The 72,089-nt window shown below is 42.7% G+C and overlaps 1 protein-coding gene across 1 annotated transcript; it reads left to right on the plus strand.

Moving 5' to 3' along the window:
- Positions 1 to 8,174: 8,174 nt before the first annotated feature.
- On the plus strand, positions 8,175 to 59,041 carry LOC126267683 (facilitated trehalose transporter Tret1-like). The gene is made up of 4 exons (XM_049972985.1): positions 8,175 to 8,387; positions 39,812 to 40,220; positions 44,418 to 44,860; positions 58,736 to 59,041. Exons 1-4 carry the CDS (start codon positions 8,175 to 8,177, stop codon positions 59,039 to 59,041), a joined length of 1,371 nt encoding a protein of 456 aa, XP_049828942.1.
- Positions 59,042 to 72,089: the final 13,048 nt, after the last annotated feature.

Below are 72,089 nucleotides of genomic sequence, written 5' to 3' on the forward strand. Positions count from 1 at the left end.
AACACAGTGTACGACAGTCTCTATGCTTGTCGGCGCACAGCGATGACATCTGTTCGTAGGGAGGAGTAATATGACAGACACAATGTCTTGCAGACAAACATTCAACGCTTGTTCCAGCCGGCGTTAGTTCTCATAGGAAAGTCCTAGAAGGATACGACGATATACTTTTTTATATATATTTCGGTACTGTATGACGTGATTCTGACACTTTAGAGAGTGTAGCTGTGTATTCAGTCCAGACTAAGTGATGGCCTAGAAGTATGCTGACGTTCTTTCACAAGGGAATAAAGTTATCTGTGTAACGTTCGGGACTAAGGGTGGAAGAGGCTCTATGAACTGAGGGATAACAAGTCTTGTGAACAACTAAGATGTTGAACGGCCACTATGGCAAGACAAGTAAATCTACGTTTACGTGGTGGATGGATGTACACAATTTTGTTGAGATTGCACTAAGGCTTAACTGAAGGTCGTCAGAGTGTATGTGATTTTGTAATAGGAGAGAACAGTCGACTCATCATTAAAATATAACGAGAAAAATTATAGAATCAACAACCCTTATTAGAACTGTGATATTACATTCGTCCCTTGTGAGCTTTCTGTTCTGATAATTACATGCTGTTGACAGTACGTAAGGCATGAGCGGAACCATCGTACGGCACTTTAATTAAGATTTTTGCTTGTGAGTTTATCAAGAAGAATCTCAAAGTCGACGACTTGGAATGTTGAGGTCCAAAAACAACATAATAGTGGCTTCTTGGTTGTCTATAGTTGTAGGCAGTAGGTACATGTGATAAAGTGGGTACTGTGTTAGATGATTAATGAACAGTTTTACAATAATTTTCAATTATATTCTTTAGGAAATTGTGGCTCCTTTCTTCTATTCAACCTCCTACCAAGAAATTAAAATCATATATACAACATCCCTAATGAGCCACATTTAGTGAACTATCTCAAATACGTTTATGTTTTACAGATTAAGATGCGGATTCCGTTCGTCACCACGAACCTGCAGTACCTCGCTGCCTTTTGGGGTGAGTTTGCCACTTTGCACTTTCTTTCTTTTAAATGGCTTTTCTGAACAGCGTGTGTGTAAATACGAGTAAAAGATATAACAAAATAAGTTCAGTGTAAAAAAGAAAAACAGTCGCGTTCATCCTAACAGCCGGATATGCCTCCTGACTCGTCTATAAGAGACAATTCGCTACAGTTGATGTACGAAGTGTAGGAAACAATGTCCAGCCACTTCTAGACAACATAATACACAGCACTGAAGAAGCGTGTCATACGCAACTCAAAACCACAATAGCACAACAACCATCAGACGAAACACGTACGCTTTTATCACGGTGTGTTCAGTATGATCTTTCAGAGTGCAGTACAGTACGCAACAAATGCAGAACTACATAATGATGGAGACTGAAGTACAAAGGGCGTTCAAAAAGTTTTGCACAGTCGTCTGTAATTTTTTTTATTTTTTGCAAGAGGAGAATGAAATTTTTTTTGAACATACTTGGAACATTTAGCTATAAGTTGGTATATAAAAGTATTTTAGTTTATTTACAGGTGAGCTATGATGGGCCGTGAAGTAGATGGCAGGTTGCAACAAAGGTCGGTGATGGAGTTCCTCTTCAAGACCGGTGATGACTGTGCCACGACGATTCACTGGAAGTTGCTCCCTATTTATGGGGAGGACACAGTGGATCGTAGCAGTATCCAGAAGTGGTTGCAGGGGTTTAAAGAAGGTTATTTCTCTCTACTGAGCAATCCACGACGTGGTAGACCATCGACGGCAGTGAGTGAGGTGAATAAGGAGACCATTGATCAAATCATCCAAAATGACAGATGTGTGACGACACGACAGCTTTCTGAAATGACTCGTTTGTCGTTGGGTAGTGTGGTATCACCGGTACAGTCACTAGAGTACAGAAAAATCTGTGCACGTTGGGTGCCTGGATTATTGATCAGAGAAATGAAAACGACGAGGATGAATGTGTGCGAGGGTCTCATGAATACTTTTCTGAAGAGTGGAAACAGTGTTTTGAAGGCGTCATTACCCAGGATGAAACATGGTTGTTTTGTCCGAACCTGAGAGCAAAACCCAATCCATGGAGTGGCGTCATCCGGGTTCCCCTCGGAGAAGAAACTAAGACTTTCACGAACAGCAGGCCGAAAGGTGATGGATTCCTCCTTCTGGAATCAGTGTGGTGTTATTTTCATTGAATTTTTGGAACCTGGCTCCACAATTAACCGGGATCGTTACTGTTTGTCATTGGACAAGCTGCGACGTGCCATAAAGACCCACAGACCACAGCTTTAGGGTCAGCTCATCAGACTACACCATGACAATGCCCTTATGCCGCAAGAGAAAATCAGGAAAATGGGTTGGAAAATTGTTCCTCACTCTCCCTACAGTGCGGACTTGGCTCCGTCTGATTTTTACCTCTTTGGTCGTCTGAAGGCCCAACTGAGGGACTGATAGTGAGAAAGACCTATTTTCCTGTGTTAAGCGATGGTGTAAAAGTTAGTCCCCAGAATTTTACCAAAGTGCATTTACATCATGGAAAGAACGTTGGGCCAGATGCGGCACAGCTGATGGATGCTTCATTGAGTAGGCTCAGTGTATAGCTAAATGTTCCAAGTATGTTCACAAAAAATTGCACTCTCCTCCTGCAAAAAATAAAAAAAAGAGACGAGTGTGCAAAACTTTCTGAACACCCTTTGTAATAAATAAAATTTATACCATTTTTATATTTTTACATACTGTTTCAGCCTACGTCATTATTTTGGGTAATTGGGAAACTCAGTATGTTTCAGGAACATCAACTGTATATGATTAAATGCAGAATTGTTCTCTCACTGGGGTTGTTCAAACTGGCGACCACCATGATAACAAAAGGGTGTGTCTGCGATCGACTGTCTTGCACGCTCAAGAATCCTACGAGTTTTGCGTATTACTATCGTGGCGGCGACAATGCTAAGTAACCAAGCCCATGTGACTATCGACTGAATTATCATAATCTAAGCTCATTCACGAGTCTCAGAAGAAGAATATTCCATTGGTGTCATTTCTGGCCATCGAATAGTCCACGGAAAGAACCAGTTCAAACGACCATTGTTGTCCAAACGAAATGAGCAACTGGAGACGATGCGTCTCTTGTACCAAAGTACTCGGAAAATATCAAGGTGTAATCTCCGAAGTTTTGTCAGTGGACCTCTGTTTCGCTCTGTATACGCAAGGTGACCCTTCTAAGACTCGTCAGGCGCATTTTCTCTGATCTTTCGGCGACTATTTGCAATTTCGTCATTTGGAATAAGTATCTGGAGTCAGCCCAAACGAACACTGCCCATCGCGTCTTCCATGCGGTACCCAGTGTCGACGGAAAGCGTCGGTTTACTTCCCATTAGAAAGAAAATGATATTTAAAGCGTAAATTTATGTGACTGTTCGATAGCGCTGTCCCTAACTAGCGTAGTGGGGTATTTGTTTTATCGGTATGCATTAAGAGGACAGTAACAGAGAATGAATAACCAGTACTCCACCAGCGACCGAGCTGCGCTGCTGCATGGCATAAGCAATCTGAACAGGCCAGACCAATGTTGTCACTGCTGGAGTACTGGCTATTCTTTGTGCTCTAGTGTCCGTGAACAAACACCGATAAAACGAATATCGCACTAAGCTAATTAAGGGGCACTCTGTAGAATGGCCATATAAATTCCGCTTCGAAATCGTTTTGTTGCCGTCGACACTGGACGTTGCATAAAAGACGTGATGAGTACTTTTTTTGTTTTGCCTGACTAGCCACGCTTTGAAAAAACGAAATTGCAAATATCCGCCGAAACATCAGAGAAAGCGCCTGACGTTTCTGAGAACGGACGCCCGGTATTATTTTACAGGAAATGATAGTATGCCGAACTTGTAGATGCTGTACTCCAAAACGAGTCCGCACTTACGCCAGCCAACTGCCGCAAGAAGTTTTAACCAAAATCCAAAACAAATCCCTCGAACATAAACCTTGTCCAGTAATCGGAAGAAAAATAGGTCACACTAGTCTACAAAAAGGGTAGCAGAAGTAATGTACAGAACTACCGTTAAGTATCACTGCATACACTATGTGTTGTAGCATCTTACAACATAACCTAAGCCCAAACGTAATGAGGTATCTCAAACAGAATGACCTCTTTGCTACACAGCATGAATTCTGAAAACATCGATTACACGAAGCCCGACTGACATTTTCCTTACGTGACGTTCTCAAATCCATGAAATGTTTGGTAGATGCAGTATTTCATGATTTAAGAAAATCGTTTTTCTCAATACCACAATTCGCTTATTATCGGAAATATGTTCGTACAGGATATCAAGCGGACTTTGTGACTGGACTGAGAATTTCTTAGTAGGGAGAAAGTAGAATATTACTTTGGATGGAGAGTGCTCCCCGGTAGTGTGTTTGCATCCTTGCTGTTCATGTTATGTGATGCATAACAATAATATTAATAGTAACGTAAGATTTTTCGCATATGATAGTCTGAAAAACGTTGCATCTTCGTAAAAATTTAAAGTGGTGCAAAAATCGTCAACTAGCTTTAAATGTTCAGAGATGCAAAATTTTGCAGTTCAAAAAACGCAAAACGTAGTATCTTACGAACACAATAGTCAACGAGTCAGAGCTGGAACTGGTCAGCTCATATGAATAACTGAGTTTAATATTTTGTAGCGATATGAAATCGAACAGTCGTAAGTAAAGCAGGCGATAGTTTTGGTAGAATGCTAGACAAATGCAGTCAATCTATGTCGGATATTGCTTACAAAAGATTCGTGCAATAGCCGACTGCCGTGACCGAGCGGTTCTGGGTGCTTCAGTACAGAACCGCGCGACTGCTATGGTCGCAGGTTCGAATCCTGCCTCTGGCATGGATGTGTGTGATGTCCTTGGGTTAGTTAGGTTTAAGTAGTTCTAAGTTCTAGGGGACTGATGACCTCAGCTGTTAAGTCCCATAGTGCGGAAACCTTACAGTACAGTGGTACGCCGACGATATCTAGGCCCCGTTTGTTGCCCTTCTACATCCATACTCCGCAAGCCACATGACGGTGTGTGGCGGAAGGTACTTTGAGTACCTCCATCGGTTCTCCCATCTATTCCAGTCTCGTATTGTTCGTGAAAAGAAAGATTGTCGGTATGCCTCTTGTGGGCTCCAATCTCTCTGATTTATCCTCATGGTCTGTTCGCGAGATATACGTAGGAGGGAGGATATACTCCTTGACTCCTCGGTGAAGGTATGTTCTCGAAACTTCAACAAAAGCCCGTACCGAGCTACTGAGCGTCTCTCCTGCAGAGTCTTCCACTGGAGTGTATCTATCATCTCCGTGACGCTTTTGCAATTCCTAAATGAAACTGTACCGAAGCGCGCTGCTCTCCGTTGGATCATCTCTATCTCTTCTATCAACCCTATCTGGTACGGATCCCACACTGCTGAGCAATATTCAAGCAGTGGGCGAACAAGTGTACTGTAACCTACTTCCTTTGTTTTCGGACTGCATTTCCTTAGGATTCTTACAATGAATCTCAGTCTGGCATCTGCTTTACCGACGATCAACTTTATTTGATCATTACATTTTAAATCACTCCTAATGCGTACTGCCGTATAATTTATGGAATTAACTGGTTCCAGTTGCTGACCTGCTATATTGTAGATAAATGATAAGGGATCTTTTTTTTCTGCGTATTCGCAGCACATTACACTTGTCTACATTGAGATTCAATTGCCATTCCTTGCATTTCAGTACAATTTTCCATTGTTACAACCTCTCGATACACTACAGTATCATCCAGAAAAAGCCTCAGTGAACTTCCGATGTTATCCAAAAGGTCATTTTATGTATATTGTGAATAGCAATGGTCCTACGAGACTCCCCTGCGGCACATCTGAAATCACTCTTACTCCGCAAGACTTCTCTACATTGAGCATGATATGGTGCGTTCTGTTATCTGGGAACTCTTCAATCCAATCACACAATATTGGTCTGATAGTCCACATGCTCTTACTTCATGGCAAACCACCCTGGCCTTACATTTCAGCGAAATAACGCCCACCAGTACACGACCACAGTTTCCACTACTTATCTTCGTGCTTCCCAAACCCTAACTTGGCCAGCAGTGTCACCGGATTTCTCTCCAGTTGAGAACGTATGGGGCATTATGGAGAGGGCTCTCCAGCCAGCTCTAGATTTGGACGATATAACGCGCCACTGGAGCGAATTTGACACGACATCTCTCAGGAGAACACCCAATAACTCTATCGATCAGTGCCAATCTGAATAACTGTTTACAAACGGACCAGGAGGAGGACCCATGTGTAATTAGGCTGCTCGATTTGCGAAGTTCCTTTTCTTGAATAGATCACCCAGTATTTCTGAAAGTATAATCGTAGTCTGTACATCAGATGTAACGATTCCCGTCCCATTCGGATGATTCCTTCGTGTTGCGTCTTTTTGTCTCAGGGCGTGTTAGCTTTTTCAGGTTTTACTTGTTAATCAGTACTGTTTATTCACATTGTCCCTACTCACATTCAATAATTTTAATTCTTTTAATTCTATTTCATTATTATTTGTCATATTAAAATTCATTTTTACGTAACTGCCATGTAAAACATTAAGTACTCGTGAGACTCTAACCTGATGGAAGAGAAGGTGTTAACACCCTAAACAGGTGAGGTTAAAGAGACAAATACACTACTGGCCATTAAAATTGCTACACCATGGAGATAACGTGCTACAGATGCAAAATTTAACCGACAGGAAGAAGATGCTGTGATATGCAAATGATTAGCTTTTCAGAGCATTCACACAAGGTTGGCGACACCTACAACTTGCTGACACGAGGAACGTTTCCAACAGATTTCTCGTACACAAACAGCAGTTAACCGGCGTTGCCTGGTGAAACATTGTTGTGATGCCTCGTGCAAGGAGGAGAAATGTGTCCCATCACGTTTTCGACTTTGATAAAGGTCGGATTGTAGCCTATCGCGATTGCGGTTTATCGTGTCGCGACATTGCTGCTAGCGTTGGTCGAGATCCAATTACTGTTGGCAGAATATGGAATCGGTGGGTTCAGGAGGGTATTACGGAACGGCCTCGTATCACTAGCAGTCGAGATGACAGATATCCTATCCGCATGGCTGTAACGGATCGTGCAGCCACGTCTCGATCCCTGAGTCAACAGATGGGGACGTCTGAAAGACAACAAGCATCTGCACCAACAGTTCGACGACGTTTGCAGCAGCTCGGAGACCATGGCTGCGGTTACCCTTGACGCTGCATCACAGACAGAACTGCCTGCGATGGTGTACTCGACTACGAACCTGGGTGCACAAAAGGCAAAACGTCATTTTTTCGGATGAATCCAGGTTCTGGTTACAGCATCGCGGTAGTCGCACCCGTGTTTGGCACATTGGAAGCGTGTATTCTTCATCGCCGTACTGGCGTATCAACCGGCGTGATGGTATGGGGTGCCATTGGTTACACGTCTCGGTCACCTCTTTTTCGCATTGACGGCACTTTAAACAGTGGACGTTACATTTCAGGTGTGTCACGACCCGTGGTTCTACCCTTCATTCGATCCCTGCGTAAGCCTACATTTCAGCAGGATAATGCACGACCGCATGTTGCAGGTCCTGTACGGGCCTTTCTGGATACAGAAAGTGTTCGACTGCTGCCTGACCAGTACATTCTCCAGATCTCTCACCAACTGAGAACGTCTGGTCAATGGTGGCCGAGCAACTGGCTCGTCACAATACGCCAGTCACTACTCTTGATGATCTGTGGTATAGTGTTGAAGCTGCATCGGCAGCTGCACCTGTACACGCCATCCAGGCTCTGTTGGACTCAATGCGCATGCGTATCAAGGCCGTCACTACGGCCAGAGTTGGTTGTTCTGGGTACTGGTTTCTCATGATCTATACATCCAAATTGCGTGAAAATGTAATCACATGTCGGTTCTAGTATAATATATTTGTCCAATGAATACATGTTTGTCATCTGCATTTCTTCTTGGCGTAGCAACTTTAATGGCCAGTAGTGTGAATGCAATAAATAAATGACACTAGTGTGTACGAGTGAGCGCGGGTGAGTGATTGCAGCGTGTTCCCACAGCGACTCTGACGTACCTCATGAGCGGCATGGTCTCCGGCTGGGCGTCGCCCATTCTGCCGCGCCTGCAGGAGCCGGGCTCGTGGCTGCCGCTCACTGCGGACGAGGCTTCCTGGATCATCTCCTGCCTCACCATATCGACCGTGCCTTCCAAAATAGGGGTGCCCTTCATCGTCGACGTCGTCGGCCGCAAGTGGCTGCTCATCGCATCCGGGCTGCCGGTGTTTGTCAGCTGGATCATGGTCTGTACTGAATTCAATCCCTCTTTTCACTTTGGGGACTAAGGCAAGACTGCCACTATTAACAACGGTATTCCTTGGGGAACTTAATTTCACATAAAATTGTAGATAGAATTGCTGTGAAAATGTGAAGAAACCAAGGAAAAATTGGGAAAGGGAATTAATATTAAGAGGAGGTCTATGCGTGAAGCGTTCAGTGAATTCGAAAGTAAAATTCTATGTATCGAATTGACACAAAATCCTAGGAAGTTCTGGTTCTGGCCTTACGATAAATCAGTAAGTGGATCGAAACAACATATCTAGACATCCTGGGATGATAATCGCATCGAAACAAAGGATGACACTCGTAAAGCTGAAATACAAAACACTATTTTTCCAAAGCTGTTTCACACAGGAAGACCGCACTGCAGCTCCTTCGCTAAATCCTCGTACGAAAGAAAAAAATGGCTGACATCGAAATAAGTGTCCAAGGAATAGAAAAGCAACTGGAATCGCTCAACAGAGGAAAGTCCACTGGACCTGACGGGATACCAATTCGATTTTACACAGAGTACGCGAAAGAACTTGCCCTCCTAACAGCCGTGTACCGCAAGTCTCTAGAGGAACGGAGGGTTCCAAATGATTGGAAAAGAGCACAGGTACTCCCAGTTTTCAAGAAGGGTCGTTGAACATATGCGCAAAACTATAGGCCTATATCTCTGACATCGATCTGCTGTACAATTTTAAAACATTTTTGCTCGCGTATCCTGTCATTTCTGGCAACCCAGAATTTACTCTGTAGGAATCAACATGGATTCCGGAAACAGCGATCGTGTGAGACCCAACTTGCTTTATTTGTTTATGAGACCCAGAAAATATTAGATACAGGCTCCCAGGTAGGTGCCATTTTCCTTTATTCCGGAAGGCGTTCGATACAGTTCCGCACTGTCGCCTGATAAAGTAAGAGCCTACGGAATATCAGACCAGCTGTGTGGCTGGACTGAAGAGTTTTAGCAAACAGCATGTTGTTCTGAATGGAGAGACGTCTACAGAAGATATCTCAGTTGTTGACAATAAATGTCAGCAGTGATGGTTACATCTCGCAAAAGTAATTCTTAGTACCTGACACTGTCGCTGTTCCACCAGATACATAACATTATCTTTTGTGGTTGCACGCACGTCTTTGTATGGGGAGCTGCTGCTTTGTTTGGGCTCAGCAATTCCTTGCTTTCTCTTATTTTAGCATAAAGACAACATTTCTCGTCACCAATAACGATACAGGATAGGAGTGGTCGATGATTTTCATGAGCCAGTTGATGACGAGCTAGCAGAGATCTTCTAATCTTTGCGATTTTGTCTTAGAGTGTGCGGTACCCATACAACTGATTTTGGAATCCTCCCTGTTGCATGAAAATGTAGCAGCATGGTGCAATGATCATAGCTCATCATATTTGCCAGTTCTCGAGTTTACTGGCGTAGATCATTGTGGATTAATGTGTTTAAGCGACCTTGATCAAACGCCGATGATCTTCCTGAATGTGCAGAGTCACATATGTTAAAATCATCCTCCTTAAAACGAGAAAGCCATTTTCTTGCCGTGCTCTGGCTAATGGCATTATCCCCGTACACGGTGCAAATGTTTCTGGTTGCCGCCGCTCTTGTCATCCGTCTGCTGAACAAAAACAGAAAAATATGTCGGAAATGTTCCTATTTACTCAATTGGCCTCCATTTTCTAGCATCCACGGTGTTTCTCAAAGAAAATGAGTCCTATTTACGGGACAGTACAGCTTGCCATGCAGCTTGACAAGCAAGACAACAACTTGCCATGTAGGTGATAGAACATTTCGATCATATAATCCAGATATTCAGAAAGTTTGTAAAAAAAATGCCTAATAAGAATTTTTTTAAATTCTCAGTTTCATGTTTTATTGTAGAGTAGAGCTTGTTGAATACCTTCCCAAGCTAGTTGTAGAACCATGCCACAACCTAGACAAGGAGATAGATCCTAGATGAAAACTATTTTTGTGTCTTTTATTGTGGCTGTCTAAACCAAAATTCGGCCGAAACTAATTTTTGTTGTAGACAATGACAGCATTAAGGAACGACTGAACTGTATCAATTACAAGTGGGTTAAAAGGATTTCTGCAATGTGTACAGTTATGTATTTTACACAGTATTCCTATGCTCGCTTCTGCTGAATAAACACATTATTTGCTCTAGATCCACTCCACGGAATACCATTCCATAGGACAACTGCGCTTCTAAAGGTATAACACGCGGAATTGAGCTTCGTATGTTGACTGCGTTTTAACTTGGTATCCAGCAGGAAAAAAGGGTTCAAATGACTCTAAGCACTATGGGAATATTTGAGGTCATCAGTCCCCTAAACGTAGAACTACTTAAACCTAACTAACCTAAGGACATCACACACATCCATGCCCGAGGCAGGATTCGAACCTGCGACCATAGCAGCAGCGCCGTTCCACACTGAAGGGCCTAGAACCACTCGGCCACAGCGGCCGGCCAGTATCCAGCCGGACACCAAGTTATTTTTTACAATGTGTTTCATTGGCGTATGGTACTAACAGGTCACTACTGATGTTTTGGAACTGCATGAGTCTTTGCGAGAATAAAGCACGAGCTACTTTTATGCGTCTCCAGCGAAATCTCAGCTGTGTCTGTTGAGGCTGAATCAATCTACAAGTGTTAACCACTGAAAATGCCTCATCAAAGCGACTTTAGTTCCAGGACAAAATCTGCAAATACTATTTCAAAAGCTGAAGGCATTACAACCCTGTCCTGAACAAATTATTACGGTGTTACACAAATGCACATTCTGGAGACAGTGCCTACAATGAAAATTACACTGAGGTGACAAAAGTCATGAGATACCTCTTAATGTTGTGTCGGACCTGCTGTTTCCCGTAGTTGTGAAGGCTGTCGGCCACTGCACTGTCCGTGGTGAAAGGCATGTCTGAAATTTAATATACTCGGCAGCATCTCGACGTGGCATGGACTCCACAAGCCGTTGGAAATCCCCTGCAGAAATACTGAGCAATGTTGCATCTACAGAATGCAGCCTCTACAGCCGTCTGTAATTGCGAAAGTGTTGCCTATGCAGGATTTTCTGCACGAGCTGCCCTCTCGATTACATCACATAAATGTTAGACGGGATTCAAGTGGGCGATTTGGGTGTCCAAACCATTCGTTCTAACTGTCCAGAATGTTCTTCAAACCAATAGCGAACAATTGTGGCACAGCTACGTAGCGCGTTGTCATCCAGCAAAATTCCCTCACAAATGACTGAAAATGGTTTGCAAGTAGGCGAATATAGCCATTTTCAGCCACAATCGGATCAGTTGGACGGGGGATCCAATCCGTTCCACGTATACACAGCCCACACCATTATGGAATAACCACCAGCTTGCACAGTGCCTTGTTGACAACTTGGGTCCATGGCTTCCTGGGGTTACCAACTAAATAAATGTCGTGTAGCTAGGGCCTTCCTTCAGGTAGATCATTCACCGGGTACAGGTCTTTCGAGTTGACGCCACTGCGGTGACCTGCTACAGATTTCAATGCTGAGCCATCAACAAGTGTCAGCGTGCGAACCATTCAACGAAACATCATCGATATGGGCTTTCGGAGCCGAAGGCCCACTCGTGTACCCTTGATCACTGCACGACACAAAGCTTTGCGTCTCGCCTGGGCCGTTAACGCCGACATTTTACTGTTGATGACTGGAAACATGTTGCCTGGTCGGACAAGTCTCTTTTCAAATTGTATCGAGCGGATGGACGTGTACAGATATGGAGATAACCTCATGAATCCATGTACCCCGCATGTCAGCAGGCAACTGTTTAAACTGGTGAAGGCTATGTAATGGTGTGGGGAGTGTGCAGTTGGAGTGATGTGGGACCGTTGACGCGTCTAGATACGACTCTGACAGGTGAAATGCACGTAAGCATCATGTCTGATCACCTGCGTCCATTGACGTCCATTGTGCATTCCGACGGACTTGGGCAATTCCAGCAGGACAATGCGGCACCCTACACGTCCAGAATTGCTACAGAGTTGTTCTAGGAACACTCTTCTGAGTTTAAACACTTCCGCTGGCCACAACACTCCTCAGACATGAACATTATTGAGCATATCTCGGATGCCTTGCATCGTACTGATCTCTACCCTGTCGTACGCATACGGATTTATGGACAGCGGTGCAGGCTTCATGGTGTCAGTTCTCTCCAACACTACTTCAGACATTAGTCGAGTCCATGCCATGTCGTGTTGCGAAACTTCCACGTGTTTGCGGGGACCCTACACGATAATAGAGAGGTGTACCAGTGTCTTTGGCTCTTCAGTGTAGTTTCGAACGAGTTTTCGCCATTCTGTTCCCTGTTTTTTGTTTGGGAGGAAGTCTCGTCTGATCCGTTTCTCGCTTCTTTCCGTTGTCGATGCGAGGTGGTTCGGGGTTTCTACGGTGAAGATCATGCGTCAGATTTTTTTAGTTAATTGCCGTGACATCTATGACTACGTAAAGATGATTTCAGATGTTCGTTCTAAATATTCGCACAGGTTGTTCTGCAATCTCATTGAGTTCAGACCTTGGAGTGGTGTCCTACCTTGAAGTACACCGCAGGTTCATAGTTTCTTTCACTTTTTTATGGAATGGAACTTGCAGGAATAGCACTTCTGGAACAAAGGATTTAGAGAAGAGGTGCTTAGCCACAGCGCGATGGACTATTTCCAGAATGAATTTTCACTCTGCAGAGGAGCGATGCGCTGATATTGTAAGCTTTCTATAAAAATGTATCTGTAAATGAAAATCCTGAATATCCTTTTTCAAAAACTAACTCCTAGTGTAACGTTTGCTTTAGATACCGTATTCAGCTGCTAAACATTACTGACTGTTGGTTGGCTCTGTGTTGCGCATATGTGAACAGAATCTTGAAACAGAAACATAAACTCACTGAAGTACTGAATTTGAAACAATGAAAACAAACCTAAACCAAAGTAACAAATTTCGTACTCAGTGAAAAGCGTTTAACTGAAACTCAGTGGTGAAGTACATAATGAAAGCTGCTTGACATGAAGTGCAATTTCTGACTTGAAATGTCCACAAAAATAAAATACTGCTCCAGGCTGAACAAAAATAACTGACTGACATTACGTAAACCATTCATTGCAAATTAATCGCCGGCCGTAGTAGTCGAGCAGTTCTAGGCGCTACAGTCTAGACCCACGCGACAGTTACAGTCGCAGGTTCGAGTCCTGTCTCGGGCATGGATGTGTGTGATGTCCTTAGGTTATTTAGGTTTAAGTTGTTCTACGTTCTAGGGGACTAATGACCTCAGAAGTGGCCGGCCGCGGTGGTCTCGCGGTTAAGGCGCTCAGTCCGGAACCGCGCGACTGCTACGGTAGCAGCTTCGAATCCTGCCTCGGGCATGGATGTGTGTGATGTCCTTAGGTTAGTTAGGTTTAAGTAGCCCTAAGTTCCAGGGGTAGCCGGCACGGTAGCTCAGCGAGTTCGGTCAGAGGGTTTAGCTACCCTCTGCAATAAAAAAAAAAACTGAGTGAACGGTTCAACGAACAACCTGAACGGATGTCATGAGGCGTCCGCCCCGATCATATACAACGAACAAAATGAGATAAAAAGAAAAATAGGGGTAGCGTCTTTGATTCATAATCAAAACGTCTTCGGTCCCGGGTTCGATCTCCGCCACTGCCTAAATTTTAGTAAGTAATCAGCATTGGCGGCCGAAGACTTCCGGCATAAGAATCAGCCTCATTCTGCCAACGGCCTTGTCAAAGAGGGCGGAGGAGCGGATAGAGGTTCAGGGCACTCTCTTGTCCTAGGGGTGGGAAATTGCCCCTAAAGGCGGAAGAACCAGCAATGGTCAACGAAATCAGGATGTAGAAGGCAATGGAAACCACTGCATTAAAGACACGTAACGTGTATCCACAGGACATGTGGCCTGTAGTTGAAGAAGTGTCACGATGATCTCTCCATTGGCAAAAGATTCCGGAATAGTCCCCCATTCGGATCTCCGGGAGGGGACTGCCAAGGGGGAGGTTACCATTAGAAAAAGATTGAATAATCAACGAAAGGATAATGTTCTACCAGTCGGGGCGTGGAATGTCAGAAGCTTGAACGTGGTAGGGAAACTAGAAAATCTGAAAAGGGGAATGCAAAGGCTCAATCTAGATATAGTAGGGGTCAGTAAAGTGAAGTGGAAGGAAGACAAGGATTTCTGGTCAGATGAGTATCGGGTAATATCAACAGCAGCAGAAAATGGTATAACAGGTGTAGGATTCGTTATGAATAGGAAGGTAGGACAGAGGGTGTGTTACTGTGAACAGTTCAGTGACCGGCTTGTTCTAATCAGAATCGACAGCAGACCAACACCGACAACGATAGTTCAGGTATACATGCCGACGTCGCAAGCTGAAGATGAACAGATAGAGAAAGTGTATGAGGATATTGAAAGGGTAATGCAGTATGTAAAGGGGGACGAAAATCTAATAGTAATGGGCGACTGGAATGCAGTTGTAGGGGAAGGAGTGGAAGAAAACGTTACAGGAGAATATGGGCTTGGGACAAGGAATGAAAGAGGAGAAAGACTAATTGAGTTCTGTAACAAGTTTCAGCTAGTAATAGCGAATACCCTGTTCAAGAATCACAAGAGAAGGAGGTATACTTGGAACAGGCCGGGAGATACGGGAAGATTTCAATTAGATTACATCATGGTCAGACAGAGATTCCGAAATCAGATACTGGATTGTAAGGCGTACCCAGGAGCAGATATAGACTCAGATCACAATACAGTAGTGATGAAGAGTAGGCTGAAGTTCAAGACATTAGTCAGGAAGAATCAATACTCTAAGAAGTGGGATACGGAAGTTCTAAGGACTGACGAGATACGTTTGAAGTTCTCTAGCGCTATAGATACAGCAATAAGGAATATCGCAGTAGACAATACAGTTGAAGAGGAATGGACGTCTCTAAAAAGGGCCATCACAGAAGTTGGGAAGGAAAACATAGGCACAAGGAAGGTAGCTGCGAAGAAACCATGGGTAACAGAAGAAATTCTTCAGTTGATTGATGAAAGGAGAAAGTACAAACATGTTCCGGGAAAATCAGGAATACAGAAATACAAGTCGCTGAGGAATGAAATAAATATGAAGTGCAGGGAAGCTAAGACGAAATGGCTGCAGGAAAAATGTGAAGACATCGAAAAAGATATGATTGTCGGAAGGGCAGACTCAGCATACAGAAAAGTCAAAACAACCTTTGGTGACATTAAAAGCAACGGTGGTAACATTAAGAATGCAACGGGAATTCCACTGTTAAATGCAGAAGAGAGAGCAGATAGGTGGAAAGAATACATTGAAAGCCTCTATAAGGGTGAAGATTTGTCTGATGTGATAGAAGAAGAAACAGGAGTCGATTTAGAAAAGACAGGGGATCCAGTATTAGAATCGGAATTTAAAAGAGCTTTGGAGGACTTACGGTCAAATAAGGCAGAATGGATAGATAACATTCCATCAGAATTTCTAAAATCATTAGGGGAAGTGGCAACAAAACGACTATTCACGTTGGTGTGTAGAATATATGAGTCTGGCGACATACCATCTGACTTTCGGTAAAGCATCATCCACACAATCCCGAAGACGGCAAGAGCTGACAAGTGCGAGAATTATCGCACAATCAGCTTAACAGCTCATGCATCGAAGCTGCTTACAAGAATAATATACAGAAGAATGGAAAAGAAAATTGAGAATGAGCTAGGTGACGATCAGTTTGGCTTTAGGAAAAGCAAAGCAACGAGAGGGCAATTCTGACGTTACGGCTAATAATGGAAGCAAGGCTAAAGAAAAGTCAAGACACGTTCATAGGATTTGTCGACCTGGAAAAAGCGTTCGACAATATAAAATGGTGCAACCTGTCCGAGATTCTGAAAAAATTAGGGGTAAGCTATAGGGAGAGACGGGTCATATACAATATGTACAACAACCAAGAGGGAATAATAAGAGTGGACGATCAAGAACGAAGTGCTCGTATTAAGAAGGGAGTAAGACAGGGCTTTGCCTTTCGCCCCTACTCTTCAATCTGTACATCGAGGAAGCAATGATGGAAATAAAAGAAAGGTTCAGGAGTGGAATTAAAATACAAGGTGAAAGGATATCAATGAAACGATTCGCTGATGACATTGCTATCCTGAGTGAAAGTGAAGAAGAATTAAAGGATCTGCTGAACGGAATGAACAGTCTAATGAGTACACAGTATGGTTTGATAGTAAATCGGAGAAAGACTAAGGTAATGAGAAGTAGTAGAAATGAGAACAGCGAGAAACTTAACATCTGGATTGATGGTCACGAAGTCAATGAAGTTAAGGAATTCTGCTACCTAGGCAGTAAAATAACCAATGTCGGATGGAGCAAGGAGGACATCAAAAGCAGACTCGCTATGGCAAAAAAGGCATTTCTGGCCAAGAGAAGTCTACTAATATCAAATACCGGTCTTAATTTGAGGAAGAAATTTCTGAGGATGTACGTCTGGAGTACAGCATTGTGTGGTAGTGAAATATGGACTGTGGGAAAACCGGAACAGAAGAGAATCGAAGCATTTGAGATGTGGTGCTATAGACAAATGTTGAAAATTAGGTGGACTGATAAGGTAAGGAATGAGGAGGTTCTACGCAGAATCGGAGAGGAAAGGAATATGTGGAAAACACTGATAAGGAGAAGGGACAGGATGATAGGACATCTGCTAAGACATGAGGGAATGACTTCCATGGTACTAGAGGGAGCTGTAGAGGGCAAAAACTGTAGAGGAAGACAGAGATGGGAATACGTCAAGCAAATAATTGACGACGTGGGTTGCAAGTGCTACTCTGAGTTGAAGAGGTTAGCACAGGAAAGGAATCCGAGGTGGGCCGCTTCAAACCAGTCAGTAGACTGATGACAAAAAAAAGTGGGACTGATGACCACAGATGTTAAGTCCCATAGTGCTCAGAGCCATTTGAACCATTTTTGAACCTCAGAAGTTAAGTCCCATAGTTCTCAGAGCCATTTGAACCAAATCAATCTGCTTGCTTAGCACAACACCTGAATTCTGATAAGAACTCTTTCCTGATAAGAATGCAAAGTGAGTTCCGCCCTGAAATAAAAGTAACTTGTCTCACACTTAGCAGGTTGTTTTGTGTCTGGTGTACTGACGTTCTCGAAAGTAAATAGAAATCAACAGACACAGCAGCTAAAGAAAAAACTACTCACTACAGAATTTGTTTTCTTGCAGGTCAGTAACAATCTGTGGCTTCGTGTGGCGTAAGGTGCATTGCACACATGACAAAGCATTCAAAACTTTACTACGAATGACGAAGGAGAATTTTACGTAAAAGAAAGTCGTTCTCGAAAAATTAAAGTCTGAACGTAAGAAGACCCTAATAGTCAACGAAATTCTCTCAATAAAAAAAAATTATGGACTCTCCCAACAACTGTGTTATTTGTAACATCATCAAAAGAAATATATCAAATTAACCCTAATCATGAATGTCACCAGTTTTGTAAGGGAGAAAGATTTCTTCAATGAATACCTCTGCAAACAAGCATTTCATTCATGTGCATGCATTGGTTACATTGAAAAATTCCTCCCAGCGTAGCGTGCGCTGGTGTGAAACTTCCTGGCAGGTTAAAACTGTACGTCTGACCAGTACTCGCACCTGGGACCTTTGCCTTTCGCAGACAGTGATCTACCATTTGAGCTGTCGTCTAAACTGCTGTACGATCTCCCACCTTGTAAATTCCATTCCAGATGGTACAGCACTCCATATCCACCACACAGTTTTAATCTGCCGGATTTTTTCATTTCAATGTTTACATTGTTACAGAATGAAAATTCATTCTGGATACAATCCCCCAGGTTGTGGCTAAGCCATTTCACCGCAATATCCTTTCATGGCTATAGGAAAAAACGTTTCTGAAAAAGAGCAATTTGTTAACATCTCTCTATACACAAACTGAAGTCGTTTGGATGTGCAGGGTAATCTCAGGAACTGGTGTAGAGATTTTGATCCGGTTTTCTCTAATGAATCCACTGATTCACGAAATATTTCGTACAAATTGTCAGATTACGATAAATCAAGTTGAATGAGCTCTTCTATGCCACATTAACAAAATTCATGGTAGGTCCAAGCCCAAGGTTGTGACATTATTCGGCAAGTTATTCACATTTAATAAACAATTTTTAAAAAACAACTAAAATAATAAAACACAATGAAATAATCTTTTATAAATCAGTAGTTCTTACAACACTGTGTGAGCTGCTTGATTTCAGTGAAGTACCATGTCTTATCCAACTTAAAAACGATAACTTGACTTTTATTATACGTCCTCTCAAGTCATTCAACGTGCCCTGGCTCTGAAGTATTTCGGAAAACACCCCGCTCAACAATCCTCGAGTCAAGGGTTATAATAAAAGAGATATAACAGAATGTGAAATTCGTAGTGCATTGACATGAAGTTCAAAACGAACAGTCAAACGCAACAGATTCTCAGTCTGGGCCAACTGATCAGTGGATAGTTTAGAAATATCCTGGAGTGCGTACTCGGATTCGGTAAGTTAGCAAACAAGTCAGGGACTAACCTCTTCAGAATTTGAACATTTCTGCTCCTCATAGCCTGATGCAACCAACTCGCAAGGGATGACCTTTCCCATACTGCTCGTTTCCCGATCTAAACCCAATGTGCTTGAGCTAAGTTGTAACTCATTCAGCTGACCGAGCAATTGATTAACCACATCTTCTTGTTCCCTGCTAAACTGAAGGTACTTTAAATCGGCGAGACGTTTGTCCTAATGAAATAGTTGAGCCTGAACTCTAGATATCTGTTTACTTCGCCGATGGTGTAAGCGGAAACACGAAGAGGACTGCCCAACGGTGCACGTAGCCTTGCTGCCAGTTCCCCAACGTTGCCCTCAGTCAGCCGTTGCTGTAACGTGAGCTCATACTGTAGCTGCTCCTGCTTTAAATAGGTCACGCCAAGGCATTCTGTGCTCCATACTCCTGTGGTGTTTCCCTGTAACAAACCCGGTAAAATTTAGAAACGAGAAAATAATGGTTAAGGCAATTCAGATATGAAGCAATCAATGATGTCGACAAAGCAAGACGACGCCTCGTCGCATTAGCCGGTAAGAAATAACCATGCTCTGCGTAATCAGTTTAGTTCCAGCAAGCGGATTAACAGAAATTCGTGGAAGGCCTAGGTCCCAGGTTATGACGTCATTCCTTATTTGCCAAGTGATCCGCATTAACCAATTTTTTTAAAAACAACAACAGTATTACAACGCAATAAAATATTTTTTTTTAATGAGCCGTTCTTAGAACAATGAGTGGAATGCCTTGGATTCAAGAGAGTACCACAGCTTAACCAATTTAACAACGACAAGTACAAATTTAGTAACTGGTAAAATGTTTAAACAAATTTAAATTTCCAAGTTAACAGAATTGTTTAAATTACAAATTAAAATTGAAGACAGTCCTTTGAGATAGCAGACAAATTTAAGCGATACAAGAACCACCTAATGAACTGACTGACTGGGGAAAGCTTGCTACAGAAAGGGCACGGCACCAAAAGATATCCAAGGCAAAAGACAAAAATACGCGAGCTCGGAAAGATTTAGGCCCACGCGAACCAGAGAACAAACAATTCAATTCAAACAGCAGTCACATTGCCACAGGGCTGCTTCACACAGGGGAACGACAGCGGCCTGTCCCAAATGCAGTCCAGTAACATCGTGCGACCGTTGCACTCACCCTTGTCAGCCTGGGCCAATTGCACACATAGATTGCAAAAACAGCAGCTGACCCTTCAGGCAGCAGCAGGGCGCTCGTAAAATAAGAGTCACAACATAAGAAAATGTCTAGAAACACCAACAAGTCAAATATCACGATAACACACATGAAACAAGAAGTTACCTGAACAAGCAATCAGAATAATGTACAACAACAACTGGCGAACAGCGATTAACAGATTAAACTAAGAATTTCTAGAATAGTATAATTTAAAGACTGACGAGAGGCAAGAATAAGTATATTAACCTAAACAAGCTACAAACATCGTTTCAGAAGATTTTAAATAACAATTTTCAACTTCCTTCCAGGTTGCAATCCGGTTCTGTTAATAACGTCAGATACTAGTACAAAACGCCCCGCAGACCCAATGAGGCTCAAGGAATCAGGCAGGAAATCTCTCTTTACAACACTCGTTGTTGTTGTTGTTGTTGTTGTTGTGGTCTTCAGTCTTGAGACTGGTTTGATGCAGCTCTCCATGCTACTCTATAATGTGCAAGCTTCCTCATCTCCCAGTACCTACTGCAACCTACATCCTTCTGAATATGTTGGTCTCCCTCTATGATTTTTACCCTCCACGTTGCCCTCCAATACTAAATTGGTGATCCCTTGATGCCTCAGAATATGTCCTACCAACCGAACTTCTTCTAGTCAAGTTGAGCCCCAAATTTCTCTTCTCCCCAATTCTATTCAATACCTCCTCATTAGTTATGTGACCTACCCATCTAATATTCAGCATTCTTCTGTAGCACCACATTTCGAAAGCTTCTATTCTCTTCTTGTCTAAACCATTTATCGTCCACGTTTCACTTCCATACATGGCTACACTCCATACAAATACGACTTCCTGCCACTTAAATCTATACTCGATGTACACAAATTTCTCTTCTTCAGAAACGCTTTCCTTGCCATTGACAGTCTACATTTTATATCCTCTCTACTTCGACCATCACCACATATTTTGCTCCCTAAATAGCAAAACTCCTTTACTTCTTTAAGCGTGTCATTTCCTAATCTAAGTCCCTCAGCATCACCCGATTTAATTCGACTACATTCCATTATCCTCGTTTTGCTTTTGTTGATATTCTTCTTATGTCCTCCTTTCAAGACACTGTCCATTCCGTTCAGCTGCTCTTCCAGGTCCTTTGCTGTCTGACAGAATTACAATGTCATCGGCAAACCTCAAAGCTTTTATTTCTTCTCCATGGATTTTAATTTCTACTCCGAAATATTCTTTTGTTTCCTTTACAGCTTGATAAATATACGGATTGGATAACATCGGGGAGAGGCTACAACCCTGTCTCACTCTCTTCCCAACCACTGCTTCCCTTTAATGCCCCTCGACTCTTAAAACTGCCATCTGGTTTCTGTACAAATTGTAAATGGCCTTACACTTCCTGTGTTTCACCCCTGCCACCTTCAGAATTTGAAAGAGAGTATTCAAGTCAACATTGTCAAAAGCTTTCTATAAGTCTACAAATGCTAGAAACGGAGGTTTGCTTTTCCTTAATCTATTTTCTAAGATAAGACGAAGGGTCAGAATTGCCTCAGGTGTTCCAAATTTCTATGGAATCCAAACTGATCTTCCCCGAGGTCGACTTCTATCAGTTTTTCCATTCGTCTGTAAAGAATTCGTGTTAGTGTTTTGCAGCCATGGCTTATTAAACTGATAGTTCGGTAATTTTCACATCTGTCAACACCTGCTTTCTTTGGGATTGGAATTATTATATTTTTCTTGATGTCTGAGGGTATTTCGCCTGTCTCGTACATCCTGCTCACCAGATGGTAGAGTTTTGTTAGGCCTGGCTCTCTCAAGGCTGTCAATAGTTCTAATGGAATGTTGTCTACTCCTAGGGCCTTGTTTCGACTTAGGTCTTTCAGTGCTTTGTCAAACTCTTCATGCACTATCATATCTCCCATTTCATCTCCATCTACATCCTCTTCCATTTCCATAATATTGTCCTCAAGAACATCGCCCTTGTATAGACCCTCTATATACTCCTCCCACCTTTCTGCTTTCTGTTGTTTGCTTAGAACTGGGTTTCCATCTGAGCTCTTGATATTCATGCAAGTGGTTCTTTTTTCTCCATAGGTCTCTTTAATTTTCCTCTAGACAGTGTCTATCCTACCCCTAGTGATATACGCCTCTACATCCTTACATTTGTCCTCCAGCCATCCCCGTGTAGCTATTTTGCACTTCCTGTCGATCTCATTTTTGAGACGTTTGTATTCCCTTTTGCCTACTTCATTTACTGCATTTTTATATTTTCTCCTTTTATCAATTAAATTCAATATCTCTTCTGTTACCCACGGATTTCTATTAGCCCTCGTCTTTTTACCTACTTGATCCTCTGCTGCTTTCACTATTTCATCTCTCAAAGGTACCCATTCTTCTTCTACTGCATTTCTTTCCCCCATTCTTGTCAATCTTTCCCTAATGTTCTCCTTGAAACTCTCTACAACCTCTGGTTATGTCAGTTTATCCAGGTCGGATTCCCACCATTTTGCAGTTTCTTCATTTTTAATCTACAGTTCATAACCAATAGATTGTGGTCAGAGTCCACATCTGCCCCTGGAAATGGCTTACATTTTAAAACCTGGTTCCTAAATATCTGTCTTACCATTATATAATCTATGTGAATCCTTCCACCCAAGGGTGTCAAATAAAATTTCACAGCTGTCCAGCAATACACGCAATAGATGTGGCCATATTAGAATCTAAAGCATAATTAAAAGAGCATGTTAATCGTAATTATTCACAACAGCACCAATTCATACCGCATGTACAAACGGTTACAGTAATAATGTTAGACATCATTTGGCAAGGAGTATAACACTGTTAGAACCAAAAAATAAAAAATCTGTCGCCCTATCGTCACGGCCAGGGATCACAATTAAGTTACTTTTCAGGAAAGCAACTCAGTGTACACATAGGTGGCCAGGCTCAAAGATTTCTGTAAGTGATACAGATCACATTCTGGCGGATTCAGACTTCCCACCAAGCACGAATTCACAACTCGGGGAAGAACGTCGTAGGGCAGGCCAGTAACAACAGACAGCATGGTCTGACAACAGGAAAGATGTGTTCTTTCAGACCATCGGACTCGGCTAATAATAAGCAAAGTCGTTCCCATTGTAATGATCCCCTCAGAGCGATTTGGCGAAGACACCGACCACCGCCGCGTGACAGGACACGTTTCCTACAACCGACCTTCTTCCTCCTCGTACCCCGGTATCTGTTCGTTCCAAAATCGCCGCCTTCCAGACATTTCAATTCGGAAGACTCGGCGCAAGAGCGCTGTCTGGCGAGCAGAGGGAAAACGAACCAGAGATACGATCTACAGACCGCAATCGATGTGAGCCAACACAGCGCACGATTAGTGAAACTGTGAAAACGATGGCACTGCCACCTACTGAACAACCGTCTTAACTTTATGGAGCAGCAGTGTCTAGAGTTAGAAGAAGCAGCTGATCTTTCTCACCTCTGATAACTAGTTACGGACATGCGAGTTGCCTTAGTGACACAGAACTGATTGCAATCGTGTCAGAACAACTGCCCAGCGAAAAACTATGCGAGTCCAAAACCAGTGATTTTCAATTACTTACGCATAGAGTAAAACACAGCGTGGGATGCAGTTTTACTTTCCTTACTGAAGAACGTTTTACAGCAGCGGAGCAAATACGATCTCATTCCATTCCCCCCACCTCCTCCTTTTCCTTGAGACGGTACAGATCCTGTACACCTCCCGCAAACTCGATTCTCCTCACCCACTTGTGTCTCGCCCATCCTCTCCCGCCCCCGCTCGCTGCCACGCCTGTATTCCCACGTCCCACCCGGTCTCCATTTCTCTACCCTCCTTACCCTCTCCCAAGGTGGCTTCCCCCAGCTCCCCCTCCCTGATGATGTCCTCCTTCCCTCCATATACCCCTCCTACCAACTTTGATCCTCCTTCCCTCTTCCTGTCTCTGTTCCTTTGGGCACCCTCCCTCCCTCCTCCCTTTCTCCCCACTCCTCCCCCCGGGCTACCCCTCCCCTGTCCTTCTACTCCTCCTCCCATCTCTTCAGCCATTGGCGTCTTCGTTCTCCCCTCTCCACCCCCCCCCCCTTCGTGGCAGGTCCCCGGACTCGCACACGGTGGACTTTCGCGCGCCGGAGATCATCGCCATCAGTGTCTCGTGTGTGCCGTCGTGTTTAGTGTTCAGTGTTCACTGTCGCACTCCGTCGTTCACCTGTGCCGTCATCCTCTTCAGTGTTTGTGTGTCGTATCAACAGTTTCAAGTGTGGATTCTCGTCGAGTGTGAATGGCTCCGTTTTGTCTTTCTGTGTCAACTGTTTCCTTGCCCACCATTGGGTAACCTATGTATAATCTTTCTGTATTTCTTCATTGTGTATCCTCTGGCTGAAGAGCAGCAAAGAACGCTGCTGAGAGCCTGCCTGTTGTACAGGTTTTAAAATTACAATAAAGAAAAAAAAACCGCAGCAAATGACTTAACTTTAAACTTCCTGCTTTCCTTGAATCAAATGTAGATGCGAACTCGATTTTCTGCTGGTTGCAGCGAAAGATCTTATTATGTTAGTCTTCTAACAATCATAAAGACTTGGACACGATCTTCTTGCATGGAATTCAGGAACTTGCTGCAGATAAACACATTAGGTTTCGAAATACTTCTACAGATGGTTTATGGATACGATTTCGAAATAAAGCGACGATTTCGAACATTTAGATTACCAGTCGTAATTCGCAATCGTAACTCACTGCAAATTCTTCGAACAATGAGCATCGAGTTACTTAACTTCGAATTATCGCAATAAATGCCAGCAACAACACGAACATTACCACGTCATTATTAGGCTACGATGTGATACTTACAATATGAAATAATCAGTTTTTTTAATCAGTAATTCCCTTGGACCAGTTTGAGAACAATTTCCTAGCCAAAAAACATGCAAATCCAAAATATGAGGGGTTTTACTTTTTATGCTTCAAGTAAATTTTTTTTCGAGAAACTACTTCAGCGACTTTCTTTCGTTTACGCAAAGTAATTGCTTTCAGCAGCGTGGCTGACGACTCGATTTTCATCTTTCTGCTTTCCTTGAATCAAACCTACCTGTAGCCGGCCGAAGTGGCCGAGCAGTTCTAGGCGCTACAGTTTGGAACTGTGCCACCACTACGATTGCAGGTTCGTATCGTGTCTCGGGCATGGATGTGTGTGATGTCCTTAGGTTAGTTAGGTTTAAGAAGTTCTAAGTTCTAGGGCACTTAGGAACTTAGAAGTTGAGTCCCATAGTGCTCAGAGCCATTTGAACCATTTGAAACCTACATGTAGACAATTCCTTGCGTTTCACCGCGAGAAGTCTGCCGTAAAAGCATCTACGACAAGGAACTGCCGCAGCGAGTCTCAACAACGCATCTCAGTGCTTACTCTGCTTCACTAGAGGAGAGTGCTGCAACTTGAGCTAAACATGTAGATCATGTGGTTTTTTTTTAGTTGGCCCACTTCAGCCAGCCTTCAATTCATATCGAGTCATTCACTGACAGACATACACCCATGATTCGCATATAATATTTACAGTGCCTGTAAACACATTACGTACATCACTATGTGCTCTTATCACTGTCACTCCAAACGCTAATTCAATATGGAACACGTAATACTGATGTCGCCAGAAAACGTTTGTGATGTGTGCCGCTTACTTCGCGTAAGTCTGGTCAAAGTGATGATATTCACTAACTTAAAGTTGTTTTGTGAATTTTATTAATGGTCCACAAACAAAATACGCTGTGTCAGGCAAGTCGTATGGCTGTAGCTACTTAACACCAACCGTGCACAGCCGGACTGGGTAGCTAGTCTAGTATAAATTTAAATGTTTGTAAGTTTTTTGTGAAGTATTTGTCTGATGTGTAGTCTTACACAGAAGTGAAACTTCGGCGATAAGCAGTTCAAACGAGGAGAATAGAAACTTTTGAAATGTGGTGCTACTGAAGAATGCTGAAGATGAAATAGATAGATCAATTAACAAATGAGGAGGTATTCAATTTAACTGCGGACAAAAGAAGTTTATGGTATAACTTGACTAAGAGAAAGGACTGGTTGATTGGACGCATCCTGGGGCATCAAAGAATTGGCACTTTGCTAATGGAAGAAAACTCGGAGATAAAAATCAAAGAGGGAGAGCAATGCTTGAAAACAGAAAGCAGGTGGAAATAAACAGAGTTTGTAGAAGTTATGCACAACTAATATGCTTGCACAGGCTTGCAGAGGATGACTAGCGTGAAGAGCTCCACCAGACAAATCTTCTGACTGAATAAAACGACAAAAACAAGGGTTCTACACAGAGAAAGCAAGACTTCACAGATGACATGATAGCAGAACTAAAAATTTTACTCTTGGTATATTCTGTGACCTTATCAGAATCTTTGACTGTGTGCATGGGCGACCATGAGGTGGGGACAAGATGGAACACTTGCCCTCTCCCATGAAATCTGGAGTACAGCGTTTTATTTAATTTAAGTTAATCTGGTTCACTGAGTGGATAACCATTAATTATCAAGGATATAAGAAGTTTTGTGCCTTGTCTACAAAATTTAATTCTTGTGGCATAACATGTCTTGAAACTGACCAAAAAAGGCAACATTAGCTTCTCGCCCACTCCCTGTATAAGTTTCTGTAGACGCTAATGATTTTGTGGATCACAAAATTCTACTTGGCATATTAAAGCATTAAGGTGTTAATGCGATCCCTTTTTTCGTAAACGGAATCGTAACATAATAAAGAGGTTCTCAGAGACACACTGTGCCTCAGACATGCAACTATCGTCATAAAGAGAGAACATAACATATGGAGTCCACTGAGGATCGGTACTGGGCCCACTCTTATTTCTAAGGTACATAATGATCTTCCAAAGTCTATAAATTGTAGTTCAAAAACTGTAATATTTGTTGGTGACATAGACATACTAACTGAATGATGCTCATTACACTAATCATCCAGAGCATTATGACCACCTACCTAATAACCGGTATGTCGACGTTTGACAGAGATAACAGCAGCGACGTGTCGTAGCATGGGAGCAATGCCTTAGTAGGTCACTGGAACGAGTTGGCACCACGTTTGCACTCACAAATGACCTAATTCCCGTAAATTGCTGGAGGGTGAGGATCATCCCAGCTGTGTTTCATCAGGTTCAAATCTCGCCAGTTGTGGGGGGAGGGGTGCATATCAATTGGAACACGTCACTGTGTTCCTCGAACCACTCCGTCACACTTGTGGCCTTATGACATGGCGCATTATATTGTTGACAAATGCCACTGCCACCAGGAAACATGATTGTCATGAAGGGACGTACGTCACCTGCAACAAGTGTACGATAGATACTCTTTGGAAATCATGGTGCCTTGTACAATGTCCGCTAGACCTGTGGATGCCCAGGTTAATGTTCTCCAGAGCACAATGGATCCGCCGCCAGCTAGTCTCCTTCCCACAGTACAGCTGTCAGGGAGCTGTTCTTCTGGAAGACGACGGATTCGCGCCCTCCCATCGGCAGGATGGAGAAGGTATCGTGATTCATCAGAACATGCTGCGCTCTTCCACTGCACCAACGTCCAGAGCCTATGGCTACCTGGGTGCCTATTCTGTATCTTTCCGCCATTGTGCCGATCGTTTCGGTACTCAATAGCATCGAACGGTCCAGTACTTGAATTAAAGTCTCTGCGTTATTCAGTATGCATTTCGATAGTCATACCGTTCGTTTCTAGAGAACCGAAGCGCTAGTGTCGGTTTGTGTTGCGCAAGCCAATCAAAAGCAAGTGGCCGCAGATCCGTGCATGCGCACTGCAGCGCGCACAGCGCCATTAACACAAAAGTGGCTAGCAGACGCCACAGGCGCGCTATTCTTCCAAGCACCGAAAATTGCGTTTACGTTGCCATAGCGCATGACGCCGCATTCCATCGAGCTGACGTGCCCGCATTCATCGCCCTTCCCTCCTCCTTAACACTGTCAGGTGCAGTATATCCATTTCCATGATTCTCAGCTGAAATGCATAAAAATTTATAGTTTCCCTGACCACATGTTTCCATGCATGGATAATAACGATAGCGCATTTGACTGTATTCTGCAGATTGTCGTAAATGCCGCATTATGTCAGCTTATTCTCATTCACACTGACATCGTGTTTTGGATTTTAAGTTTCGGAAAATGAGTTAGGAATAGTGTGTAGTGCCACATTGTACTAATACATCTATAAAAACACCCGAAAAATTGATTCTGAGTGTTTCAAAGAATAAAAAATAAACAGAATGTGGTTATAACACGCTCCTAGAGATTCAAATGATTAAGTAGCCCACGTCGCTATATGATGCGTCAACGATTTGGGTCTTAAAAACAAAAGTCGGAAATCGCTACATTTTCGGAAAAAATGGTGAATTATTTCTGGCAGGAAAAAAATATAAAGGTCTCTGACGGTTGTTTCACTCACAGCAATTTCATCTCCAACAATTTCATATTTCGTATTTTAAACACACAGAAATCACGAAATCATTACTGAGGAAGTGCCCTCTTACATGTAAGTAATAACGAATATTGCAGAAAAATCTTAACTTACACGAATAACAATGCTTCAGAACGTGTTGCATATATGGAGAGGGAAAAAAACCTTTGCGTTCACCCATGCGCGAACCCGTGACCTTTGGTATCGCATTCCCGTGCTCTAATCACGCTGAGCTACCGTGCCGGCACCACTTGGCCACGCCAAACGACAGACACACACTGCCCATTTGTTGTAGTATTTTGTAGAGGAACGTAGGCTGACTTCATTGGCAAACAGTGCTCCGTAAGTCATAAAAGCGTGATAGTTCGGAAGGTTTCCAATATCAAGCTTCACATAAGTGCTTTCCATTGTAATTTGAAAGTTGTAAACACGTTTCGATAATGACTAACTAACCTATTTGTGGGAAAAAGTACACACAGACACTAGTAACGTCAGTTCACACTCATGTAATATATATGTAAGCAGAGCCGATGTCTCGATATTTAATGAACTTTAAACTCTCATTTGCATAAAAAATTAAACGTATTTTGAGAGAATATTGACCGAAAACCTTGTTTTTATGTAATCATTCACAGTAACAACCTAACCTAACCATATTTCTAACAAAGGAAAATAGTCTATTACGAACTCACTTTAAAACTGGATGCATTCTCTGGTGATTCTTTAGTAACACAATCACTAAATCCGAAGCTAAAACCGATAAATATGTTTAAAATAACAAATTATAGGTGTACATAAACCACAACTCACCATTCGACAGGGCCAGACCGAAATCCAAAACCTCTCGGTACAACTGTCATAAAATGGGTGGAAGGGCCGTTCGGTAACAAGTCTCAAGAAGCTTACTTAATAGGATATTTTGATAAAGAACCGAAAATAACGTCACTACTGAGACCAACCCACTATACCGATCGGTATGAACGATACAGAATAGGGCCGCTGGCCAATTCAGACGCAGTTGCAGATCTCGTGGTGTTAACATTGGCACATGCATGGGTCGTTGGCTACAGAGACCAATCATTAGGAGTGTCCGGTGCGCTGTGTACTCAGACACACTTGTACTCTGCCTAGCATTAAATTCTGATGATAGTTTCGCCACAGTTCGCCGCCTATCCTGTTGTACCAGTCTGCCCAGCCTACGGCATCTGACATCTGTAATAAGGGGTGGCCGTCCAACACCACAACGTCTTGATGTGGTTTCATCTTGATTTCGCCACATGTTGAAGAAACTCACCACAGCACTCCTCATGCACCCGACAAGTCGTACAGTTTCCGAAATGCTCGTGCCGAGCCTCTGGGCCATTACAATTTACCCTCGGTCAAACTACGATCGATCGCACACCTTCCCCACTCTACACATGGACAGCACGCTCACTGATACTGAATCCACCGCCCGTGTGTATGACTAGCAGTCATCCCTTGTCAAGCGACGCTGCTACCTCCTGTACCGTTTTACGACGGTGAGTCAAATGAAAACATTAAATATTTTTTGAAACATTATTTATTGTGCAGAAGTGATACAAAGCTGTACCACTTTTCAACATAATCTCCCTCACGCTCAATACAAGTCTTCCAGCGCTTACAAAGTGCATAAATTCCTTTAAAACAAAATTCTGTTGGTAGTCCGCCAACCACTCATGCAGCGCTTGGCGTACCTCTTCATTAGAAAGGAACTTCCTTCCTCCCATTGCGTCTTTGAGTGGTCCAAACATATGGAAGTCACTTGGTGATGGGGAATGGCGCTTGCTCGCTGTCTTCGTTTCCAGTTGGTTGGAAGTGACCCCAGGTTTCATCCACAGTAACGATTCTTGCAAGGAAGCCATCACCTTCTCGTTCAAAGCGCCGAAGAAGTTCTTCACAAGCATCAACACGTCGTTCTGTCATTTCAGGAGTCATCTGCCGTGGCACCCATCTTGCAGGCACTTTGTGAAACTGGAGCACATCATGCACAATGTGGTGTGCTGACCCATGACTTATCTGTAAGCGTGCTGCAATGTCATTCAGTGTCACTCTGTGGTTTTCCTTCACTATGGCTTCAACTGCTGCAATGTTCTGTGGAGTCACAACTCGTTGCACCTGACCTGGACGAGGAGCATATTCCACTGAAGCCACACCATTTGCGAACTTCCTGCTCCATTCGTAGATTTGTTGCTGTCACAAACATGCATCACCGTACTGAACCTTCATTCGTCAATGAATTTCCATAGGTTTCACACCTTCACTACGCAAAAATCGAATAACAGAACGCTGTTCTTCCCTGGTGCAAGTCGCAAGTGGGGCGGCAATTTTTATACTGATACATCGGCGGTATGTTTGCATCTGCACTGTGCTGCCACCTACGGGCCATTCTGCACGCTGTTTGTAGCATGCTTACCAACTTACAGGATAACGGCGCGAAATTTCGATTTGTTATTACAAATTTAAGGTTTTCATTTGTCTCACCCTCGTATATTGATTGTAGGTTGGTAATCATGATGTTCTGGCTGATCAGTATGAATGGCACTCTCAATTTATTCACAGTTTTGATTTACTTAGGTTACTAAATGCATTTTGCAAACTTTTCGCGAAGATATTGTGTAATCAGTAATGGACAGCTAGTGCAAGCTCCCCAGTCATCTCTGAGACACTCCTGAAGTAATGTGTTTCACCTCTGACGAGTTCAACTTGCTTTCAGCCAATAAGAGTAGCGGGCCGTCAAGTTGTCCATGTGGCTAAGAGTGTTTGAGCTCGTGTTCTACTCCTGACGCCAAAGCGAGGAAGTCGAAGCAGTTTGGAGGTGGTAGTTGCAGTTCTAGACATATTTTGGTGACACTGCTCCAGTTATGTGCAGAGGCTGTTAGTAGTCAACAATTAATACATTTAAGTCATGTGATACTCGTTTTGACACATGTATTTTTCAAACTTTCCAAATGCTGAATTGGTGATGAACTGCAAACGCGATCTTCTATCTAGTCACGCGATGTTGCACAAGCACAGAGGTAGTTTATTCTTCATAAAATGGAAGCTTATTACAGGATCTAGTCGTACTTATTCAATCCGATGCATTATCGTTATTCTTTCCTACATTTTAGATTATTCATTGTCTTACTGGGATACGTGTACAGTAAACTTCTACACTACTGACCATTAAAATTACTACACCAAGAAGATTTGCAGATGATAAACGGGTATTCATTGGAAAAATATATTATACTAGAACTGACATGTGGTTACATTTTCACGCAATTTTGGTGCATAGATACTGAGAAATCAGTACCCAGAACAACCACCTCTGGCCGTAATAACGGCCTTGATAAGCCTGGGCATTGAGTCAAACAGAGATTTATGGCGTGTACAGGTACAGCTGCCCATGCAGCTTCAACACGATACCACAGTTCATCAAGAGTAGTGACTGGCGTATTGTGATGAGCGAGCCACTTATATTGGTAACTACACGTAGCGCTCTGTATTAAAAATCAGTGGCTGTGCTGTGTGCAGTCTGTGGCTGGGTGGAATTGTTGGAATTTGCTATTGTAGTGTTGGGCAGTTGGCTGTTAACAGCGCGTAGCATTGCGCAGTTGGAGGTGAGCCGCCAGCAGTGGTGGATGTGGGGAGAGAGATGGCGGAGTTTTGAGAGCGGGTGATCTGGACATGTGTCCATCAGAGACAGTAAATTTGTAAGACTGGGTGTCATGAACTAATATATATTATGACTTTTGAACACTATTAAGGTAAATAGATTGTTTGTTCTTTATCAAATGGTTGAAATTGCTCTGAGCACTATGGGGCTCAACATCTGTGGTCATCAGTCCCCTAGAACTTAGAACTACTGAAACCTAACTAACCTAAGGACACCACACACATCCACGTCCGAGACAGGATTCGAACCTGCGATCGTAGCGGTCACGTGGATCCAGACTGAAGCGCCTATAACCGCACGGCCACACCGGCCGGCTGTTCTTTATCAAAATCTTTCATTTGCTAACTACGCCTATCAGTAGTTAGTCCCTTCAGTAGTTTGAATCTTTTATTTAGCTGACAGTGTTGGCGCTCGCTGTTTTGCAGTAGTTCGAGTAACGAAGATTTTTGTGAGGTAAGTGATTGATGAAAGGTATAGATTATTGTCAGTCAGGGCCATTCTTTTGTAGGGATTTTTCAGAGTCAGATTGCGTGGCGCTAAAAATATTGTGTGTCAGTTTAGTGTTGATCAGAATAAGTAAAGAGAGTAATGTCTGAGTACGTTCAGTTTTGCTCAGCTGTTCGAAAAGCAAATAACGTAAGAGGTTTAGCAGCACTGTAATTCATTAATTTTTCTAAGGGGACGTTTCAACATATACAAAAGGGAATTCAATATTCCGAGATCCACAGTGTCACGAATGTGCCGAGAATACCAAATTTCAAGCGTACCTCTTACCATGGACATCGCCCTGGCCGATAGCCTTCACATAACGGCCGAGAGCAGTGGCATTCGCGTAGAATTGTCAGTGCCAACAGACAATCAACACTGCGTGAAATAACCACAGAAATCAATGTGGGACGTACGGTGAACGTATCCGTTAAGACAGTGCGAAGAAATATGGCGTTAACAGGCTATGGCAGCCGACGACCCACGCGAGCGCATTTGCTAATAGTACAACGTAACCTGCGACGACTCTACTGGGCTCGTGACCATATTGGTTAGAATCTAGGCGACTGGAAAACCGTGGTCTGTTCAGACGAGTTCCATCTTCGGCTGGTAAGAGCTCGCCCACGGTAGCTGAGTGGTCAGCGAGACAAAATGTCAGTCCTCAGGGCCCGGGCTCGATTCCCAGCTGGGTCGAAGATTTTTCTCCACTCAGGGACTAGGTGTTGTGTTGTCCTAATCATCATCGTTTCATCGCCATCGACGTGCAGGTCACCGCAGTGGCGTCAACTCGAAAGACCTGTACCCGGTGAATGATCTACCTGAAGGGAGGCCCTAGCTACACGACATTTATTTAGTTGGTAACCTTAGGAAGCCATGGACCCAAGTTGTCAACAAGGCACTGTGCAAGCTGGTGGTTATTCCATAATGGTGTGGGCTGTGTATACGTGGAACGGATTGGATCCTCTCGTCCAACTGATCCGATTGTGGATGAAAATGGCTATATTCGGCTATTTGCAAACCATTTTCAGTCATTTGTGAGGGAATTTTGCTGGATGACAACGCGCTACGTAGCTGTGCCACAATTGTTCGCTATTGGTTTGAAGAACATTCTGGACAGTTAGAACGAATGGTTTGGACACCCAAATCGCCCACTTGAATCCCGTCTAACATTTATGTGATGTAATCGAGAGGGCAGCTCGTGCAGAAAATCCTGCATAGGCAACACTTTCGAAATTACAGTCGGCTGTAGAGGCTGCATTCTGTAGATGCAACATTGCTCAGTATTTCTGCAGGGGACTTCCAACGACTTGTGGAGTCGATGCCACGTCGAGATGCTGCCGAGAATATTAAATTTCAGACATCCCTTTCACCACGGACAGTGCAGTGGCCGACAGCCTTCACAACTACGGGAAACAGCAGGTCCGACACAACATTAAGAGGTATCTCATGACTTGTCACCTCAGTGTAATTTTCATTGTAGGCACTGTCTCCAGAATGTTTATTTGTGTAACACCATAATAATTTGTTCAGGACAGGGTTGTAATACCTTCATCTTTTGAAATAGTATATGCAGATTTTGTCCTGGGACTAAAGTCGCTTTGATGAAGCATTTTCAGTGGTTAACACTTGTAGATTGATTCAGCCTCAACAGACACAGCTTAGATTTCGCTGGAGACGCATAAAAGTGGCTCGTGCCTTATTCTCGCAAAGACTCATGCAGTTCCAAAACATCAGTAGTGACCTGTTAGTACCATACGCCAATGAAACACATTGTGAAAAATAACTTCGTGTCCGGCTGGATACTGGCCGGCCGCTGTGGCCGAGTGGTTCTAGGCCCTTCAGTGTGGAACCGCGCTGCTGCTATGGTCGCAGGTTAGAATCCTGCCTCTGGCATGGATGTGTGTGATGTCCTTAGGTTAGCTAGGTTTAAGAAGTTCTAAGTCTAGGGGACTGATGACCTCAAATATTCCCATAGTGCTAAGAGCCATTTGAAGCCTTTTTTTTTTCCTACTGGATACCAAGTTAAAACGCAGTCAACATACGAAGCTCAATTCCGCGTGTTATACCTTCAGAAGCATAGTTGTCCTGTGGAATGGTATTCTATGGAGTCAATCTAGAGCAAATAAAGTGTATATTCAGCATAAGCGAGCAATAGGAATACTGTGTAAAATACATAACTGTACACATTGCAGAAATCTTTTTAACCCACTTGTAATTGATACAGTTCAGTCGTTCCTTAATGCTGTCATTGTCGACAACAAAAATTAGTTTCGGCTGAATAAAAGACACAAAAATAGTTTTCATCTAGGCTCTATCTCCTTGTCTAGGTTGTGGGATGGTGCTACAACTTGCTTGGAAAGGTATTCAACAAGCTCTGCTCTGCAATACTCTACAATAAAACATGAAACTGAGAATTGAAAAAAAATTTCTTATTAGGCATTTTTTACAAACTTTCTGAATATCTGGATTATATGATTGAAATGTTCTATCACCTACATGGCAAGTTGTTGTCTAGCTTGTCAAGCTGCATGGCAAGCAGTACTGTCCCGTAAATAGGACTCATTTTCTTTGAGAAACACCATTGCAGTCAAGTAATATTAAGCTACTAATTGCAGGTAAGCAGCAGCTGTATAGTAAACTGAGAAGGTAACAGCATTTTGCAGAGTACCAATTTTCTTTCTGCTTTACTCGAATAGATTTAGCTGTAATAAGCATGAGCAAAATTGAGCATTGTTGTGATATTTTGCTGATAATACAGCATACACATTAAGGTTACATGGTTTCAATATTATTTTTTTATCTATACCTTGACTCGTTTCACGTCCCTTGGGCTTCTCCTTGTTGATAGTATTAGCATGGTGTATACGTTCGTAGCGTTTTTGTGTTGCATGTTGGTATTCCGATTGCTATGGGTTTATTTATCGATTGATATTTTTTATTTATAGTTCACTCTTGGTATATGAATTTACATATTGTCAGTTTTCATTTGGAGATAGTGAATGGAGCCGTGGATGCTAGAAAATGGAGGGCCAATTGAATAAATAGGAACATTTCCGACATATTTTTCTGTTTGTGTTCAGCAGACGGATGACAAGAGCGGCGGCAACCAGAAACATTTGCACCGTGTACGGGGATAATGCCATTAGCCAGAGCACGGCAAGAAAATGGCTTTCTCGTTTTAAGGAGGATGGTTTTAACATTTGTGACTCTGCACATTCAGGAAGATCTTCGGCGTTTGATCGAGATCGCTTAAACACATTAATCCACAATGATCTACGCCAGTAAACTCGAGAACTGGCAAATCTGATGAGCTGTGATCATTCCACCACTGTGCAACATTTTCATGCAACAGGGAAGATTCCAAAATCAGTTGTATGTGTACCGCACACTAAGTCAAAATCGCAAAAATTAGGAGCATCTCTGCTAGCTCGTCATCAACTGGCTCATGAAAAATATCGACCACTCCTATCCTGTATCGTTATTGGTGACGAGATATGTTGTCTTTATGCTAAAATGAGAGAAATCAAGGAATTGCTGAGCCCAAACAAAGCAGCAGCTCCCCATACAAAGACGTGCGTGCCACCACAAAAGATAATGTTATGTATCTGGTGGAAAAGCGACAGTGTAACGTACTATGAATTACTTCTGCGAGGTGAAACCATCACTGCTGACATTTATTGTCAACAACTGAGATATCTTTGCAGAGCAGTGTAAGAACAACGACCAGAAACAGTGCGTGAAGTGATGCTACTCCACAATGACACCCGCCTGCTTTCTGCTAGACCGTAAAAAAAACACTATACAAGAGTTGGGTCGGGAAGTCATTCTGCATCCACCTTATTCACCTGATCTTGCACCCTCAGGTTTTCAATTTTTCTGCTCCCTATCAAACAACCTTGAAGGGACTTCCATTATGGAAGAAAATATGCTCCATTCATGACTCAACGACATTTTCGCCTCAAAGCTGCATGCTTTTTACAGTCGTGAAATCGAAAAGTTACCCCACAATTGGCATACTTGTGTAGATACTGAAGGAGAACGTATTATTGATTATTGAAGTCTCTGTTAAGCGTATCTGTTGTGATTATTAAACTTGTGGAGAAATGCTACAAACTTACGTCCGAATCTAATATTTACAGAACACGATGAATGAGTGAATATTAGGGGTATAGAAGAATATTAAGTGATTTAAGATCCATCATGCACTATTTTAATAAACATTTTTGGAACAGTGATCAACATTTTTAAAATTTTTCTTTTTAAAGTTCAGTCTTGATCACACCACGTATGTTACAAGAACATAGGTGACCGGTTTCAGTCATATCACTTAACCATTATCAAACCTGTAATTTAATTTAGAAAGTAATAGAAACGTTACTAGATTGACAATAAAATATGACAAAATGGTTATAAGGATAAAATACAATAATACGTGTTATACCCATGGCATCCTTCAAACATGGTAGGTGGAGCACTCTTCTCAGCTGCTGTCATGTCAACTGGTGCCAGCAAGTGACGCTTAAGTACGAAGATGCTCCGCCTACCTCTTTCCCTCCACCTCACGTCAACCAATCAGTATAAAATATGTTCACATAATAGTCAAAACGTAAAAAAGTGCAATAATAATATAAAAAGTTATGTATAAAATATCTCTTTACAACCATGCAATTACTTAAATATTGTATAAAATGTCAATCAAAAGCTTTAAAATACATCGTCTGTACAGTTATTGTAAAGCTCTTAATTGATATTTTATTGATATTTTATACAATATTTAAGTAATTGCATGGTTGTAAAGAGATATTTTATACATAACTATTTTTATGTTATTATTGTACTTTTTTTTACTTTTTATCGATTATGTGAAACCATTTTATACTGATTGGTTGACGTGAGGTGGAGGGAGAAGAGGTAGACGGAGCATCTTCATACTTAAGCGTATACTCGTCACTTGCTGGCACCAGTTGACATGACAGCAGCTGAGAAGAGTGCTCCACCTACCATCTCCGAAGGATGCCATAGGTATAACGCGTATTATTGTATTTTATCCTTATAACCATTTTGTCATATTTTATTGTCAATCTAGTAACGTTTCTATTACTTTCCAAATTAAAGTACAGGTCTGATGATGGTCATGTCATATGACCGAAACCGGTCACCTATGTTGTTGTAACATACGTGGTGTGATCAAGACTGAATTTTAAAAAGAAAAATCATCATGCACTAATTCTGTGATGTAGCAATCATTTGGAGCACTTAAACTCTGACAGTGTTCGTTCATATGAGTAGGTGAAAGGAGGGGGAAACATGGTAAAAGGTAACAAATTTTTTGACTGTTGTTTTTGGCCGCCGCCCGCTGTGGCCGAGTGGTTCTAGGCACTTCAGTGCCGAACCGCGCTGCTGCTACGGTCGCAGGTTCGAATCCTGCCTCGGGCATGGACGTGTGTGATGTCTTTAGGGTACGAGGCCTGTTTTTCAAGCACCGTTTTGCCACACTGCGACCGCAGTGCTGCGGTCGGCGTTTTGCGCATGCGCACTGGGTACCTACATCTGTAATCTACGCACTGACACCATTGCAATCTGATTCTTCCTTGTTTACGTGGTGTACTGAGTGTTTAAGATGCCTCCGATAATCGTGAATCACGCCGACTGTGAAGTAGGGCGTTTATGAGATTTCTTAGTGCTAAAGGCCTAAAAGCGATCTGGCCGAGCGGTTCTAGGCGCTTCAGTCCAGGACCGCGCTGCTGCTACGGTCGCAGTTTCGAATCCTGCCTCGGGAATGGATGTGTATGATGTCCTTAGGTTGGTTAGGTTTAAGTAGTTCTAAGTCTAGGCGACTGATGACCTCAGATGTTAAGTCCCATAGTGCTTAGTGCCATCTGAACCTAAAAGCTATTGATATTCATCGTGAAGTCTGTGCAGTTTACGGAGAAAACATTATGAGTGATGGAATGGTAAGAAATTGGGTGAGAACATTTAACGATGGCCGCACAAATGTGCTTGATGAACAACGGAGTGGCCGTCCTTCGGTGGTTAATGAAAGTTTGGTGCAGGAAGTGGACAATAAGGTGAGAGAAAACAGACGCTTTACGGTTTCCTCCTTGCTGGATGACTTTCCTGACGTTTCTCGTAGTATTTTTTATGGCATTGTGACCGAGCACTTGAATTACCGAAAATTGTGAGCACGTTGGGTACCGAAAATGTTGACGGATGTGCACAAAACCAAACGTTTAGACAGTGCATTGACTTTTGCTTGAGCGGTACCACAACGATGGTGATGATTTCTGAAGTCAGATTATTACGGGCGATGAAACATGGGTGGCCAGAATCAAAGCAGCAGTCGATGGAATGGCGGCATTCAGATTCACCCAGAAAAGTGAGCAGCTTACTGTAAGTCATTGCACAATCTGCGCCGTTCAATTCAGAACAAAAGACGTGGCCTGTTAAGCACGGGAATCGTTTTGCTGCAAGACAATGCCCGTCCGCATGTGGCGAATCAGACCAAAGATCTCATTACATCTTTTCGATGGGAAGCTGTAGATCATCCTCCGTACAGCCGCGGTCTTGCGCCCAGTGACTACCATCTGTTCCTGCACTTGAACAAACACCTGGACGGTCAGCGTCGAAGTCGAAACAGTGGTGATGCAGTGGTTAACAAGTCAGGTGGCAGACTTCTATGAGCAGGGTATTCAAAAACTGGTACAACTACATGACAAGCGCCTCAATATTGGCGGAAATTATGTAGAAAAGTAGATTAAGGTACAGGCTTTCATGCAAAAATAAAATTATTGAGATATCTTAGCACGTCATTTTTGAATTTCAAAATGGTACTTACTTAAAAAAACACGCCTCGTAGTTAGGTCTAAGTAGTTCTAAGTCTAGGGGACAGATGTTAAGTCCCATAGTGCTTGGAGCCATTTGAACCATTTGTTGTTGGCCGACAGGTGTTGTTCGCTGACTCGGCGGCCATGCTGATAGCATCACGGCTGGTGGCTGGTCTGGGCATTGGGGCGAGCATCTGCCTGGTACCGATGTACGTGGGGGAGGTGGCCGAGGCCAAGGTGCGGGGTATGCTGGCCACCGTCTTCCAGTTCGCCATGAGTGTCGGTTTCCTCGTGTCCTACAGCATGGGGCCCTACATGTCCTACTCGGCAGTGGCCATCGTGGCGGCCACCGTGCCAGTCCTCTTCATGCTGGGCTTCCTCTGGATGCCTGAATCTCCCTACTTCTTGGCTCTGCGTGGAAGGGACGAGGAAGCCGAGAGCGCCTTGAGGCGGCTGCGAGGTGCTCTGTCTGAGGAAGCCATCCAGGAGGAGCTAGGCATTGTGCTGAAGTACGTCAGGGAGCAGCGAGGTGAGGGACTCCACCTTACGTTGGATTTCACGTCAGACAGCTGTACTGATAATGGTTGTTTTGCTTGTTAGTATAAAATTATATGGCATTATTAATTGAACATACGATGAAAATTGCCTAAAAATTTAGTTTCCCGCTCCATCAGAAGATAGCAGACCATAAATTGAGAGACATGTACGTGACAGATGAAGAACATTGCAATGAACACTTAGCTCCATGCTGAGCGGCTATTTTTATGTAGTGATGGATTTTCTTCTTGGAGAGCTTATTAACATTAATTGCAATCCCTAATCATAACTGTCGATGTATGAGACAAGAGGCAAGATGTATGAGACAGGCGAAATACCCTCAGATTTCAAGAAGTGTATAATAATTCCAATCCCAAAGAAAGCAGGTGTTGGCAGATGTGAAAATTACCGAACTATCAGTTTAATAGGCCACAGCTGCAAAATACTACCACGATTTCTTTACAGACGAATGGAAAAACTGGTACAAGCAGACCTCGGGGAAGATCAGTTTGGATTCCGTAGAAATGTTGGAACACGTGAGGCTATTCTGACCCTACGTCTTATCTTAGAGAATAGATTAAGGAAAGGCAAGCCTACGTGCCTAGCATTTGTAGACTTAGAGAAGGCTTTCGACAATGTTGACCGGAATACTCTCTTTGATATTCTGAAGGTGGCAGGGGTAAAATACAGGGAGCGAAAGGTTGTTTACAATTTGTACAGAAACCAGATGGCAGTTAAAAGAGTCGAGGGGCATGAAAGGGAAGAAGTAGTCGGGAAGGGAGTGATACAGGGTTGTGGCCTATCCTCGATGTTATTCAATTTGTATATTGAGCAAGCAGTAAAGGAAACAAAAGAAAAATTCGGATTAGGTATTAAAATCCATGGAGAAGAAATAAAAATGTTGAGGTTCGCCGATGACATTGTAATTCTGTCAGATACAGCAAAGGTTCTGAAAGAGCAGTTGAACGGAATGGACAGTGTCTTGAAAGGAGGATATAAGATGAACATCAACAAAAGCAAAACAAGGATAATGGAATGTAGTCGAATTAAATCGGGTGATGCTGCGGGAATTAGATTAGGAAATGAGAGGCTTAAAGTAGTAAATGAGTTTTGCTATTTGGGGAGCAAAATGTTATGATAGTCAAAGTAGAGAGGATATAAAACGTAGACTGTCAATGCCAAGCAAAGCGTTTCTGAAGAAGAGAAATTTGTTAACATCGAGTATAGATTTAAGTGTCAGGAAGTCGTTTCTGAAGTATTTGTATGGAGTGTAGCCATGTATGGAAATGGACGATAAATAGTTTGGACAAGGAGAGAATAGAAGCTTTCGAAATGTGGTGCTACAGAAGAATGGTGAAGGTTAGATTTGTAGATCACATAACTAATGAGGAGATACTGAATAGAATTGGGGAGAAGAGAAATTTGTGGCACAACTTGGCTAGAAGAAGGGATCGGTTGGTAGGACATGTTCTGAGGTATCAAGGGATCACTAATTCAGTATAGGAGAGCAGCGTGGAGGGTAAAAATCATAGAGGGAGACCAAAAGATGAATACAATAAACAGATTCAGAAGGATGTAGGTTGCAGTAGGTACTGGGAGATGAAGGAGCTTGCACAGGATAGAGTAGCATGGAGAGCTGCATCAAACCTGTCTCTTGACTGCAGACCGCAACAACAACTGTAACTGATCCATTTCAGTTGAATTTTAGCAAGCAACGGTCAATGAGGAGATCAGCTATCACAACTGTAAGTACACAATAACTGCTTTTACTTCCACAAAATTTATCTCTTCTGAACCATTGATGGTAATTATCGTTAGCAAAATTAATTATTGCTGACTACCAAATGGGGCTAGGATGATGTGCTAGCATCGAGGAACTGGTGGCTTTACTGCCATGTACATTAGATGTCATCTCTGGACAGCAATCACAGTCATACACAGCTTATTGTCTATAGTTAACTGTTCTAATTCTCTGTCTACGAAATATCATCAACAATGTGTAAGAATTGGTGCAAATTATGGAGACATCAGTATTGAATCTACAAGAAAGTAATTATAACCAAGAAATAAATATGTTCTGCAATCATACAGATAACTGACATAAGTGAAAGTCGTCTGAAGTTCGAGGAATGTTGGCTCCTCAGTCAATTTGGCTCAAGGTACACTTTTAGCGACAGAGCCACAGGTCCGTACTTTTTAAACGATTCGTTTTTATAAATACAATTCCTTTTTCGTAGAAAAGTAACTGTAATCTTTTTTCAGTTGCAGTAAGTGCTTCCCACTATCATAGAACATCCTCATGAACTAGTAGTTGTAAACCTCACGCTTTTGAAAATGCTTTTTCTTAACTGTTGTTTCATCCCCCTTGCCTCAGCAATACAAGAGTCTCTCCCTTCAGCCAAAACCATATTAAAATACGTGATTAAAAAGCACATAATTTTAGATAGCCTTTTACAATTATTAAAATGTATTTGTCACGCTTTACTTTCTGAATTAAGGAACCTATATAATGAAATACAAAACAAATAATAAGATGGTGCAGAAAGGTGACAGTATTAAGAAGAATGGCTACATTTCACACAAACTTGAAGAATATGCATAGGGAAGAAATAGTTGTAAGTAGGCTGTTTAGTGTTTTATGTTGGTAACGCCACGTAGCGCTCTATATGAAAATCGCTGACTGCACTGTGTGTAATCTGCGGCTGGTTGGACTCATTGTTGGTATATTCGCTTGAGTAGTGTTGGGCAGTAAGGGAAATACATTGTTAGTTCCCTATCAAAATGCATATGCCTATCAGTAGTTAGTGCCTTCAGTAGTTTGAATCTTTTATTTAGCTGGCAGTATTGGCGCTCGCTGTATTGCAGTAGTTCGAATAACGAAGATTTTTGTAAAGCAAGTGATTCATGAAAGGTATAGGGTATTGTTAGTCAGGACCATTCTTTTGTAGGGATTACTGAAAGTCAGATTGCATTGCGCTAAAAATATTCTGTGTCAGTTTAGTGATAATCAGAATAAGTAAAGAGACAACTGTCTTGAGTACATTTTGTTTTACTTAGTTGTTTCTGTATCAAATAATGTAGTTTACCAGCACAGTCTTTCATAATTTTTCAAAGGGTTTGTTTCATAGTTAAAAAGGAAAGTTTGGCCGCCTGCTGTGACCAAGCGGTTTTAGGCGCTTCAGTCCGGAAGCGCGCTGCTGCTACGGTCGCAGGTTCGAATCCTGCCTCGGGCATGGTTGTGTGTGATGTCCTTAGGTTAGTTAGGTTTAAGTAGTTCTAAGTGTAGGGGACTGATGACCTCAGATATTAAGTCCCATAGTTCTTAGAGCCGTTTGAACCATTTTTGGAATGTTTAGATATTCTGTAGTGTCGTAGCGTGTAGAGAAGGGACTGGGCTGTAGACTCAGCTGTGATATCGAGAGGGGAGAGGGAGGAAAGGGGCAGTAAAGAGAGGGAGACAGGGAGCTGTGATACAGGATACGACTGGAAGGAAGATTTGGATTTGATAGGATGGATAAGTGTCAAGATAGATTTCTTTCTCTGGACAGGGAGTTGGATGCAGTTATGAATTCAGGAGATGAGATGCAGAGTATGTGTAGATGGAGGGTGGGTGAGACGTAAGGGTAAAGGAGCAACAAGAAATCAGGATCGTATATTAGAGATGAAACAATGTACTTGTTGTAGTATTAGAGATGAAACAATGTACTTGTTGTAGTCGAGTTTATGGACAGGGGGTGGACAAATGGATGGAGAATGCAGGACAAGGAAGATGGTGTAAGGATTTAGAAAATTACATTAGAGCAGTTAACCAATCAACAATGGCATAGTGTGCGATTTCCATGTTCAACCAGTCACTAGTTACTACCCATTGTGATCTTCCTATTGGATGGTAAAGAGGTGAGATTCCAGTATTCATAGCCAGTTGAGAATTAGGTTGAGGTAGTATACTGCGTTAACTAATACGATAGGTGTGTGATGTAACGATGAGAGTGGCGGAGGTACATAGTAGAAGTATTGCCAGAGATTTTGAAGGATTTACCTTGAGGAAACATTGAATACTTCCAGATGTAATTCGATTTAGGAGGAGCTGGAGGGATTATTGGGATGTCTTAGAGTGTTAGGTAGAGTCTAGGGAAGTGGAGATGATTAGATGTACTGCTTATGGTTTGATTGCAATAAAATGGCACAGCAGTGCAGCTGCAGAGGAACAAAAGCCAACAATGTGTTGTTGGGACAGAGACCCAACGGTCGTGGCTGGAGCGGCTGGGCCAGCTGGTGTGTCGGCGCGGCAGCCGGCGGGCTCTGGTCGTGTGCGTGGTGCTGATCCTGACGCAGTCGTTCGCGGGCCTGAGTGTGCTCATGGGCTACACTACTGAGATCTTCCAGCAGTCGGGCGTGGCGCTGGATGCAGACGTGTGCGCCATCATCGTAGCGGCAGTGCAGACAGTGAGCAGCGTCGCCACATCTCTGCTGGCAGACCGCGCTGGCCGCCGGCCACTGCTGCTGCTCTCGCTCAGTGGCTGCAGCCTCACCATGGCCACACTCGCCACCCTCTTTTACCTCAAGGACGTGGTGCGTGCAGACCTCACTGCAGTGCAGTGGCTTCCACTTGCCGCCATGGCTGCTTTTATCGTGAGTATCATCTCAGTATGTAAACTGCGCCCCTAGTTTACGCCAACAACAAAACCAATTTCTGTTCACCTGTGAGACCAATGGCATCATACGCAACAGGACTCAGTCTCGTGGTCCATTCCCTGACTTCCAGCAGGCATACCATGTTATCTTGCCTGGAGATTCATCGACAAATGTAGCTGTAGAGAAGTATGTTGGAATCCTCGCTGTTCATGTCATTTACAGGGTGTATAATAATTAATATCAAAAACTGTAACTTGCGTAAGGCTTTTTTGGATATTTTCTGGTGCAATACGTATATGTTCATCTATTTCGAGCTTTTACACCCACTTAGAGATGCATTTAGTATGTTTAATATGTTATTTAACTGAAGGTCTTTTTGCTCAGCTAGTTTTCCTCTCTCCTTACTTAGGTATCCATAAAATTCAAAAATTGAAAAATTTCGAACGTTGTATCCACCTAGCGCCTGTTACCTTTCCGGCGTACTCGTGAAACTGTTCCGTTTTCTTTTTCTTTTAAGAGCCATCATTAGTCTTCTGGGTTCCCTGAATTTTTGGGGGGACCTTCCCCTTCTTCAGATTGTTCCAACTATCTTACTACACTCCTGGAAATTGAAATAAAAACACCGTGAATTCATTGTCCCAGGAAGGGGAAACTTTATTGACACATTCCTGGGGTCAGATACATCACATGATCACACTGACAGAACCACAGGCACATAGACACAGGCAACAGAGCAAGCACAATGTCGGCACTAGTACAGTGTATATCCACATTTCGCAGCAATGCAGGCTGCTATTCTCCCATGGAGACGATCGTAGAGATGCTGGATGTAGTCCAGTGGAACGGCTTGCCATGCCATTTCCACCTGGCGCCTCAGTTGGACCAGCGTTCGTGCTAGACGTGCACACCGCGTGAGACGACGCTTCATCCAGTCCCAAACATGCTCAATGGGGGACAGATCCGGAGATCTTGCTGGCCAGGGTAGTTGACTTACACCTTCTAGAGCACGTTGGGTGGCACGGGATACATGCGGACGTGCATTGTCCTGTTGGAACAGCAAGTTCCCTTGCCGGTCTAGGAGTGGTAGAACGATGGGTTCGATGACGGTTTGGATGCACTGTGCACTATTCAGTGTCCCCTCGACGATCACCAGAGGTGTACGGCCAGTGTAGGAGATCGCTCCCCACACCATGATGCCGGGTGTTGGCCCTGTGTGCGTCGGTCGTATGCAGTCGTGATTGTGGCGCTCACCTGCACGGCGCCAAACACGCATACGACCATCATTGGCACCAAGGCAGAAGCGACACTCATCGCTGAAGACGACACATCTCCATTCGTCCCTCCATTCACGCCAGTCGCGACACCACTGGAGGCGGGCTGCACGATGTTGGGGCGTGAGCGGAAGACGGCCTAACGGTGTGTGGGACCGTAGCCCAGCTTCATGGAGACGGTTGCGAATGGTCCTCGCCGATACCCCAGGAGCAACAGTGTCCCTAATTTGCTGGGAAGTGGCGGTGCGGTCCCCTACGGCACTGCATAGGATCCTACGGTCTTGGCGTGCATCCGTGCGTCGCTGCGGTCCGGTCCCAGGTCGACGGGCACGTGCACCTTCCGCCGACCACTGGCGACAACATCGATGTACTGTGGAGACCTCACGCCCCACGTGTTGAGCAATTCGGCGGTACGTCCACCCGGCCTCCCGCATGCCCAATATACGCCCTCGCTCAAAGTCCGTCAACTGCACATACGGTTCACGTCCACGCTGTCGAGGCATGCTACCAGTGTTAAAGACTGCGATGGAGCTCCGTATGCCACGGCAAACTGGCTGACACTGACGGCGGCGGTGCACAAATGCTGCGCAGCTAGCGCCATTCGACGGCCAACACCGCAGTTCCTGGTGTGTCCGCTGTGCCGTGCATGTGAACATTGCTTGTACAGCCCTTTCGCAGTGTCCGGAGCAAGTATGGTGGGTCTGACACACCGGTGTCAATGAGTTCTTTTTTCCATTTCCAGGAGTGTATATTTAAAATAAGACATTTTGAACCATATAGTCCTTCTGGTTTTATAACCGAATTACAGCACCTGATTTTTGGCCTTGTAAAGTACCACTCATTTTTTAACCTGTTCTGTGGTAGTTTATAAGAAAGATCTTGCTTGCTGCCTCTTCCTTATATTGTCCCTTTACACAGACCACTGGGTTGGATCAGTTCTCCTAAGAACTTGAATTTATCTCCTATTTCAATCTTGGCATAATAAACCTCAAATAATTCTCCATTTGGTGCCTTTGTTTCATATATTCCGTCTTTCCACGCAATACTTTGAGAGCAATTTTTCCAGCGATAAAGATCTCCAGCATTCTTTGTGCATCCTTTCAGTTTCTGGCTAAAAAAGCAAGATCATCAGCAAAAGCCAACACTTCATTTTCTGATTGTTTCCTTTCTTCACAAAATGTATTGCAGTTATTTCTTCCAAAGTCAGAGATTCTTCGAGGACCATATGAAAGAAATGGTGATAATCAGTATCCTTACCTGATCACTGCCTTTATTTCAAGAGCCTCAGAGATATCTCCAAAGAACTTAACTTTCGAAATGATGTCTGTGAGTATGTTTTAGGTTTTGTCTCGTTTTTCTATCAATTCAAAATTCCACTAAAATCTTAAATAAAGATTTTTATCATTAGAATAATATTCTGTTTTGAATTCATAAAAATTTGTACTGATATCTGCCTTCTTTTTGCTGTACTTAAACGACTGGCAATTAAAAATGCTACACCAAGAAGAAATGCAGATGATAAAAGGGTATTCATTGGACAAATATGTTGTTGTTGTTGTTGTAGTTGTTGTGGTCTTCTGTCCTGAGACTGGTTTGATGCAGCTCTCAATACTACTCTATCCTGTTCAAGCTTCTTCATCTCCCAGTACCTACTGCAGCCTACATCCCTCTGAATCTGTTTAGTGTATTCATCTCTTGGTCTCCCTCTACGATTTTTACTCTCCATGCTGCCCTCCAATATTAACTGGTGATCCCTCGATGTCTCAGAACATGTCCTACCAACCAATCCCTTTTTCTAGTCAAGTTGTGCCACAAACTTCTCTTCTCATTTCTATTCAATACCTCCTCATTAGTTATGTGATCTACCCATCTAATCTTCAGCATTCTTCTGTAGCACCACATTTCGAAAGCTTTTATTTTCTTCTGGCCCAAACTATTTATAATCCAAGTATCACTTCCATTAATTGCTACACTATATACAAATACTTTCAGAAACGACTTCCTGACATTTAAATCTATACTCAGTGTTAACAAATTTTTCTTCTTCAGAAACTCTTTCCTTGCCATTGCTAGTCTACATTTTATATCCTCTCTACTTCGACCATCATCAGCTATTTTGCTCCCCAAATGGCAAAACTCCTTTACACTTTAAGGGTCTCATTTCCTAATCTAATTCCCTCAGCATCACCCGACTTAATTGGACTAGATTCCATTTTCCTCGTTTTTCTTTTGTTGATCAAGGTATATCCTCCTTTCAAGACACTGTCCATTCCGTTCAACTGCTCTTCCAAGTCCTTTCCTCTCTCTGACAGAATTACAATGTCATCGGCGAACCTCAAAGTTTTTATTTCTTCTCCTTTGGATTATAATAACTACTCCGAACTTTTCTTTTGTTTCCTTTATTGCTTGCTCAATACACAGATTTAATAACATCGGGGATATGCTACAACCCTTTCTCATTCCCTTCCCAACCACTGCTTCCTTTTCATGTAACTCGACTCTTATTAATGCCATCTGCTTTTGTAAGGTGTCAGGAAAATCCAACACCTTCCATGAAAACCCTGACATAATAAGCAAATCTACTAGTATGTCACATAGCTCCGAATAAATCGTGACATTAAATTAACCAAAGTAATACAAGTAACGAGTGAGCAAATGGAATACCACAGACTAACACAAGAATACCTAAATGCATGTCGTACCTTCCCACCCAGAGACCGACGCTGTTCCGAGGGGAGAAACGAGGACAGAAGCCAAGAGCAGAACCGTGTTAAGCTAAAAGGCCCTACGATAAGGGAAGGTCTGGACACCTACGGCGCCAGCTAACCAGTAGGGCCACACAACCCGCACGTTTTAGTGTGAGACTTTTTCGCGTCTCAGGTACGTCAAGGACCACCCCCCAGCCCATGTTAAAAGCTAGAGCCCTCCAGAAGAACAGTATAGATCTTAGGATAACGCTAAAAGGACCACACCAGGTGCAGGTTTTAGTGTGAGACTTTTTAGCGTCTCTGTTACGTTGCAAACTTTAAAAACATTGCCCCACCACGAAAAGTATAACGTTTCTCATTGGATAGACAGATTTTTTGTAGGCGGAGCATAAGGTTAGCATTGAGACCCTGATTGGTCAGATGAAAACACAGCCAGATAGTTTTTTTTAAAACCAACTTCGGTAAATTGTAGTAACGAGAAGTTAGAAGAGAGTTAGTTCCGAGAAGGCGAGCTGGATGGCTGCTGCGCCGGCCGCCGCCCCCCTGACGAACACCGACAAGGTAATGAACGCACGCTATGCCGCATAACAGCGCATAAAGCTACACTCAGAACTGCAGAAGTCTCATCTTTTAACCCTTTTTGCGTAATACTAGTGTCGATCGTAATTAAAACTTATGGTGTTCACATTTGCCACTTGAAGAACAGATCTGAAACGCGATGATTTTTCTTTTATATAGTTATGGAGAAGCCACATCAGCCACTGTAATTTACGACAAGTTAAATAAGTAATTAAAGATAATTGAGGGTCACTGTAGACCATTTTGATAGTTTTCTCTTTTGTGAAACTTAAATTAAACCTAGATTATAGATGTGATATGGCATAGGTCATCCTTCGATCGATTGTAGAACTTGGAAATCCATTCAGGGAATATTCGTTCACATTTTTGTTGAACGCAGTTGGTTTTTACCATCCTGTATTAAAACATTTCCATTTTTCAATAGTGCAATTTATAAACGATGTTTTGTGGGTAGAATAAAATTTCCAGTGGTAAATGTAAGTGCTTCTTCGACGTTATTTTACCAGCTAACTAAAAATAGGAAAGCCTAGAAACCTTTCCACTAAATTTAGTTAGTATTAAGATTCTTTTACAGGGAGTGCAGTGGAGCTGACGCTGAGACCATTTAGTATTTGGTTATATCATCACTAGTCTCACTGTACTCTTCTGAATTCCACATGTCATGTGTGGTCTGGCGTCTCCTTACCAGCAACAGGTCCCAGGTTCAAACTAGTCAATTCTCTAAAAAACACGCTCAGAGCGTCGTTGAGCGAAAGTGGTACGAAGTCACGATATAGAACAAACAGACATCACCAAGAATGTTTAGACTTTCTGTACAAATTGTAAATAGCCTTTCGCTCCCTGTACTTAACCCCTGCCACCTTCAGAATTTGAAGGAGAGTATTCCAATCAACATTGTCAAAAGCTTTCTCTACGTCTAAAAATGCTAGAAACGTAGGTTTGCCTTTGCTTAATCTTTCTTCTAATATACGTCGTAGCGTCAGTATTGCCTCACGTACATTTCCACCGAAACCAAACATATCTTCCCCTAGGTCGACTTCTATCAGTTTTTCCATCCGTCTGTAAAGAATTTCCGTCAGTATTTTGCAGCCGTACCTCATTAAGCTGATAGTTCGGTAATTTTCACATTTGCCAACACCTGATTTCCTTGGGATTGGAATTATTATACTCTTCTTGACGTCTGAGGGTACATCGCCTGTCTCTTACATCTTGCTCACCAGATGGTAGAGTTTTGTCAGGGCTGGCTCTCCCAAGGCTGTCAGTAGTTCTAATGGAATGTTGTTTACCCCTGGGGCCTTGTTTCAACTCAGGTCTTTCAGTGCTCTGTCAAACTCTCCACGGAGTATCGTATCTCCCATTTCATCTTGATCTACATCCTCTTCCATTTCCATAATATTGTCCGCAAGTACATCGCCCTTGTATAGACCCTCTATATACTCCTTCCACCTTTCTGCTTTCCGTTGTTTGCTTAGAACTGGGTTTCAAGTGGTTCTCCTTTCTCTAAAGATCTCTTTAATTTTCCTGTATGCAATATCTATCTTACCCCTAGTGATATAAGCCTCTACATCCTTACATTTGTCCTCTAGCCATCCCTGCTTAGCCATTTTGCACTTCTTGTCGATCTCATTTTTGAGACGCTTGTATTTCTTTTTGCCTGCTTCATTTACTGCATTTTTATATTTTCTCCTTTCATCAATTAAATTCAATATTTATTCTGTTACCCAAGAGTTTCTACTAGCCCTCGTCTTTTTACCTATTTGATCCTATGATTGGACAAATATAGTATTAGAACTGACATGTGATCACATTTTCACGCCATTTGGGTGCATAGATCCTGAGAAATCAGTACCCAGAACAACCACCTGTGGCCGTAATAACGGCTTTGATACCCCTGGGCATTGAGTCAAACAGAGCTTGGATGGCGTGTACAGGTACAGCTGCCTACACAACTTCAACACGATACCACAGTTCATCAAGAGTAGTGACTGGCGTATTGTGACAAGCCAGTTGCTCGGCCACAATTTACCAGACGTTTTCAGTTAGTGAGAGATTTGGCGAATGTGCTGGTCACGGCAGCAGTCGAACATTTTCTGTACCCAGAAAGGCCCGTACAGGACTTGCAAAATGCGTTCGTGCATTATCCAGCTGAAATGTAGGGTTTCGCAGGGATCGAATGAAGGGTAGTGCCAGGGGTCGTACGACATCTGAAATGTAACGTCCACTGTTGAAAGTGCCGTCAATACCAACAAGAGGTGACCGAGACGTGTAACCAATGGCACCCCATACCATCACGCCGGGTGATACGCCACTATGGCGATGACGAATACACGCTTCCAATGTGCGTTCACCACGATGTCGCCAGACACGGATGCGACCATCATGATGCTGTAAACAGAACTTGCATTCATCCGAAAAAATGACGTTCTGCCATTCGTGCACCCAGGTTCGTCGTTGAGTACACCGTCGCAGGCGCTCATGCCTGTGATGCAGCGTCAAGGGTAACCGCAGCCATGGTCTCCGAGATGATAGTCCATGCTGCTGCAAACGTCATCGAACTGTTCGTGCAGATGGTTGTTGTCTTGAAAACGTCCCCATCTATTGAGTCAGGAATCAAGACGTGGCTGCACGATCCGTGGCTCAGAGCCATTTGAACCATTTGAAGCAAGTGAACCTAGTTTCAACCAAAATTCCAGTCAAAGAACTTGACATGTTATTTCTGCACTGTAAGGAGCTGTTTGAATCTATATAAGGTTGTGCAGTATGGTTCCAAGCCATGCATCCTTACAGCAATTTATAGTGCCTCTGTTTTGTAGAGCAGTCCAGTTCTTTTCGCCATGTGGAATCGAAGTAAAGTAGACAGACTGCAGTGTATGGAAGCAATACCCTCGGCTATTGTCTAGCCAGTGGACAGCGACCATAGCATTAGTCAAGAAGCCAAATGTATCACATCGAATTTCTGGCTACCTTAATTCCGCCATTAATGGTCGAGCTAATATTTGTCTATATCCAACAGCTATGCCAACGGACTTGTTAGATGTTCTGCTTCACACGTTCACATTGGGGAGACTGCATCCAAAAACTGTCAAAGGCAGCATGAATACGCTGCTCCAGTGTCTCCACATCTGGAATGGTCTCTGCATACACGATAGTTTTGAGATGGCCACATGACCAGTAATCGCCCAGATTGAAATCCGGTAAACGAGCAGGGAATGCAACAGGACCTCGACCAGGGAAGGCATGACTGAGATGCGTCCATACGTTAACGGTGAAGTGGGCTGGAGCACCATCATGTGGGAGCCATACAACCCTTAGGATCATCAATGGCACTTCTTCCAGCAGGGGAGGCAAAGTAACCAGCAAGAAACTCCTATAGTTCCGGCGACTGGGAAGGATGGCTGGTCTCAAAGTATGGTCGCCAATTATCCCGGTCCACACATTCCGGCTGTACTGATGATTCGCTGTCACTATACCATGAAATTCCTGTAACTGTCCCACAGAAGACTGTTATGAAAGTTGAAGACACCACTCCGCATAAAGGTGGCCTCATCTGTGAATAAGATAGATCGCACAAATCCCGGAATCGTGCTTGCATGTTGAAGAAACCAGTGACGAAACTGCTCCCAATTTGGAAAGTCTGTCGCTAGTAAGCCCCACAGTCGCTGTAACTGATAAGGGTAGTAGCAGTTGTCGTGGACTACCCTGTACGGGCGAGCCAACTGCCTGGTAGTGACAGAGCGGTTGCCTCAAGTCTGGATCCGAACATTTCTAGTACGTCCTTCATTATTTCCTGCTTCCTGAAATGACCCTGTCTCAGACAAACGGGGAAACACTTTTGCAAACATTGAATGCAGTTGTTGTTGTCGGCAGGGGTAGGTCTGATTCGAACTTGCTGCCTGCCGCCCTTTGCCGATTTTGCCTGTTCGTAAATAAACACCATGTCGGTGTATGTGTACAACACTGTCTCACATCCACTACAAGGTGTGTGAGCAACAGAACTGAACCGGACATAACATTAGCAGTTACTAAGGCAGGAAAGAGCACTACAGAATGACCTATGAGGAACAGTCCCACTCTCTGGGAGGAAACCACGCATGTTTATCTGTGACTGCATGGTACAGCGCATATTAGTGCGCAGTCTCTGTAACGAAGTATGACTGAATAAATGGTCTCTAGCATGAAAACCATGCATTTTCGAACTTAGGTTCACTAGACCGTTTTTTCCGTATCCTCTCATCGATCAGTTCCTAATGTTTGTACACGGTGGAAAAAATTACGCTATAGAGGGCGTCCACGTGAAGCAACACCGATTTCCAAATGTAATTTAAGGAGGAGTGCCATGGGACCTAGCGGTTGGAGGCGTCATATAAAACAACTCGAAAAGTTTTGAATAAAAAATTAATATTCTCCCACACGATCTCCTTTTGTAGCTCATAAAATACAATACTATATTTGAATCCGTGTGAGCACGAGCATTTCTGGCGTGATGGAAGCTATTGCATCTACAATTCTTCTGCGGAGATCGCCATGATTATGTGCAGCCGAGCATAGACAATATCTTTCATTTAACTTGTTGGGAAGAAATCCAGAGGGGATGCGTCCGGTGTGGCAGCCCCGCGATTGGTTGATCAAGTGCGATGGACTGCTGTGGAAATGTTCAGTCCAGAAAGTCACGAACGTGTAAACTCCAGTGTACTGGTGCACCTTCCTACTGGCTGAAGAGCAAAAAGCTGAGGGACCCCAAGTTGCACAAGCATGTCCAGATAAACTTTTTCTGTTGCTGTTTGCTTGACGGAGAAACATGATTGAATTATCCTGTTTTCATGAGCGCATACCACACATTCATCCTCTCGTTGTCTCTGACATATTGGTCTGACTAAACTACCCACCTGTGTGAAAGATTGCTTAGTCAGGGAAAACAGTTCCAGATAATTGGCTTTTTCGTCCAATCCAGTCCCCTGTCTTAATAGCATATTCGTGACGAAACAGCAACTCGTTTTGCTTCAGTGCTTGCACAGTTTGAACTTTGTAAGAATGCAAGTGAAGTCGTTTATGGAGCAGTTTGTAAACTGTTGAATGATGGATGTTTAGCTCTCGTGATGCTCAGATAAAGGACATTGATCGGCTTCTTTGGTAGTCTCTCTGACTTCCTGTCCCAGTTCATCAGATGTGCGTTTTCTGTCAAAACCTGACAGTTTACAGTTACAGTGCTTAGCAGCTGGTCGTTGTTGTTGTTGTGGTCTTCAGTCCTGAGACTGGTTTGATGCAGCTCACAGTGGTGCTCTATCCTGGGCAAGTTTCTTCATCTCCCAGTACCTGCTGCAACCAGCATCTTTCTGAATCCGCTTGGTGTATTCATCTCTCCCTCTACGATTTTTAACCTCCACGCTGCCCTCCAATACTAAATTGGTGATCCCTTGATGCCTCAGAACATGTCCTACCAACCGATCCCTTCTTCTGGTCAAGTTGTTACACAAATTACTCTTCTCCCCAATTCTAGTCAATACCTCCTCATTAGTTATGTGATCTACCCATCTAATCTTCAGCATTCGTCTGTAGCACCACATTTCGAAAGCTTCTATCTCTTCTTCTCCAAACTATTTATCGTCCATATTTCACTTCCATACATGGCTACACTCCATACAAATACTTTCAGAAACGACTTCCTAACTCTTAAATCCATACTCGATATTAACAAATTTCTCTTCTTCAGAAACGCTTCCCCTGCCATTGCCAGTCTACATTTTATATCATCTGTACTTCGACCATAATCAGTTATTTTTCTCCAAAAATAGCAAAACTCCTTTACTACCTTCATACTCTCATTTCCTAATCTAATTCCCTCAACATCACCCGACTTTTCGACTATATTCCGTTATCCTCGTTTTGCTTTTGTTCTACATCTACATCTACATCTACAATCCATACTCCGCAAGCCACCTGACGGTGTGTGGCGGAGGGTACCCTGAGTACCTCTATCGGTTCTCCCTTCTATTCCAGTCTCGTATTGTACGTGGGAAGAAGGATTGTCGGTATGCTTCTGTGTGGGGTCTAATCTCTCTGATTTTATCCTCATGGCCTCTTCGCGAGATATACGTAGGAGGGAGCAATATACTGCTTGACTCTTCGGTGAAGGTATGTTCTCGAAACTTTAACAAAAGCCCGTACCGAGCTACTGAGCGTCTCTCCTGCAGAGTCTTCCACTGGAGTTTATCTATCATCTCCGTAACGGTTTCGCGATTACTAAATGATCCTGTAACGAAGCGCGCTGCTCTCTGTTGGATCTTCTCTATCTCTTCTATCAACCCTATCTGGTGCGGATCCCACACTGCTGAGCAGTATTCAAGCAGTGGGCGAACAAGCGTACTGTAACCTACTTCCTTTGTTGTCGGATTGCATTTCCTTAGGATTCTTCCAATGAATCTCAGTCTGGCATCTGCTTTACCAACGATCAACTTTATATGATCATTCCATTTTAAATCACTCCTAATGCGTACTCCCAGATAATTTATGGAATTAACTGCTTCCAGTTGCTGACCCGCTATTTTGTAGCTAAATGATAAGGGACCTATCTTTCTATGTATTCGCATCACATTACATTTGTCTACATTGAGATTCAATTGCCATTCCGTGCACCATGCGTCAATTCGTTGCAGATCCTCCTGCATTTCAGTACAATTTTCCATTGTTGCAACCTCTCGATACACCACAACATCATCTGCAAAAAGCCTCAGTGAACTTCTGATGTCATCCACCAGGTCATTTATGTATATTGTGAATAGCAACGGTCCTATGACACTCCCCTGCGGCACACCTGAAATCACTCTTACTTCGGAAGACTTCTCTCCATTGAGAATGACATGCTGTGTTCTGTTATCTAGGAACTCCTCAATCCAATCACACAATGGATCTGATAGTCCGTATGCTCTTACTTGGTTCATTAAACGACTGTGGGGAACTGTGTCAAACGCCTTGCGGAAGTCAAGAAACACGGCATCTACCTGTGAACCCGTGTCAATGGCCCTCTGAGTCTCGTGGACGAATAGCGCTAGCTGGGTTTCACACGACCGTCTTTTTCGAAACCTATGCTGATTCCTGCAGAGTAGATTTCTAGTCTCCAGAAAAGTCATTATGCTTGAACATAATACGTGTTCCAAAATTCTACAACTGATCGACGTTAGAGATATAGGTCTATAGTTGTGCACATCTGTTCGACGTCCCTTCTTGAAAACGGGGATGACCTGTGCCCTTTTCCAATCCTTTGGAACGCTTCGCTCTTCTAGAGACCTACGGTACACCGCTGCAAGAAGGGGGCAAGTTCCTTCGCGTACTCTCTGTAAAATCGAACTGGTATCCCATCAGGACCAGCGGCCTTTCCTCTTTTGAGCTATTTTAATTGTTTCTCTATCCCTCTGTCGTCTATTTCGATATCTATCATTTTGTCATCTGTGCGACAATCTAGAGAAGGAACTACAGTGCAGTCTTCCTCTGTGCAACAGCTTTGGAAGAAGACATTTAGTATTTCGACCTTTAGTCTGTCATCCTCTGTTTCAGTACCATTTTGGTCACAGTGTCTGGACATTTTGTTTTGATCCACCTACCGCTTTGACATAGGACCAAAATTTCTTAGGATTTTCTGCCAAGTCAGTACATAGAACTTTACTTTCGAATTCATTGAAAGCCTCTCGGATAGCCCTCCTCACACTACATTTCGCTTCGCGTAATTTTTATTTGTCTGCAAGCCTTTGGCTATGTTTATGTTTGCTGTGAAGTTCCCTTTGCTTCCGCAGCAGTTTTCTAACTCGGTTGTTGTACCACGGTGGCTCTTTCCCATCTCTTACGATCTTGCTTGGCACATACTCATCTAACGCATATTGTACGATGGTTTTGAACTTTGTCCACTGATCCTCAACACTATCTGTACTTGAGATAAAACTTTTGTGTTGAGCCGTCAGGTACTCTGTAATCTGCTTTTTGTCACTTTTGCTAAACAGAAAAATATTCCTACCTTTTTTAATATTTCTATTTACGGCTGAAATCATCGATGTAGTAACCGCTTTATGATCGCTGATTCCCTGTTCTGCATTAACTAATTCAAATAGTGCGGGTCTGTTTGTCACCAGAAGGTCTACTATGTTATCGCCACGAGTCGGTTCTTTGTTCAACTGCTCAACGTAGTTCTCAGACAAAGCACTCGAATATATTTCACTGGATTCTTTGTCCCTGCCACCCGTTATGAACGTTTGAGACTCCCAGTCTATATCCGGCAAATTAAAATCTATAACATGGTGGGGAAATCTACTCGAAATATTTTCCAAATTATTCTTCAGGTGCTCAGCCACAACAGCTGCTGAGCCCGGGGGCCTATACACACATCCAATTACCATGTCTGAGCCTGCTTTAACCGTGACCTTCACCCAAATCATTTCACATTTCGGATCTCCGTCAATTTCCTTCGATACTATTGCACTTCTTATCGCTATAAACACGCCTCCCCCTGTTTTATCTTATCTTATCTTCTCCTTTCAAGACACTGTCAATTCCATTCAACTACTCTCCCAGGTCCTTTGCTGTCTCTGACAGAATTTCAGTGTCATCCGCGAACCTCAAAGTTTTTACTTCTTCTCCACGGTTTCTAATACCTACTCCGAATTTTTATTTTGTATCCTTTACTGCTTGCTCAATATACAGATTGAATAACATCGGGGATAGGCTACAACCCTGTCTCACTCCCTTCCCAACCACTGCTTCCCTTTCATGCCCCACGACTCTTATAACTGCCATCTGGTTTCTGTACAAATTGTAAATAGCCTTTCGCTCCCTGTATTTTACCCCTTCTATCTTTAGATTTCGAAAGAGAGTACTACCGTCAAAATTGTGAAAAGCTTTCTCTAAGTCTACAAATGTTAGAAATGTAGGTTTGCCTTTGCTGGTCATAACAGGCCCTAATCGTATTAATATGAGGTGGCTCCCTTTGAAAGTTACGGTGAACGTTTGTCTGAATAGCAATGGGATATTATGGTTCCACATACCACACTACGCACTGTGCACTTTTTTGAGGTGTAGTCATTTCTGGTAATTATTTAGCAAATGAAACAAAATGAAAGAAATTGTTTGTAAATGAATGTACGCAAAATATTATAAGTTGCTTTACATGATGCTGCAAACCGCAGTTTTTTTAAGCACATTTTAAGTTCAGAGAGGTCTCAAGTGAACAACCCATATCAAAAATGACAACTTTGTAGTCTTGCTCCCTCCTGCACGATTTCCTGCAGCCGTGCATGGCTGCTGGCTGACGGGAGCCATCCTCCGTGCAGGTGTTCAACATCCTGGGGATCGGCCCGCTGCCGTGGGCCGTCGTGGGCGAGGTGTTCCCGTCGGAGGTGAAGGGCGTCGCCACCGGGATCGTGTCTGTGGCGCTGGCTATCACCACCACCACACTCAGCAAGCTCTTCCAGGTGATCAGCGACGCCGCGGGCATCTACTCCGTCTTCTTCCTCTTCATGGCCAGCGCCGTCGTCGGTCTCGTCTTCACCTTCTTCTTTGTACCGGAGACCAGGGGCCGCACCTTCGTCGAGATCACACGGCACTTCGAGGGTGAAGAAGACGAAGGGATAAAGTAGCCATTTTTCTGGCTGTGCACGAAAGAAACACATGAATGACTCCAGTTTGTCGGAGTATGACCGTAAATTAATATTTAAACAGCGAGGAATTCCCTGCATTGAGAATAAATAAACATAACAAAAAGTCTTTCTTAATATTCACATCGATGCAGATTGTAGGCTTCTTGCGTCTTTTGCTGATTTGATGCGTCTCTTCACGACTTTCTCTCCTGTATCGTCCCTTCCACCTCAGAGTAGCAGTTACAAGCAGCGTCCTCAATTATTTGTTACCTGCAGCGTCTATCTTCTCCCGCAACTCTTGACCCCTCTATGGTTCCCATCAAGCGAGGTGGCACAGCAGTAAGATACGAGTCGTATTCGGGAGGACGGCGGCTCAAAACTGCAGGTGATCATCCAGATTTAGGTTTCCTGTGACTTTCTCAAATCGCTTAAGGTAAACGCCGATAAGTTTCCATTGAAACAGCACAACCCATTTTCTTCCCTATCCTTCTTCACTGAAAACTTGTTCTCTGTCTCTTATGACCTCATCGTCAGCGGAACTTTAAACCAAAATCTTCATTCTTTTCCTCTTTGGTTCCCCGTGTCATGTCATCCTGTCGTCTCTCTAGTTAGGGTTTTCGGTATTTTCGAGAAGGACAGTAGCTGAAGTAATAAAATTTGTGGCAAGACCGGAACTTGAACGCAGGTCTCCTGCTTACTTGGAAGATGTGTTTCCCATTACACCACCCTGGCATTGTGGCTAATACGCTTGCATGTAATACCTAAGTCCAGTGCCCTCCTTAACACAAACTTCAATTCATATCTCAGCCTATCTCTATTTCCCCCTTCTTAAATCGTCAGTATTGCTACGGCTCTCCAATATTGGAACAGCAGCCCAGCATTGGAATAGGGTAAATCGTGAAAGTGTGTGAGCAACAATGCCAGGGTGGAGTAGTGGATAACACACCTTCCCAGTAAGCAGAAGGCATGGGTTCAGATTCTGGCTGTGTTACAAATTTTAATTCATTACTTCAGTTTCTGTTCTCATCGAAGATAAAGTCTCCAGCAAAATCTGTTTGCATCAGATTAATTAACAGCATTTATTTTCTTGCCAATTGTCATCATTTCTTATCTAATCAGATCCTAAATTTTCAGCATCTCAAACGCTTCGAGTCTCCCATTTCCTGGTTTTCCCACAATCAGTGGTTCAGTACTGCTGTTCCAGAAATAAATGCTGAGAAATCATCTCAGATTAAGACCTGTATTTGTTACAAGCAGATTTCTTTCGGCGACTAGTATTATCTTTCTCGTGGCTGGTCTTCTTGCATCCACCTTGCTACATCCACCATGGACTAATTTGTTTCCAAACTACCAGAACTCTTTCACTCATCTGCTACGTGGCTCTAATGTTGAGGTGAACATATCACTTGCAAGATTAAAGAACTAGGGCTGAATATTCTGCCAACGACGAGGTAATCAGACAGTAGGCTACGTCACTAATCCCATTTGTTCTGCTCCTTATCTTCGCCTTGCTTTGATTTACTTTAACTCCATATTCTATGTTCTCTTCATAAATTTATCAAACCTTGCAATTCCCTCTCGCTTCAAAGAAAATAGCAATGTCATCAGCGAACCCTTCTCACATTTCCGTCATTGCTTCTTGGGCCCATTTTAATCTAGTAGTTTAGCAAACTGAAAATGAAGGTACACAGTGAAAAAAAATCTTCTCAGCTCACAAGCCACGTCACTTTGAATAAAACACTCCTGCTTTCGGTAACTGGCCTTTCGTTTTTTACTCGTGATGACGATGGATGGAGCAGCTATCGAAAGCTCGAGTGTTTTATTCAAAGTGATGCGACTTGTAAACCAATAATATTTTTTCCCTAGAATGCTATAATGAAAGGCATCAAGGACATAATATGTACGGTGCTCCTTCCACATTCTGTCTGGAAGTAACACATGTTAATAATTACAATATTTTATTTTATGAAATGTTTCCGTGTAACCAATAACAGCATGTTGATATTACATATCGATAACTGTCTTACTATTATTCTGAAATAAGTTTTAACATTACTTATATTTTTTTTAATTTCTTAATTTAAAATTTGTAATTGTTGGAGATCTGTGAGTATTTGTAACATCAGTATTTCAAGTTTCATATGATATTTACTGTATGTGATGTCGTGTTGTATTAAAAAGTCGGTTATCTGTTCAATGTAGATATGCATGTTACTAAATACTCTACAAAAAAGACGCGGCACTGACAATGTCCCTAAGGAATTACTTGTCGTAGTGTGCACTTGCAGACAGATTTTGAATAGTGCTCTTACACTGCGACAACCTGCATCAAAACCAACCAAAATAGAGGAAGTGGAACAGTTATAGCTGTCCACCACCAAATGCTTGTACAAAAATAGAACGAAATAGATACTGAAAATTTTAATATTTGATAGTAGGAACCATTTGAGTCCACACACATCTACGTTAGAGAAGACTCGTTGACCTATGTGGACTAGTTAATTGATGGCCTGTCCTTTTAGGATCCCATTGATTTTTAGTCGCTCAGTGTTCCCTTTTTTATTTACTTGTGGAATGCTGTACAGGTTTTAAAACAGTCAAAATGGAAACTAGAACTACTATTCACAATAACAAGAGAGTGTCTGGGATCAGAGCTAAGAGGGGGTCAACGCATTAGGTTTACAATGAACGTCGAAACAGTTTTGAGATTTCATGACACAAGCTTCTGGGTACACTTCCTACTACTCAGTATTTACTACATTTTCTTAGAGGGGAACGGATAGTATCCTCCCTCCCTCCTTCTGCCTCTCCCCCTTCACAATGTACACTAATGCAGAAATGGGATGAGTAAGCACTCTAAAAAGAATGAGGCCAACAGAACAAGGCTGAAGCAGGGACGAGAGACCATGAACCGGAAATGAGAATGAGGTCATCTGGACGAGATTGGGTCGGGAATGAGAGACAATGGAATTAAAACGAGTGGCCCACTGACGTTAAGAACGATACCGACTGACGAGTGTTGGTGAAACTGGAACAAGTGACTGCCTAACAAACAACGAAACCAAACAAACGAAATCGAGGTGGGATCGAGTGACATCGGGGAACAAGTGACCACCAGACAAAAAAAACTATACTGGATGAATGAGTCAGAGGTGGGAACGAGGGACAAAGACGAGGAACGACAAAGAACAATACTAAATGAACAAGACGGAAGTGAGAACGAGGGACGGTGGAAATGGAACGAGTGACCACCTGAGGAAGAATGACACTGACTGGAGAAGATCAAGGTAGGAACGAGGCGTGAAGGAACTGAAATAAGTGACTGACCGAAAAAGAACAGTATTGACTGATGGAGAACGAGGGACAGTGTAATTAGAGCATGTGACTACCCGAGAAAGAACTGTATGGACTGAACGAGATCGAGGTAGGAATGAGACCAACCTGAGGGGAACCACAGACAATCGCTCCTTGACAGCCATTCCTCAGTCCATCTGTCCTGTGTAGTGAACCATGTCTTTGGACCCATTCCTCCATGAACGACACACCTCCAGTCTACATTTCTTCGTTTCACTAGGCGAAGCATTTCCGTATGTCTTTTTCTGTCAGGCTAGGCAGGAGCCCCACAGTTTTTTTTTTTTTTTTTTTTTTTTTTTTTTTTTGTTTGGAATGCGAAGTCAGGCCTATAGTAAACTACTTTTCTACTGCCACTTGGCGGACTGATCTTGATAAAAGTTGTTACAGCGTAAGGGCGCAGCTCAAAGTTCCCTTACCTGTATGACAAAACACTTCCTTTAAAACGCTTCTCGATCCTTTCGTCCCCGTATGGCAGTCAAGTGATTAACAGCCACAACAATAAATAAATAAAAAATCCATTTCCCACCCTGTGACAGTTCTGACGATGGCACAAGATAATCTCCAATTCTCCTCATCTTACAGTCATTAGCACTTATTTGGTTATAAATTTTGAAATATGAGACCACTTACTAATTTACTGTGACATCTTAAACTGGGCACATTTTGACCGATTTTCAGATTCAATTGTGATTGTCATGACTCTTCTTCAACTTCTGTGATATTTAAGTCAGTCAACATATGGGCTCATATGAGAGGGTTAAATACTAATTAGTACAATACCTTTTCTAAAATGCAGAGGAAGTAATGAAAATATTGTAGGTGGTAAAGCATGGATTCGGGGGTACATTGATCAGCCCATACTCCCACCACAACTGTCAACTATAATTCAATTTGTTGTCAATCTTTCAAAACCACAGTGAAACTTCAACCACCCACAAATTAAATACATCGATCTAAAATGTGCTTTATTAACCTGCATAAAATAAAAAACTAGTGTGGTACATAAATCGAACAATGTTATCCACAATTAATATTACAAGTATAATGAAAGGTTCTAGAATGGGGTACTACACACTTATCTCGAAATTTAATTCAGCGTAATACCTTCAGTTTCATTTATCTAAAACCTAAATCCTCTTTTCAAAACGTCCATTGCTGGCAGAACTAAGGTTATCTGTTGTTCATTTATTGAGTCCGTATGTGGCACTTGTGGCCAAACAAACTTCATTCCTTGTTTCCAAAGATATCTGACATTATATGTTGTACCTCAATTACTGCCTGAGCCTCAACAGCTTCCAGTGAGCAATATGTGAATAATATTTAATTTTCGTAGTTTTACGCACATTAATAATTACAAATGAGCCTTTGTCTATATACTGGTGATCAACGTTTGTATTCCTTGGAGCCACACTGTTTACTAAATTGTGTATCTGTCACCCTATGTCACAATGACCACTGGTCAAAGTAACCCCAAAACAGAAAAATCATGCGCATTACCTCGGAAATAAGAATATGCTGGCAGATACATTCATACTGGCAGATATATGCGTGTGAACAAAAAATTAATCAATTGTCTGTTTAGAGAATTAATCGAGTAACGCACATGGTACAATTGAAAACAGCGATGGCTTTGCAGTTAAATAATATTGGTGGATTTTGCACAACCAGATTTTAACACACTTTTTCGTATACAATTATAACTCGAACATGTTCGTCAATCGTTGCGCAAGACATGGCACCATCTACCATAAGTTGATGGAACTTTACCACCAAACAGCATACACTAAACACCCAATTGAGAGCCAGCAGAGAGCTGTAAAGCGTTTGGTGTGTGGGTGGTCAGAGTAACTATAGTGGTCAAAGTATACCCAGTTTACGGTTTCTTAGTGATGACTGAGTCCAAAATCTTACATTTGAAAGACGCTGATGATGTATAATTTTCTCGCAGGTACGCTGCCAGATTGTTGTCTTTTCTTGATGGGTATTTTTATATACACGGTGATTACTTCTTCTTTCATATATGTGCCACGTATAAAAGATAAGAACAGTTCTCCTGAAGCTTCAGTGTGTCATTCAGAACCAGATGATGCCAACAAGCTACGTTGTCAAAATACTGTGGCAAGAAGATACGTTTGCAATATACCGCTGAGAAATTTACACGTGAATATGTCTCTTATATTTTTCTACAGCGCCTTCGAACTATTTCTGCTTCACATGCTTGTGAAACACAAGATGGTTTACTAGCCTTAATTTAGGCTACAACGTTTTCATCTGTGGCAGCAAAATTATATGTGTGTGTAACTTAAGAATTATTAATAAGTGTGTTTCATGTATCTCAATGTAACATTCAGTTTCCCAAGAACCCATCAGAGAACTGATCGAAAAGCGCTGGTCATAACATTTTTGCAAAGTATGGGCGGTCATTAAAAGAAACAAAGATCAGTGCTATAGTTCATCACAAAAGAAAGTGCAATATGTATTCTGTAACAACCCAGTGGTAGTCTGTAATTACTTTTTCTGTGTCCATAGAAAGTCGAAGAATATATTATATTATCACTGACAGTTTTTGCCGCAGTATGCTGGAATAATACAGGATATTTCACAATTCCTATTATAGGCTCCGAGGTTTTGTGTAGAGAACTTAGTAAGTAAAGCTTTGATAGGAAACCCATGTATGGAAATGTACCAAATAGATACAAATAAGTTAGAAGATAAAATAACTTTCAAATTGCCCACTTCATAGCGCGCAACACATGTATGGAGGACGTGTCCGAAAGGTCGGACATAACGCGGAATCCGCCGCTATGATACACATCATGTAAATTGAATGCGGACGAGGCAGGTAGGAAAGGAAAGGGAAGGAATTGTTGGTGTCAGATGCATCGAGACATTATGCGGAATCAACGGCGACGAGTGAAAATGTGCGGTGGACCTGGATTAGAACCTGGGATGTCCGAATTACTAGACAGTTGCTTTAAATACTGCGCCATACGGGCGCAGCGTGTATCGTACATCCACGGACTGTCTCGGCACGCTCAAGGGCCGATGCACATTCGCTACCAGCACCGCCAAACTGCAGTTCCCGTCCATGTCCTCCAAGCTGACTACTTTGAGTTTCCCGTAGGAGTTCGAACGTAATTGTATATCCGCATTGAAGGTTGTGGAATCATTGCCCGCTTCCCCCGCCCGGGTTCCCGGGTTCGATTCCCGGCGGGGTCAGAGATTTTCTCTGCCTCGTGATGGCTGGGTGTTGTGTGATGTCCTTAGGTTAGTTAGGTTTAAGTAGTTCTAAGTTCTAGGGGACTGATGACCATAGATGTTAAGTCCCATAGTGCTCAGAGCCATTTGAACCATTTTTTTTTTATTCATTGCCCATCGAGGAGAATCAATTACTGTATATGAATGTGTGATGTCTGTTCCTTCGAACGATAGACATTCATATAACTGATTCGCCTCGACGTAGAATGAATCTACCGCCTTCAGTGCGGATGCACAAATACCTTCGACCGGCTATGGAGGATTGAAAGTAGCATGCTTGGAGGACATGGACGGGGACAACGGAATGTGGGTCAGCAGACAGGGGTGCGGAGACAGTCCGCGCAGTGGCGATAAACACTGTGTCCGGATGAAGCAACCGCCTAGTAAACAGGAAATCCCAGGTTCGAATCCCCCTCTGGCACACATTTTCACTCGTCGGTACTTATTCTGCAAAAAATCCTGATGAAGCTGTCACCAATAGTTCCTTCCCCCCCCCCCCCCCCCTCGTCAGTTTACATTAAACTCTGGTTAAGTTAAGGAGCATGCTTGGAACGATTTTTCGATTTAAAACCCGTTATTGTTGTATTTATGAAGGAAACGGGAGAGCAGGAACGAAAATGAGAACATCTGGAATGGATTGCAACCATTCCATTTTATCTTTTTTTTCACCATTATTGAGTTTCGATTTCCCCCAAAGGGGGCAGCCTGGCAACAGATTAGTATGTCACTCTTCAGCCTACAGAATTTGTTTAAAAAAATGAAGATAATAAATAATAAAAGCAGGAGATAAAAACGGTGACTTAAATGGTAAAATGGCGGAAAATTGTGGAACTTAGAACATAAAACAAAGGGCTGGTGATGCTAATAAAATACTCAGGAAGCAGGCAGGTAAAGTAATAGGCAGACAATTAAAAAACACGGCGACAGTCTGGTTTCTGTTCGCAAGTGATATGAAAATCTCACCCAGTGACAACATGATTTCTGTTCGCAATGCTTTGAAAAGACGCATAACACTGAACACTCACTTGAACATTGCACTAAAAAGTTGACACAAATATGACACTTAACAGCTGAGGGCAGACGGGGGGAACCTGGACAGATGAGGGGCAAGAAAATGGGGGAAGGAGAAAAAAAAGGACTTGGGGGGGGGGGGAGGGAGGAAAGAGCCGACGGAGGACGAGGACCTATAAGAGGGGTGTTTGGGCAGACGCGAAAGGGAGTGGGGATAGGCAGAGGAGGGGAATGCAAAAGGAGTCGGGGGGGGGGGGGGGAGAGAAGGGAGGCAGAGAGAGAGTAGGTGGGGAAAAAAAAAGGATGGAATGGGGGGAATAGGGAGCCCAGAGGAAAGGACAGAGGAATGGAGGGGGAGATGAGGATCAGAGTTGATAGGAGGGATAAATGGAGGGAGACAGGGCATCATCCAGGACAGAAGCCACCTTGGGAAGGGAGATGAAGGGTGTAGTGATGGAGGGTAGGGGGGACACAATGGTGAAGGCGTGGCAGAGGGCAGGGGTTGGGGAGGAAAGAAGCAACCAGGGGATGAGGGGGATCGAGGTGGGAGGAGGTGTACATTTGATCTTCGTACATCCATATTTTAGTTGGATGATGGTGGGACATCAGCTGGTTTCATTTTTATTAAAAATGAAGCTCCTCCAGCTGTACTTAAGATTTCATTTTTATTTGGCTACTAGTTTCGACGTTGCGTCAATGCCATCTTCAGGCCCGTACACTTTTATGAAATCAATTGTGTGTGGCTGAGTACTAGAAGTCAGCGGTGAGACCAATACGTGCTCCATGTGGATGGCAGGCAGTTACTGCCTGAAGATGGCGTTGACGCAACGTCGAAACTAGTAGCCAAATAAATATGAAGTCTTAAAGTTACAGCTGGAGAGGTTTCATTTTTAATTTAAAAAATATAAACACTACATTTTAAGTGGAATTGACTGCTCGCTGCCCACAGTACGACACTGCAAGTAAAAAAAAAAAATTCTAATGTGTGGGTATGCATTCAAAAAGAAAATAGCATTGTGAAAAGTCGAATTCTGACAAAAAATACCATCCATTTCCCTAAGTTCACAGGTGTTAAAGAAAACGCTAGTTTAAAGAACTCGTTGTGGCATTGACAGAATTACAAGGATAGTTTTCCAAGCAGTTTGAGGACATTGCCAGTCTTACTGCTGTTTTCGGGATCATTTGCCGTTTCAGTTGAAAGAGCCTGTGTGCATCTGTAGATGGAATTAGTTATTCTGCAGTGTAAATCACATTTAAAAGACAAATTTTTTTTGTTGAAACTGTTCAGGAGATCTACAGTGTCATCTGCATCTACATATATACACCGCTAGTTACCAAGGGGTGTGTGACGGAGGGCACAATTTCCGCCAAAGTCATATTTCCTCCCCTCTGTTCAACTCGCGCATCGCGCATCGCGCGACGGGAAAACGATTGTTTAAACGCCTCAGTACGAACTATAATTTCCCTTATCTTTGAATGGTGATCATTGCGCGATTTGAAAGTTGGTGGTAATAATATATGCTCTACATTCTCGGCGAAGATCGGATTTCGGAATTTAGTGAGCAGCCCCTTCGGTTTAGGGCGTCATCTATCTGCAAGTGTGTCCCACTTGCTCGGAAAGAGTTCTCACGTCTTCATAATGAGGTTGCAAGTGTGACAATATACTTGGATCAGCATACAGTATGTGTGTGAAGTCTGGTCTCAATTATGAATGTAAAAAATCACGATTCCGTGATAACCTAAGTTCAAAAATTTGTGAAATTGTATGAGTCTGTCCGTATGCCGACAGTTGTACCGGATAAAAATTATGTCATGTTATAATTGTACCAAAAATACAGGGCGAGTCAAAAAGAACTTTACAGCTTTTGAATGATGTAGAAATTAATTGAGCTAACTTACAGAATCGGTAGATGTGTCATTTTGTAGCAAACAACCTCTAGTTTGATTCTCGTAGTACATCAGTACCCCATTCCGCTACCAGGAGCGCCAGCGAAGTGCACTGTTAAAATGGCTGATTTCACTGATACGGAGTGTGCTCGCTGTGTGTTTTCGTTTCATCAAACGTATTCCGTAACAATCATTCGGCGTAAATTTCGCATCGCATACGCTAAAGAACTTCCATGTAAGCCTACAATTTACTTTTGGCACAAGAACTTTATTGCGAATGGTCGTTCACTGTGACATGTTTAATAACTAGGTCGCCCACGGTTTGATGATGATGTTGAACAGGTTAGGGAGACCTATGCCTGCACTGCACAAAACACAATAATCTTCAGCAATGAGACAACATTTATATCAATGGCCTAGTGTACACCCACAACTGCAGAATATGGGGCAGCGGAATTCTACACACAACTCTGGAACACGTTCATTACAGCCCCAAAGTTAATGTGTTTCGTGCCCTTAACAAGGTGGAAGTGTATGGGCCTTTCTTCGTCATACAGAAAACTGACAAAGGTGTCGTGTGTCTGGATATACTCGAAAACTTTTTATTCCACAGATGGATGAAGATGACCGAGATGAATGGTTTACTACCTGCAAGACAGTGCACCACCTCGAAGTTTCCTCGATAATCGCTTCCAGGTCGATGGATTGGCCGTGATGAACTAATCGCATGCTCACTTCGCTCCCCAGACTTGACAATACTGGATCTCTTTCTATGGCGTTTCGTTAAAGACCATGTGTATGTTTCTCCAATTACCGAACAATTTCGCCGACCTGAGTTATCGAATCTACGCTGTCACTGCACAAGTTAGCTTAACTCGGCTTAAAGGATGAATGGTTGTAGCTTGTGATTCATTAGACCTAAGTCTACATCACCATATAAATTGTTTCAAAAAGTCGATCCCTCCACTGGGGACCTCTTCTTGTTAAAATTATGCTAGAGACTCTGCTGTGGCAGCCGGCGGACACACGGTAGTCAACGTGTTAAAACGATATGTCAAGTGTTACAGTTAGGAACGTTTTATATATGTTTTAAGTGAGCGTAATTCATGGCGCGCAAAGTATTCAGGCAGTACCCAGTCAGTATTTCAATATGAGAGCACCAACAATCTAATTTCAAACCTTCACAAAACTTTTTCTCGTTGACATCTTACAAAATCATAAAAGGGAAAACATTTATCGCTTAGTACATTTTCACTGTTCAAGCAATAAAACTAAGATATTAAGCGTGACCTTTTAATTTATTAATTCTTTACTAGCGACTTCTTTTGCAATATGTCATGCAGACAGTATCTACATATGTCTCTAAACTTATCTGCAAAATTACATCATTGCACGGCACACAAATCGGGAGATATGACGTCATAAACCTCGAGATGAGTGAAAAATTAACTTTTGCTGAAAACGGGGTGCAAGCTACTCAGACTATACTCATTCAGTGTTTGGTAATGAGAGCACGTAGTGATTTCGATAATCTTTAAACATAATTTCAAAGATTTTCTAGACTTTTTCTCGCTTAGATGCCTAGCGTCAAATATTTCATACATTAACTCATTTGTAAAGCAATCAGACCTCAGGAGTTCTCTTGTAGACGGGAGTTTGACTCTTTAAAGACTCTAGGGTGGGGATTGTACTGGTGAACACTGTTTTACCTGATGTAGCGCGCACAGGACAGACAAGGATTGGACAAGGAAACCCCAGAGGGTTTTCCCAGAACAAGTAACAGCGAGGGAGCTTGATGATGAGGAAACGTGGGATTTCCTAAGTGTTTCGCACAGCTGCAACTTTGATTCTCATAGCTCGGGGTCAGACAGTTCAGAACTGGTACTCCAGCCACACGAAGTCTTCCTAGAAATAAATTAATTTCTAGAATTTTAACAGTTCACCTACAATTATTCATACTGAAAGCTCTTTTTATGAGAACAGCGGGATGTTCAACAGCATGCGTGATCTCTTACGGGTTTTTATCTTTTGCTTCTCGCACTTTTCATGTTACAATAACAGTTACGAACAACTTAAATTGGAAGGGGCACATAGAAAATGTTGTGGCGAAGGCTAACCAAAGACTGCGGTTTATTGGCAGGACGCTTAGAAGATGCAACAGACCTACTAAACAGATTGCCTACGCTTCCCCTTGTCATTCTCATTTAGAATACTGCTGCGCGCCGTGGGATCCTTACCAGATAGGACTGACGGAGTACATCGAGAAAGTTCACAGATGGGTAGCACGTTTTAAATTATCGCGAAATAGGTGAGAGAGTGTCACTGAAATGATACAGGATTTGGGAGGGACATCATTAAAATAAAGGCGTTTCTCGTTGCGGCAGAATGTTCTAATGCAATGTCTATCGTCAATTTTCTCCTCGAAATACGAAAATATTTTGTTGACGTCGCCCTACGTAGGGAGAAGCGATCATAATAGTAAAATAAGGGAAATCAGAGCTCACACGGAAAGATGTAGGTGTTCGTTTTTTCCTGCACGCTGTACGAGACTTGAATAATAGAGAATTATTGTGAAGGTGGTTCAATGTACCCTCTTCCAGGCACTTAAATGTGTCTTGCAGAGTATCCATATAGTTGTTGTTGTAGTCAGTGTGTTCATTTGCCAAATAATACATGGTAAGACAAAAAAATGATGCACCATGAAAGAATTATCTGAATGGGACAGAAATCGGTTGATGTGATGTACATGTGCAGACAATCAAATTACTATAATTGGATTATTTAATCAAGAAAAAGAGTCTCACAAATTGAGCAAGTCAATAGTGCATTGGTCCACATCGGCCTTTATGCAAGCAGTTGTTCGGCATGACATTAATTAATAGACTTGTTAGATGTTCTCCATTCCAATCCCAAAGAAAGCAGGTGCTAACAGATGTGAAAATTACCGAACTATCAGTTTAATAAGTCACAACTGCAAAATACTAACGCGAATTCTTTACAGACGAATGGAAAAACTAGTAGAAACCGACCTCGGGGAAGATCAGTTTGGATTCCGTAGAAATGTTGGAACACGTGAGGCAACACTGACCCTACGACTTATCTTAGAAGCTAGATTAAGGAAGGGCAAACCTACGTTTCTAGCTTTTTACAATGTTGACTGGAATACTCTCATTCAAATTCAGAAGGTGGCAGGGGTAAAATAGAGGGAGCGAAAGGCTATTTACAATTTGTAAAAGGAAACAAAAGAAAAATACGGACTAGGTATTAAAATCCATGGGGAAGAAATAAAAACTTTGAGGTTCGCCGATGACATCATAATTCTGTCAGAGACCGCAAAGGACTTGGAAGAGCAGTTGAACGGAATGGATAGAGTCTTGAAAGGAGGATATAAGATGAACATCAACAAAAGCAAAAAGAGGATAATGGAATGTAGTCTAATTAAGTCGAGTGATGCTGAGGGAATTAGATTAGGAAATGAGACACTTAAAGTAGTAAAGGAGTTTTGCTATTTGGGAAGCAAAATAACTGATGGTGGTCG

Source organism: Schistocerca gregaria, chromosome 4 (assembly GCF_023897955.1).
Source record: "Schistocerca gregaria isolate iqSchGreg1 chromosome 4, iqSchGreg1.2, whole genome shotgun sequence".
NCBI classification, from domain to species: Eukaryota; Metazoa; Arthropoda; class Insecta; order Orthoptera; family Acrididae; genus Schistocerca; species Schistocerca gregaria.

Excerpts from the sequence above, each read along its gene's own strand:
- LOC126267683 (XM_049972985.1), top strand. The coding sequence starts at position 8,175 with ATGGTCTCCGGCTGGGCGTCGCCCATTCTGCCGCGCCTGCAGGAGCCG. Across the intron at positions 8,388-39,811 it reads TGTTTGTCAGCTGGATCATG|GTGTTGTTCGCTGACTCGGC; the intron begins GTCTGTACTGAA and ends GTTGGCCGACAG. Across the intron at positions 44,861-58,735 it reads CCGCCATGGCTGCTTTTATC|GTGTTCAACATCCTGGGGAT; the intron begins GTGAGTATCATC and ends TCCTCCGTGCAG.